This window comes from Oculina patagonica, chromosome 13 (genome assembly GCF_052425735.1).
Source record: "Oculina patagonica isolate OP01 chromosome 13, crgOcupat, whole genome shotgun sequence".
Lineage (NCBI taxonomy): Eukaryota > Metazoa > Cnidaria > Anthozoa > Scleractinia > Oculinidae > Oculina > Oculina patagonica.
This window is the reverse complement of record NC_135770.1, coordinates 15,739,825-15,800,772: the sequence shown is the minus strand read 5'-3', so window position 1 is coordinate 15,800,772 and position 60,948 is coordinate 15,739,825. Positions and strand designations below refer to the sequence as shown.

General features: G+C 40.8%; 5 protein-coding genes and 1 long non-coding RNA gene across 6 annotated transcripts; 5 read left to right on the top strand and 1 right to left on the bottom strand.

Annotated features, from left to right (window-relative positions):
• Window positions 1-490: 490 nt before the first annotated feature.
• On the bottom strand, window positions 491-11,608 carry LOC144636011 (uncharacterized). The gene is made up of 10 exons (XM_078495146.1): window positions 11,507-11,608; window positions 9,920-10,061; window positions 9,237-9,320; window positions 8,521-8,764; window positions 8,131-8,290; window positions 7,021-7,250; window positions 6,025-6,084; window positions 2,966-5,716; window positions 1,790-1,951; window positions 491-1,210 (listed from the first exon to the last, which is right to left on the bottom strand). The coding sequence occupies exons 2-10, from the start codon at window positions 10,004-10,006 to the stop codon at window positions 1,005-1,007; spliced, it is 3,984 nt and encodes a 1,327-aa protein (XP_078351272.1). The 5' UTR covers window positions 10,007-10,061; window positions 11,507-11,608; the 3' UTR covers window positions 491-1,004.
• Window positions 11,609-27,921: 16,313 nt separating this feature from the next.
• LOC144635337 (uncharacterized protein F54H12.2-like) lies at window positions 27,922-29,763 on the top strand. The gene has a single exon (XM_078494450.1). The coding sequence runs from the start codon at window positions 28,348-28,350 to the stop codon at window positions 29,749-29,751; it is 1,404 nt and encodes a 467-aa protein (XP_078350576.1). The 5' UTR covers window positions 27,922-28,347; the 3' UTR covers window positions 29,752-29,763.
• A 561-nt stretch (window positions 29,764-30,324) lies between these two features.
• On the top strand, window positions 30,325-31,113 carry LOC144635338 (uncharacterized). The gene has a single exon (XM_078494452.1). The coding sequence runs from the start codon at window positions 30,325-30,327 to the stop codon at window positions 31,111-31,113; it is 789 nt and encodes a 262-aa protein (XP_078350578.1).
• Window positions 31,114-31,715: 602 nt separating this feature from the next.
• Window positions 31,716-32,213, top strand: LOC144635339 (uncharacterized). The gene has a single exon (XM_078494453.1). The coding sequence runs from the start codon at window positions 31,716-31,718 to the stop codon at window positions 32,211-32,213; it is 498 nt and encodes a 165-aa protein (XP_078350579.1).
• An 8,137-nt stretch (window positions 32,214-40,350) lies between these two features.
• On the top strand, window positions 40,351-42,139 carry LOC144636964 (uncharacterized). Its single transcript, XM_078496156.1, has 2 exons — window positions 40,351-40,680; window positions 41,378-42,139. Exons 1-2 carry the CDS (start codon window positions 40,351-40,353, stop codon window positions 42,137-42,139), a joined length of 1,092 nt encoding a protein of 363 aa, XP_078352282.1.
• Window positions 42,140-49,804: 7,665 nt separating this feature from the next.
• On the top strand, window positions 49,805-54,842 carry LOC144636202 (uncharacterized). The gene is made up of 3 exons (XR_013567489.1): window positions 49,805-50,462; window positions 52,249-52,296; window positions 53,357-54,842. It is a non-coding gene; the product is annotated as an uncharacterized LOC144636202 (long non-coding RNA).
• The last annotated feature ends 6,106 nt before the right edge of the window (window positions 54,843-60,948 follow it).

The following is a 60,948-nucleotide window of genomic DNA, read 5'->3' as shown; positions in this document are numbered from 1 at the left end:
CTCGTTCTCGACAACTAAAATAGTTTTCCTTTTCAAAATTTAAAGGAAAGTGATTTAGTTATTAAAAGCGTTTCTTTCGTTACGTTTGTTGACGTTAAACGCTTCACATAGGGGTATTGGTGTTTTTATTATCATTATTTACAGACAACTGTTTTTATTATCGACAACTAACTTGAAAGCCAAGACATTCTTTGTTTGTTTGATTTTCGTTGGAAACTTGGATAACAATATTGTATTTTTTTCACATATGGGAATGCAGATAAAAGTGCATTTTGTAGCTGTGAAAAATGGCAAGGAAAAAGAAATTAAAAAAATGGCTGATCTTTCTATTGAATTATTTTCCAAAACCTTTTTTGTGCATTTTAAGCTTATCGTTTCGGATATTACGTCCCTTCGACAATGCAGCAACGTTCATTGATGTTGTCGAGGTTAATCAATCAGTCAATCAATCGACATATTCTTAGTTAAATTTATATTTTATTCAGCGCTAGCTAATCAGCTTTTTGTTATCTTATATTTAATATACCACATTCCTATGTTAAGAGAAGCATCTATATATGTTATTACTCAATGCTAATCTACGTACACTTGGCTTGTAAACAGAACTTTCAAAAAATACCATCAGCAATCTAATAAACTTCTGATAATAGATATTTGGAAACGATCACTAAAACAGGGTGTCTTACTTGTCTTCACGTGACTTGTTAGCACTCTAACTTCGTAACAGTTATATGCCGTCAACCGGCATGCTGCGAGTAAAGGCTACGTTTTAAATTCATGGCGGCCCCAGTAATAACCAAAGTTTTTTATTCATCGTCTTATATATAAGTCGACACCTTAGCTTCTATTCACTCCCACCCAATTTGTGGCAGCGGTACTTTTGACAAAAATATAAATGCTTTTTCTTTTTTTCTCGTTACGGTCGTCACCACATCAGTGATTTTTGAATTCTTTTTTTTTCAATGCCATGCCAGTAAGGCAGGTGAAATCCTTGCTAAAATTAATCAGAACGTTTCTCTCCGTTGATGATCTCTTTGTTTTTGCTCCTTTTCATCTGGTACATCACACATCTTTTCTTTAGGGTTGAACAACATCGTTTCAGGACATGCCCTCTCCTCTAACACTCCATTGGAGCAAATGATAAAGCTCTTCCGTTCAAAAGGGTTTGTGTAAATACCACTCGACTTTCCGATACAAAAGGACTGTAATTCTTAAACAGAGAAAACAAAATGTTAGCAAATATATGTCAATAATAAGCAAAAAACGTACATTTCTTCGTTTATTGAATGCTGCCATTTGTAACGTTATGAATTGTTTCCTTTGTTGTAAGACTTGTAACTCCACCGAGAACACACGCAGGGTAATTCTTAAGCACTTCGGTCAAATTTAAGTTGCTGGCACACGAAACTATTTCGCAGGAACGAATCGCAGAAACATGTAAGAGAGACAGTATCACAACATGTACACACACAAGAAAATGTAGCGGGGGCATTTTGCAGCGACACGTCCTCTGTGTTTTAGCACACACAAAGAGACGAGTCGCTCCTAGTCTAAACTGGTTTAATTTTCAACCAATAACCACACTTAGAGATCTGTGTGAACTGTTCTTCATCCACATTGTAATATACCAATTGACCTTCTGGTTGTTTATTGTCAAGTCTTGTCTCTCAGCCATAACTATGTTTTACTGAGATAAACCAACCGTCGAGATTGTGATACGAAAACAAGACCAAGTTTTAATTTTCACGGTAAAGCAATTAGATTAGTGCTGTGTGAGCATATCATTTACTTGGATCGGATTTTGTCTTGAGAATCCCTCCTTTGTATGCATTCACTTCTGATGCACCGTGCTGTCCATCTATTTGGGCGTCAACCAATCCTCCAGATCCGGTGTTTTTTCCCGGTTTACCTGAGGCTGAGCCCTTGTCTCCCATTCCACTTGCACTGTCACCTGTTGAGACCAACCGATGCCATAGACAGTATTTGTATTGATTTTCAGTACGTCATTTAACTCCGTTAATAGAGCCATGCCCTGCAGTCACTTCAAGTGCGTTCTATAACATAATGTTTAATGACCCACTTTAATCTGCATGCTTTGTTGCAGGTTACTTACCGTTTTTTTAAATAATTTTTTATTCGATATTGACATTGACTGAAGTCTAATGCAATCCAATAGTTTCAGTACCTTGAATATTCAAGCCCCGCCAGTACTAGCGACTCGATGACAATTTTCATACATGAAAAAGTACCTCGGCTCGCAAAGTATGCAAAATAAATATGGTCCCACGTTGCAATCTTTGTTACGCATCTTGAACGAGCTTGCATTTTCTATGCAAAACACGCCTAAAATGCCCTACTAAGGTGCCTTTATTAAAACATTGGCAATGCGTTTTGCTGATGTGTAGGTTGCCTGCACAATCAAGGCTTAAAAATGACATTAAAAAATAAATAGGCCTGCAATTGTTTTCTCTCATTTTACTGCTTTTGCTTTCGTTGTAAAATTTGTCAAATTCCGTCGAGAGAAGAAGGACACATTACCAAATTTATGGTAGGGTGTACCACCGGCGGTCCTCATTGACCCTTACCCTACTTACTCATTTTCTTCGTGTAATGTACAGAAGCGCTTCGTAAAACGCAGCAGTACTTTTTGGATTGTTTTGGTTTCATGCCTGGCTTAAAGATAACTTTTTCATAAGAATCAATTAATAGTGACACGTTTTTCCACACTGACAAGGCAAAAACTGAACACTGTAAATGCGGAGGATCACGATTGTTGTGAAATTATTACCAAGAGCGCAGTGTTGTATTACAACTTCCCGAAATATTCAAATTAGTTTTCTGTCAGTCGTGTTGCTTTAAAAACACGCAAACCGCAAATGGCCGCCACTATTAAGTGCACGTAAATAAACAAATTTTACAGTACGTGTTTCAATGTAAAGAAATGAAACAATTCAGTGCTACTTACTGTCCCCATCGCTGTCTTTTATTCGAGTTATAAGATGTTCATCATTAAGCCAATCTTCTTTGAATTCACTTTTACTTGGGCTTTTCTCGTGAGATCCGGTTGAAGCACCTTTTTCGTCCGCGTCTGGATTTGTCCACTGAGGAACCTGCGATTCCTGGTAGCCATGACCCTGATAAGAATCTAAAATGTTCGTCATATTTTCAGTTTCAGGATCTCCATCACTGAAAACCATTCCCTGCATAGCAACGGCATCGAGGTATTCCTTGTTTGCTTCTAAAATGCTCTGAGCGATACTTCCACTATCCTTGATGGCTTTGTCATCATCCTGAGGCATTTTTCCTCGTATTCTTTCTCGAATTGGCTTGTTGACGAGACTTGACAGCATAGATGTAACTTCTTTATTCTTCGAGCCTAACTTGAAAGGCCTGTCTATCAAGCTTTTTAGGATTTGTACAATATGGCCTTTGGCATCTGATCGTCTTTTTAAAGGATTAACGATTTTCCCGGGATTTTTTAAAATAATCTTTAGTTGGGGACGGCTCTGAATTTGTACAAAGTCCTGACCACTTAGTTGACCTTGTTCATGAAACTGATTTTTGATGTTATTGTTTTCTAACTGAATTGCCAAATCATTCCCTTGTAAACTGGTTTGAAGTTTGGTGTTTCCCTTTTGCTCGTCAACTTTTTCTTGCTCTTTTTCAACAGATATGTTTGTTTCGTTACTAGGAACCTGATTTGCGTATTGCAATCTCCTGTCATTATACTTGTTAAAGCTGACTACAGGTTTCTTTAAAAACCCTTCGTAGTTTCTAGACAACGGGAATTTTAGGCCTGTAGAACTGTTGTTTATGTTACTTCCGTCAGCTGCAGATTCCTTGCGATTGGTCACTTTCATTTCGTTTTCTCGTTCACCATGTTGGATCACGTTGTCACCTTTTGTAGTCTCTGCGCTGTCCTGTGTTCTCGTTCTATTTTGTTCTTGGTTCTGTGAAGCCAATTTTGCTTGATGATTGTTTACCATTTTTGTTTCATTAGTACGTTCACCATGTTCGTTCACGTTACCACCTTTTATCGTCTCTACATTGTCCTGTGTTTTGATTTTATTTTCTTCTGCGCTTTCTGATGTTGCCTGTGTTGTCGTGTCATTCCTTTGGTGAGAAAAGACGACTTCTTGTACTTCCTTAGATGAAGAACCTTGCGATGACTGAATCGTAGTTTGGGGGGTGTTTTCTCGCTGTGGTTGATTGGTCTGTACAGTCTGTGTATGAGAAGGTGGCATCGGGTGTTCAGTTAATTGATTCGGAGAAAATCCTTTCATCCCGTGTGGCTGAGACGAGTCGGTCGTAAGTGTTATATGAAAATCACCATCTTCCTTAGTCACTTGGGAACCATGATTATTCTTATGATCAACAAAGTTTTGTTGAACTCCGTAGGATTCAATTATTGATCCATTTGGAAGCGACTGTGAGTCTTTTCCTTGATAATCTTCTACTGCTAAGTCGTTCTCGGAACACTGAGACAAAGTGCAATTGATAACAGGCTGTTTTCCACTTTTGTCCATATTGATCTTAAGTTTAAAGTGGAGCGGCGTCGAAGTGGAATCGTTTGTAGTAAATAAATCTTCTTGAACTGCCTCGCCCCCAAGATCTGCATGTGGCCGATTTTCCTGCTGATAATCGTTCACAGGAGCATTCAAGACATCTCCCTGATTACTTTGAAAGTTCAGTGGCTGGGCAGGAAGCTTTTGACCATTGTGTAAAAAATTATTATTCCTATACTGATTTGCCTCCTCAAACATATGATTTCCAATCGGTGTATTTCCACCAGATGTGTGGATCTGATTCTCAATATTTGGTAATTGTGGATGTGAGCCGTAAATATTTATTGCGAATACTTTGTGAGGAGATGTAGTGAGATGACCTTGTAGAGTGTTGGTGTTTCTAACATCTTGAAAAGCTTGAATTGTTCTATTATCAGAAGTTACAAAACTTTCAGGACGGATTGGATGTTTCGTATTTATCTCTAATGCTGCTGAAGAAGAATTTTGTGATATCAATGCGCTTTCTCCGCGGTGGTTCCCCACTAGTTGATCTGCTGCGTGATTCAAATTTTTATTATCAGCTGATTCTATTTTCTGTGCAATGAACATTGACGGATTTTCTCTTAGCTTTTCATTTTGTACACTAGTACTTGCTAATCCTTCATGGACATTTGGCGTAGTAACTTCTGCAGCTGCTGATTCGAACTTTCTAAGATTTTCCTTCGGTGGACTAGGTCCCATGGTCGTGACGTTTTGAACATTACTATGCACTTTTTCCTGAAATCGTTCGTTGCTGGCAGGACTGTTTTCTGTTCCTTCGTGGAGCTTATTTACCGTCAGGCTGTGAGCACCATTGAAGATATTGATAGAAAACAATTTATGAGGAGGTAGTGCGTTCAATGCTGTCTTACCATCATTCTTCCGAAGAACTTGGTTACCACCAACATAAAGCTCTTTCATTCCGTCATTACCAGCCAAAGACGTCCATCTTGTATTTTCGTTTGCATTAATAATTCCGGGAGAATCGGCTTCATTTCCAACATATTTTACATCTTGTGGGATATCACAGCCAGAGATCACCGGATTAAATTTGAGGCCAGTCGGACAAAATTTCTTGGTTGCTTTCTCTCCTTCGCACACGTAAAATGCAGTCTCGTCTTCTGGATCGGCGTAAATGCCATCTTCTTTGGACACACAGAATCCTTCGTCACCTATATGTTCAATCGGAACACGCACATTGCTTTAATCATTTTAAACATTTTACCGCGTTTTTAACGTAGGATCACTAAAGTACGTCGTGCAGCATTCTTTATGCGTTAGACCGAAGTACATTGCGTGACCACTATAAACACACATTTCATTGCATCTTTAGATTTTTACGTACTTTTATCATTTCCACCGATCAGATAAAAAAAAAGTTGTTTTTGTTTTCGAAAAGATAATTCCATCAAAGTGCTTTTCACTACGGAGATTGGTTGGCCTGATAAAATACTGAAGTTATAAAGAACCGTTTCAGTACCTTCACCAGACGGTGGTCTGTCACCTTGGCCGTAGCATTGAATTCCCTCAGGCGATCCCCCTATGGTTATTGAAAATGATCAAGAATAACGTTAGTGCAGAACATACACGCGAGATAAGAATCATATAATAAGCTTTCTTCGGTACTTTGGAAACAAAACTATTGGGGCGACCTGCACTATTTGCAAAAATTCTTTATAATTGGCTAAACGAAGAAGTAGATTAACATGAACCAATAAAAATATCAATATAAACACAAATCCACGAATAAACCAATAATATAATGAATGGGCTTGAAAAGAAAATCGTCATTTAACCTCAAGATCTTAAAGTTGTCAAAGCTTATTGATAGCAGAGCTCCCGTGCGAGCCCCATAGCTAACAGAAATCACTAAACCCTTCAAACCAAGGAAATGTGGTTGTTACGTCATGCCCAACCGACCTACAGACCGTACGCTCGGTCGTACGCTCGGTCGGTTTTTAGGCCGGGACGAGTTTTCCCGTGGCTAAAGGAAAGTAAGGAAATTACAAGCTGCAAATGAGCCCGTTGGCAACGCTGACCTAATCGCATCAAATGAGAAGATAAAGCAATCGGGGAAAAAAAAAGCTCGTAGACAGCATAAACATATAACACATATTGCTTGGGTAGGGAGTATGAGTAGCGACATTTGAACTGAAGATCGTGGTGTTTTCACTGCCGGAAGACCCCAAACTGAATATGGCGTGAGCTTCCAACAATCAAACATTATTAAAACTCACTTACATGTTCTTTAGTCAAACGTAAGTTACCATTACTTTCTGCATTACTTTCTTTTCTGTCAGAGTTCCTCAATATGGGAGAAAGTGATTCCGCGTTTCCGTCAGAGTCATGTGAATGGATGGTTTCAAACATATACAAGGGGAACACTTCCGTCTGTTAAACTCTTTTCTGATTTAAATAAGCTTTTATTATTAAGACAAAGCACGCTGACATATTGTTTTTTGTTTGTAATTCTTACCTCTGACTGCACTGTCCGAAAACTGAATATCGGAATTAATAACAACGTCGTTTTTCAGTGCATTGATCGTCGCCTCGAGCTGTTCATTCATTAGACTTGTCAGGCGAACTTTTAATGGAAATGAAACAGCACCCATCCCTTCGCTCGTAAAGTAGTTATTTGCTGTCCTTGTGAGGCAAAACCATTTGCCTTTCACGCGTTCGAACGCTTCAATACCAGCTACTGGAACTCTGCAAACGAAGAAAATATAGTCGAGACTGAACAAGTGATAAAAAGATAAAAAAAATGAACAAATTAATAAACCATTATAGTACTACTGTAGGTTCCTTTATGTGCTGGTACAGCCCGAAGGAAAGAAAAAAATATAACTAAGAAGAATCATTGCCTGTGAAACGAAATTTCTAGGGCTTAATTTGCCGATAGGACAGCGATCATCACGCAGGTCGTACTTTACTGGTGTCGTAATCCTCCAACGATTTTTTCTGCAGTTATTTTCTCGATCTTTCTGTTAAAAAGGTTTTAAAATGAAGAAGGCAAGGCCGAGGAATTATATCATTGCAAAAAACCACGTTTTGGTTTATTAATACAATATTTCGGCTCTATTAATACAGAGTCATTGTCATGTAATAATAATTTTACAAGAGAGCAACTTAAATATCTAATTAAATTAGGGATGTTAATATTATGTTATATAATACAGAAATATAAGAAAGGTTTCAACGGTAAGTAAAAGCTTGATATTTGACAGTTGCTTGGCAAAGTTTTCGGTATTTTCATTGGTCCAAACTCGTCAACTGTAAATGCCAAGCACGAGGTTCTCTGCCTAGGATATCATCGTTTTAAACTGGATATCATCGAGGAATAATTACCCAGTAGATTTGTAGCGCGTGACTATCTTAACCAATCCATGCGATAGAAATGAAACTTGGTAAATTATAATGATATATTTTTTTATAATTTACCAAGTTTCATTTCTATCGCATGGATTGATATACGGAATGATATACGGCATTATGCGCCTACTGGCGCGAGGAGAATTGATGATGATGAAATTATAATGATAAGTACTGACCAACTAAGACCAGATACGACGTAGTGAACTTAACTTACTTTGCATTCATGGCTTGCAATTTGAAATACATTTCGTTGCTGCCGGTAAAACGGAATTGTATGTATCCAGTTGGTCCCAGGGCTGTTGGGCAGTCAGTAGCCTTGAACTTAATCTCCCATAAACCACTGCCACTTTGAGGTGGGAGAAGAGCCAAGTCTCCTGAATGATTTTAAAGGTTAAGGAAACTAGGATGTAAGGTAACATATCTATAATACATTTGAATCAAGTGCAGCCATAGTTTAACAAACTAGCATGGTTGCTACAATTTCATTTGCGAAATCCAATGCCCTGTCAATGTCTTTTCTGGTTGGAAATAACTGGTTCCACGACGTAGTTAGTTTTTAACTAAATGTCTCATGTTGACTAACCACGATGAAAACAGTCAATACCTTGACTCAGTGAATCATCTTGATCGACAATTATTCCTTTCAAAGCGCCCTGCACTGGTGGTGAGCCGTCAAGATCTGCAGCAGCTGGTTTTCCACTACCAATTATTTTAATACATGCGCCACAACCGAGAGAGGACTGGAAATCGTCCTTCGATGCAGCAACATGAAGTATCCCCGGTGTGTTGGTAACAGATGGTGGTAGATCCATCGAACAGGCGTTTTTCTCAACGTCAGTATATTTTGCCTAGAAAATCCAATAAAAGAAACGTCTTTCAGCACAGATCTAACCAGGCTTCTGCAAAAGGTTTAGATTTCGACAAGGATATTAAATGTTACCTTCCAAGAAACTCTTAGTTATTTGTTGCTGTCAAATAGACGATGGACTATGGAGGGAAATGGTTCCAAAGCCTGGCAAATTTGAACAAGAGCAAGGAATAATAATCCACCGTGAACAATCTTCAATGTTCAGTTTTGTCGATGCGCACTTCGATAAAATCACTTTATCGTTATCCTAGTGTTTAGTTGCCTGGACACCGACAAAAACTATTGCGTTTTTATTGTAAACGGTTGGACTTCATAACTGTTAACCTCCAATAAAATTATCAGAGTGATCGCTTGTCAAGCAACAGTCAAACCATTTATGTGTTCCACGAGGAAGAAACTTCTTAGTTGTTTCCTTTATTATCTTAGCAGTACTGTGAGTAAGCAACACCTACCTTACCAGTGGACTCGCTAACGAATCTATTGTACATTGCCTTGACATTACCAAAAGTGGTATCTCTTTTGACGAGCGTGACATTCTGTTGATTAAAGAAAATTAGATGTTATATCAATTACTGTCCACCGAGCGTATTTGTCAACCTAGGCCAAGTTGAAATCCACTTCATCTAGAACTTTGAACTTGGCTGAAATCTCGCACTTTCAACAAGCCTTCATACTTTATGTTATTTGATGTGTTAATGAAAAGCCGTGCAACTCCAAATAAACTTAATAGATTTTCGGGAAAATAGTGACAAATGAAATTTTAAAAAATCCGATTCGGTGAAAAAAGCAAATGCTAGACGAATATAGGCGATTTATTATTTTTTCCTGTGGATTCTAGAGTTAATAAGGGAGAATATTTTACTCCCTATTTGTAAGCACTTTTAGGATAACCTCAGTGATGTTAAAAAATGAGCCCTGGTTAAGAACGTTTCCCTTCAAATTATGTTGATCTTTATATATAACATGCAAATTAAAAAAACTTTTATATGAAATGTTTTACATCAAAACAGAGGCAAAACGCACCTCGGGAATAAAAATCTGTGAGAGAAACCCGGAAATTCCACAAGTTTAAAAAATCATGTTAAAATAATCTAGAAGTGTGAGTTGCTAAAATTAAGCGACACTGCTCACTTACCTCCTTACCCAAGGCCAGCACTATCCAAAGGGACGTTGTAAATAACACAAGCCGTCTGTTTACGGTCTTACACATATAGGCCGGCATTTGGTAGCTAGCTGTTTGAACCAAAACCAGAGACGAATACAATGAAACTGATTGTCTGTAAAATGAAGTAATGCGCGGAATTTATTACTTGTCTTTAACATTTTGCCAGGAAATGACCGGCTTACCTAAACTTAATCCATTGTCTTTCTTTGCTGTTTAATAAGAAGACACACTATAAACAGTGATTTCTACCTCAATGTGCAATAAGATTTTGAATCAGAAGGGAACTTGAGACTTAAACAGCGCCACCTTATATAAAATGTGATATGGGAATTACCTTCTCTTCTCAATATGCTTTTATTTTCTTCCAAATTCCTTGTATTTCACAAAGCTGTTACGTTCAATTTGCGACAAATAACCCTTTTAGGTACTTAATTAAATTGGGAAGGCGAGACGACTGTTGCATCTCAATACATCAAATTCATTAAGGGACGGGACCCCTATTACCTAAATCAACGTTAACTCCTCCTCTCCCCGGCAGTATTGAACGTTGCTGTATATGAAACGACCAATTACTCTTTTAAAGTGGGAAGAGGGGGCTACTTTGGATAAATATTTTATTTGAAAGTGAAACCTCAGCACACATCCCTGCACTTTTGACCGTGCTCGACCCAATGGCCTTAAGTCCTTGCTATGCAACATCAAAAGCCCTGGAAAAACTCTACTTAATTAAGATAGCTAGGAATCTGCATTTTTTTCTTTACAACAAATGCGAAAAAATTAAGGATGTAAGTCTGCCAAATTTCCATAGAGCCCCAAATGTTCTAGACAAGCCGATTTTTTGACCGAGATTCTAACATTTCGGCAAAGTGTTATGTTTTAAAACTCACAAAATTGTCTGCCGGTATTTTGTGGCAATACTTGTTTGCCTGGTTTCATTACGTAAACAGTTAATATGCACTGTTACTGAAAGTGTAATTGTATCAATTCCATTTTTAACACTTTCAAAGACTAACCTGTTTATCGCTGATTTTAATTCACTTTTATATCACAGCAAATCATATAAAAGAATAAAGTAATAACGGCAAGTAACAAGAGAAAGCAAGAGGTGCAACTGCTGTCCTAAAACACGAAGCTGGACTGGAGCAAATGCAAAAATATTCGATTTTTTGTAAAAAAAATATATTTGAGTGTACCTACGTTTAGTGCCGTTAAGATCATCACGAAAAATTTCTATAATGGGATTGTGAAATAAAGGGATGCTGCTGGTCTCAGACAATTGTTATTGTTCAAGTGGTCAACTCTCATAGGGGTACCTAATAGTTTTCTAATTAGCCATTTTGATCTAATTAATGGGCCTCCTAGCCATATTTTCACTAAAATATAACTGGGAAATGTTTGGTTTGTAGAAAGTTTAAACTGGAAAGAAATTTAAATAACACAAACCTTTGTGTATTTTGCAGTCAAACATTAGAAAGATGGTTTAAAATTTGCCGTACGTAAACAATATTTTGAATTACTTCACCTTTCTGAGTTAGTATTAAAAGTCCTTTTACTAACCTTTCCAAATCTTTTACATGTCCAAAAACAAGGCCAACAATTGAGTTCCTGCGTTAAAACGATTGAAAGAAACAGAAGAATATTCTCTTAGTCGATTTAAAGTAGTAAATAATTTCTACCCCCTCTTGTTTTATCTAGGTCAGAAGGCCACCACAGTTGTTTCACTGAGACAGGTTCCTGTAAACGGTGGTTACACAAGTACTTGACTTTAACTAACTGAAGTGTTTCGGATGCATGAATTTCACCGTCATGAGCTGTATTTCCTTGCTTTGCTGGCATTAAGATGAATTCCGCAACACCGTATTTTATTCATCGTGAATAGATTTTTAAGACCTTCAAGCCTTTACAACTGTTTCAGGAAACGTGATCGTGTCGACTGTACGCGATGAAACCGCGAAAAAACCGTTTGCGTATTCATTAGAATTTTGTCCTGTGAAAAAAAATTTTTGGCCCTGAAGAGATCTTTGGTTTTGTATTTTTTTTTTTTTTTTTTCAATTTTCAGGGCTTTTATGGTTTTGAAAAATTCTGCTAAAAGTTTGGCTGAAAGAAGTAAAAAGGAAACGTTAGGGACTGTTTACATGATACCGTCGATTATAACAGAACGTGTCATACGTGCGCGAGTTAACCCCTGTCGCTTTGCCGGCCGGGATCGAGAATTTCGTTTAACAGCAGTAAGAACATATATGAAAATATTCAAATGAGCCAAACTAAAAAACGCGAACGGCTGAAGTAATCACTAAATCAGCATTTTCTGGCCTTTTTCAAGTTTGCCGCTCGCCTTTTCAACGCGACGAGACATTTTAGGGTCATGAGCAACCGCTTTAAGTTACTGAAGTTAAAAACTATCAGGAGAGCTGAAATTTTAAAGGATTGCTGAAAAATGGCCTAAATTTTAACCGTGATAAGAAAATATGATAACAAGGTACCCAGAATAATGAACTTTTGAATGGATCTTATCGCAATAGATCTTATGAGCAATAAAGTTCTGGTGGCCTTGCAAGCCTCGGCTAATTGCTCGTGATTATTCAAAGAAGAATGATTCCATCTACTAAGAAGGACCGCAAAAACGAATAACGCGTAGGTTCTGTCTCTGTTCTGTGGCTGACAAAAACTCTGCTTTTCTAGATGATAACCCTGTAAGGTGTTCCGTGTCATTTTCAGCATTTTGTTAACATCGGGCACACATTTTAGCCATTTCTTTGAGCCAAATATATTTCTTCGATAGCTTATATACCACGCCATCTTCCCTGCATAAATAATGAGCATCGCGATCGTGACGTCACTCACCACTGAAGAATTTTTTTCTTGGGGGAGGGGGAGGGGGAATTGATGACCATACACAGATAGATATATAGTCCATAAAATCTGCACTATTTCCCGAATTAGGTAGCGTCCTTAGTCGGGCGCACTGAAATGATGCAGATATGTAGCAGGGCACAACTCGCTCAAAAACTGAGTTAAATCTCCCACCAAAGCCCCTGTTACAGTATTGTCGTGCATTTAGATTTTTTGTTTCATACAAAGAGACTGAAGTTCGTCATTGAACCACATTTAAATAACGACTACAAAATAAATTTAGCTGCCGTTTCAGGCAGTAAAGAGAACTCAAGAGTATTTGGTGCGATGTATGGATACAAGAAAACGCATTTTTACTGACTGTTAACCAAACATGACTACCTTAATCATGTCATTACCTGAGCTAACGTGCCATGTTGTAAATAATTAAGAAGTAATTAATGTTTCCTGAATAAACGAGCAGGATTGTTTTATCGAGTTTAAAACACGAGGCGCAGCCGATTGTTTTAGACTTGATAAAGCACGAACTGCAAGTTTAGTGAACGGCTTTAAAAACCTCTGATATAGATCTTTTCATTTTTGCACTGATATTTAGATTTTCGGTTATTTTGGCCAAGAAAATTAGACGTAAAATTTAGCCGTGTCTTTATCAGATATAGAGGCATTCATTAAACATTATTTTCTTTGTATTTTGTTAATGAATTATTTACGAGCTTCAGTTTGAATCAACCCACGTACAGGTTATTAAAATTAGAATACATTATCATTTCAACCCTGAATAATGTGACTGCCCATTAAAGTAAGTGTCGCTCACATCTGCATTACGAGCTCTACAAGTCTATCACAATCGTCTTTTTTTATTTCTGCTTCAGGTTGAAGTGCTGTTGAAATGGAAGTTGTAATTTCTATATATTTAAAGCAGAATATCATATGCATAAAAAAGAAGGAATTAACACGATTTGGACCACAATTTAATGACTTTAATATTTATTTGCGGTAAAACTGTGGTAAAGCACTTCCAAAAACAATTGGCACTTCAAGTTTCTCACTTAACAATAAAAAAAAAACCCGAGTGGCAGTGAATATTTCCTCTGTATGTCTTTGGGTATTCAGGTTCGTTTTGAAAGGCCCGCCTGTTTTCATCGATAGAACTCAATCTTTGCCATTTTCTAACTTAACTAATGAGCATTAGCTCGCATATATCCTGAGATTAAAGGGCCTGGCAAAGCCTAATGTAACAATTGATAATTAATAATGGTAATAGGACTGAGTGGAGTCCAATTCGGTCTGTAATCATACGAGTGATTAACAAAATCGGACGACCGCGTAGCGGGAGTCCGATTTGTTTAATCACGAGTATGATTACAGACCGAATTGGACGACACGAAGTCCTGTTACCAATTAATCAAAACTATAACACAATTTGAGAAACAAACAAAATTTACCGACGAAATGGCTGCAAAACATAACAGTTTACTAAACAAAATGCACAACAACAGCGCGCGCAAAATGACGCGTACTGTCCAATTACACAGACATGACGCGTAAACTGTCCAATAGGCCTTATTTGTATTCCCCGACGGCCCTGGGGCGAGAGCCTTCTAAACATGAATGCGAGGCTAATGCGGGGTACTTTTCTCGAAATTGCAAAGAAACGTATGGAAAATTGCAACTGGGTTGCCGAAAAACCTTAAAAATTATAAACGCTTTGAGGATCTTGAGCTAGGAGGTGATCTGCAGGCTAGAGAGATACCAGTGTCAATCAGAAAAATTAGAAGAACTGATAGAATTGACCGAGAAGGCTAACAAATTTTCCTTGAAGTAGTCGAATCGGAGGAGTGCAAGTCATTCATCGAGTCGCAAGGTAATAACCCCAATCTGTTAATGTTTGTTTTGATTGTACATCCGACTCACCAAAGGCAATAGACTTAACTTGGAGAGATTTGTATTGCTATTATTTAAAAAAATAAGAATAAATGTCTGAAGGCATGCTGCGTATTGACTACATATTTTGATCGGCATATTGACAAAAACAACTGAACGAAATGGCGCATTAATTATTTACAAATTCGTTTGCTGTTAAATGCTCTCACTGTTTAGTTAAAAAAATAGCTTTTAATTTCACTGAACTGATTTCTTTCACATTTTGACTGCTATTTTTCTTTGCTGCTGCCAAAACGTCTTTAAAAGAACTAGTAAATTTAATTAATGTTCTCGAACACCGATACATGCAAACTGGCTAGAAAGACCTAAAAATCACAAGATCTAAACTTCCAAATTCATTTCGCCCCTAAATCATCGAATGTTCGAATAAAAGATAATTTTCTTAGCTCAGTTAAGTGAGAATGTCGATAGTTTAATGATCATTTAATATTCTTTCACGAAAATGGTCTGAAACAGAATTGGATGTTTCAGATTAAAATCTCGCACGCACATCAAGATCGGCAAACTCACTTAATTTCAAAGCAATAAAATACAAATTCGTTTTGAAGCTAACTACACACAATTTTTGAGTAAAAAGCTAGATTTTCATTTGGCTCAAGTGATGCTGTTAATCGTTTCACGCTCATTTCATGCTCTTGCAGTGAAAAAAGTTATCACAGCGCTACAGTAGCTATTGTTTAAAAAAATAAACAACTGAGATTGTGTGCGTGATCAAATTTAATATAGCAAGTTCCCTCTTCTGAACCCCTTTCTAAAATAGCAATATAAATATCCTCAAGGAAAGTTTAATCCCTCACTTAAGTCGGATATACACTGAAAGTAAAAATTACAGATTAGCTGGAAACATAACCTGGTGTTGAAGTTTACTTCGCAAGTATTGCTGACTCGAAACCGTTCCCGACGATTCAGTGTAAATTTGTTAGCCTTCTCGGTCAGTTCTACCAGATCTTCTAATTTTTCTGATCGACACTGGTATCCCTCTAGCCTGCAGATCACCGACTAGCTCTAGATCCTCAAAGCGTTTATAATTTTTAAGGTTTTCGGCAACCCAGTCGCAATTTTCCATATGTTTCTTTGCAATTTGTGCAAAGTACCCCGCATTAGCCTCGCATTCATGTTCAGAAGGCTCTCGTTCCAGGGCTGTCGGGGAATACGAATAAGGCCTATTACACTGTCCAATTACAAGCATGACGCGTACACTGTCCTATTAGTGCTCAAATCGGGCTGCTGATAACCAATCACGTTCGAGAATTTTGTTATAGTTTTGATTAATGAAGAAATTCTTAACGGGTGGAATTGTTCATCTTTAAATAAAGCATCCTTAACGCAAACAATCGGCTCTAAAAAGCTCTTCGTTACTCTGGCAATCGGAAAAGTCCATCAGCTTATTTACAAAAGCAATTCCTTAAAGGAAGATAAATGTACTACTGTAAATGGGATAAATTAGCGTATACTCTTATTTAGAAGCTAACTGGTACGGAGTAATCTCTTTTCAAGAGTGGCCGCTTAGGAAAGCTTAAACATAAGAGAAACGACCAGATGCTTATTCCCAAAGGTGGTCACGGTCACTCACACAAGAAGTCTCTTTCGAACGGGGTTTCACAAAGGTTTTCGCAACTAGAGCTCTCCAATTGACGCCCCCACAGAAAGCTGCGGATACCTGCTACACGTGCTTATTTCGTATTTATGAACAAAACTGTTTTTCAGTATCTTCTGAAGCTTTCTGAGATTACGATTGTAGAACGTTCGCTCGAAATTATTTAGATGTCACTGCAGCTTTAAGTTTTCTTTATTTTGATAATAACTGCGAGGATTTCATTTTCGTTTGCTCTCTTCACCGCCGTATATGGTTTGTTTCATATATTCATCTTCAGTTCGATTTAAGCCTAACAGTTTTCAGTTTCTGTTGCATTGGTCAACCAAATTTTGGGGAACGAGCAGAAAGTCAAAAATATATATAATCCTCTTTGTTAAAATATTTTCAGTGCTTTTTCATGTTGGAACGTATTTTGGCAACAACGTCGTTGTTAAGATTACCGTTGTGGTTTAACTATAAGCCACCTACTGACAGTTATATTATTGAAGCGTCTGTTCGCCCTTAAAACTTGAACTAGTCTGTGTATAAAGATAACAAAATTTATTATAATAAATATCACTTCATTTCGATGGGGAAAGAAAGAAACTTTAAGTGTATAATAATTTTTTAACTTCCTGTCACGGTCAGAGTGTAGTTCCATTAAACATTGGTACCGTATTTGCTTTTAGTAATAGTAGTAAGGACCGCTCACGACCGAACGTAACCAATCACAGCGCAGCATTTCTGCGCATGCGCAGAAGGGAAAATCACGTGACTTGGGTATGGATGACGTCATAGAAGTGGGTCCCAGGGTGTCCGAGTGTGGGTTCCAGGCCCCGGCGGCCAAAAGCGCTCGCCCCAGTCCCCCAGCGGAAATGTTTTGAGGGAAAATCAGCCAAAGGGAAAAAAGTCACGTGACTCCGACCGTCGCCCCAGACCCCCGCGCGCAAACTCAAAAACAATCACAGGGGTAATATAACAATTTTTTAATAACAGATTTTCGTTTTATGATTAGGTTACATCAAATGCACAGATCCTGTATTTCGATACAGACTCTCTCATATATAAGCGAGGTCCCACAGATATTATGGAAACTTAAGAAGGTATGATACGGCATACCAAAGAAAACCAAGATTACATGGGCACTATAATTTTTTCCAATAAGCAGGCAAAATGAAACCTACATTGATATGGAAATCGAGACAAAACAAAGGGCAACCTTATGATGATGGCAACCTTATGCAAGGTTTTAAGAAAATGGTTACAAATACAAGGAAATGCTGCAAATAGGTAATCACCACAAAGGATGAAGCAACCAAATGCAAAAAAGGTTCTGGCACAAAGATCAGCGGATCTAATCGGAGAACGACTTCACACGGGTGGTAACAGTTTTTTTATATATTGTTTTTTGTTATTATGGAGAACTGTCAATTTGGCTTCCAGAAAGAACTGGTGGCCTATTGCCAATCGGACGTAAAGTAAAGCTGTCCAACTACTTCAAGATGCCCGTCAAGCGCATCCTAGAGAACAAACGAGGCGTGTCCGCGTTTGTCAATGGCACAACCCGGATGCAAGAACCAAAAAAAAGTACTGGTTGTAGATGAATGGAAAACGCTTGCGCAAGTCAGTCCTGAAAAGTCAATGGACAAAAAGAAAAGCTAATGGACTCTTTGTTGGAGACTTTGCAAGCAATGGAGAAAAAAATCCCTTCCATTTATGGGACGGTGTCAACCAATGGTAACGAAAAGAACATGGAGAAAATCCACCACAGGACATCAAGATGGTTCAGAAGCCAGCAACTGGTGAACGCACTTTAACCATGGCGAGGAAAAGGTGGTGGTGATGGCTGTTACAAATGGAAATTCTACCCAAGAGGCGATTGGAAGGTGGTCTTGGTAACGTACGGGTGGTCGTGGACTTTGCGCAACACAGGGTGGACACAAGGGGGAAGTTGATTGGAATCTTTCAACAGCAACACAGGGTGGACGAGGAGCGTGAACTGATTGTGATCTTTCACAATTTTCAAGGTTACGATGGGATGTTCGTCCTCCATCCTACAGGTTTCTTGAGGGACTCCAAAGATGTTTAAGAACCGTCCAGGATAAGAAATATCCGTCATGGAGATTCCAAAGCACCCAAGACGTTGTTTGGAGCAATGTAAGAAGCGCCTTACTGCCAAGTAGCACTGGACGAGGGCATCGGCAAGTCCAACTCAAAAAAAAAGAAGAGCCAAAAGGGTCTTGGCAAAAAGTTTTACCGGATGACAAGTGCGTGGAAAATCTGACAGGAAACCAAGTGCATTTAAATCGGGGAAAGTCCCTGCATTCGGGGATGGACCATTCCTTCCATGAAGCAAGTGCAACAGGTGAGAGTAGTCTTATGGGTTAACATAGATCCTAAAACCTCGCTTTCATGTTGCATATATAATGAGGGATGACGTCATCCGAGTTGGACCGGAAGTGAAAAGACCGGAAGTAACCTAATTTGCATAAAATGCGCGAAAAGGGTATCGGCAGTGGCCAATCAGATTGCAGGAGTATTTGAATGGACCAATCAGAGAGCAGCATGTCTGCGCATGCGTAGAAGGGCAAATCACGTGACTTGGGTGTTGATGACGTCATAGGAGTCGGTCCCAGGGTCGTCCGAGTGTCGGTCCCAGGCCCCGGACGGTGGGAATAAACTCGGCCCCAGTCCCCCTCGGAAAAAAAAATCCGAAAATAGGTGTAAATAGGCGTAAAAGGAAAAACCACGTGACAGAAGGGTGATGACGTCATAGGAGTCGGCCCCAGGGTGTTTGGAGTGTCGGTCCCAGGCCCCGGACGATGGAAATGAACTCGTTCCCAGTCCCTGCGCGGAAAAAAACGACAAGACAAGAAAATAGGCGTAAAAGGGAAAAACCACGTGACTCAGGGGTGTGATGACGTCATAGGAGTCGGTCCTAGAGTCCTTGGAGTGTCGGTCCCAGTCCCTGAACGGTTAGAATGAACTTGGTCCCAGTCCTCGCGCGGAAAAAAACGACAAGACAAGAAAATAAGTGTAAAAACAGGTTTTTTTTAATAACAGGTTTTTTATGTTAAGGTACAAGACACTAAAAAACGGTAACAAGTGGTCCTAAAGCCCCGGTAGTGTAACGGGTATCACTCCTGCCGCTGAGGTAGGCAATCGAGGTTCGAGTCCTCGCTGGGGATATTTTTTTTTTCCTTGTGTCAATGTTCCCTAAGCCCTAGTGGCCGCGCACCCTGGGAATGAACGTGTACAAAGTTAGCAAGACCACCATCCTATAGATATGGTTCACAAAGTGCCATACTGTCCTTGTGGTATCTGGAACTCAATACTTTGCACTAAACGCATGCGCAGATGAGTCTACATTGCTTTTTCTAGGTCGGCGATTCTGAAAAAACACCGGCTTGTAAAGCTATTTTTTAAAAAATCACGTGAGAGAGGGGGGATGAGGGGGTATCCCCCTTTCTCGGGTGTACTGGGAACGAGTAAGAGAGTTTTGTTTGTTTGCTCAAGTCGGTGATCGAATGCACATACGACAACATGTAAACGTTTAACCACGTCTTTATTGTGTTCAACAACATTAAAGTTTCAACATTTTCTTGGCTTGCATGATTCTTTTGACGATGCGTTCCGTCGTGGTTTTACTTCCAGGTAATTTGTTGATGGCTTTAATCATTTTCTCGTCGGCTTTCCACTTGTCCCTTAGATACCGGGTTTATATTTTTGACGATCACCACCTCGGCCTGGATTTTGTATGTGAGACACGTTTAGGTTGAACGTGTCGTCCACTTGAAAAGTCTGATTACTGTTCAGCATGTCACTGATTTGTTTTAACAACTGTCTGGCAGCGATGGTGTTTTCTCTCCACTCTCGCACTGTCAGCCGTCTGGAATGAAAAGCATTTTGAATTCTGTTACTGTTGATGTTGATCAACAAGTGATCGTCATCTCCAACGGCTCCATCATCCAAGATATGTTGCTGCACGGCTCTCTGCAGGGCTCTGGCAATCTGTTGTACGAGTACGGGGCGCGGTCTTAGGGGCGCGGATTCTACTCCGGCGCCACCACCTGTCTGCACAAATCGTCCGGTAAAGTTTCTGATGTGGAGACCAAATCTCCTGACTCGTCGATCTACATGGGCTCTCAGTTGAAATTCAAAAGGAACATCCATCTTGAAACAAAGGAAACAAGGTAATGAATGTCCGTAATTTTCTGTTTTACTGTACAGCTCATTAGAATATTACACAACATATTAGCATATGAAAAACGGGTTACACGAATTCACTCTACTCTAATAACTAGTTACCTCTTCCTCGGAGTCTTCTTGACTTTGAATACCGCGCTGTTCACCACTTGTGCTTGCACCCTGCGATGACCAAAACATGTTATTAATAAAAAAACGCACGTGAATAAAAAGAGCTCGAGTTCTCGTCAACCATCTTCTTCTTCTATCTTATCCTCGAGGGCTAAGACTTCTCTCAGCACCTCTTCGTCACTTTCTAGCCTCTCATCGGCTTCCATCTTCTTCTTTGAGCGCTCAAGAGCAAACTATGTTTGCGAGTGAATAAATGAGCAAAGTAGCTCCTTTTATACAACTTTCCCATCCCAGAAGAACTGGGCTCTATTATTCCCATTGGTCAATCGAGGTGACCTGATACAGAATGAACCAATGAGATCTCATGATCAATGTCACCCAAGGTGACGGGATTTTCCCCACAAGGGTAAAATCCAGAGCTGACGGGATTTTCCCATAAGGGTAAAATCCTGGGATTTCCCCCCAAGGGAAAAATCCCGACGCACGCGCGTGGAGAATCTTTCTCGAAATTCTAGGAACCCGCGTGTGTTCATTCTCGGAAAAGTACAGTAAAACGGACGAAGTTTTCTTGTCGGATTACAGCTCTTTTCAAGAAGGATATAAGCTTTAAGGTGAGCTAATGTCTCCATACTCTACTGTACAAGACGAAGAGCGTTTGATAAATTGTATTTACTGCGAAAAATAAATTTGGTTACGTTGTAAATCTTGACGAGTGGTTTGTTTTTGTTCGTGCGGCCATCATGAACCGAGGATAGTAGAGAAGAAGAAGGTTTTAGACCCGTTCATTTCGTTCAAGGTTTTTTGGTCTAGTTGTGTTTATGGTCAAAAAAGAAGAAACCGAACTTTACGAATGAACAAGTCGTTTTTGGTGGACTGAATTATTCTTTTTAGCGAAATTGCTCTCGCAGTTTTCGTTGCATGTCTTTCGTAAACAACAACTTCAAACGCCTTCATCTTTTCACGGTCTCAAAATCAAGGGAACATCCCACTATGATTCAGAAAAAAAAATAAAACCTAGCCACCTAGAAGTGAAGCTTAAACGTTGTAAATCCTAAACAAGTGTGTCAACGACTTTGTTGTGATTTTTCACCGGTCGCGAAAAAATATAATTGTAGCGTGCAGTTCATTTGACCTTTGTTCAAATGCATTATTCTCGAGGAAAACTTTTGTTTCGGCCCTTAAATCAAAGAGATGTCCAACCATGAATGGTATTAATTTAGTAAAACGCAAAGCAAGTCATTGAGCCGACTCTTTTACATTTTTAGACTCTAAACAAGCGTGTCAACGACTTTGTTGTGATTTTTACCGTTCGCGAAAAAATATATAATTTTAGCGTGAGGTTCGTTTGGCCGTTGTTCAAATGCATTTTTCTCGAAGAAAAAATTTTTTTTGCGGCCCTTATATCAAAGGGACGTCTAACCATGAATGATATTATTTCGATGAGTGTTATTGAGCCGAAAATTTCATATTTTTGGACTCTAAGCACAAGTGTCATCGACTTTGTTGTGATTTTCACCGTTCGCGAAAAAATATAATTTAGCGTACGGTATTTGTTGTTGTTTAAATGCGTTTGTTTGTTTGTTTGTTTGTTTTTGCGGCCCTGAAATGAAAGGGACGTCCAACCATGAATGATATTATTTTAGTGAATCTCAAAGCAAGTCATTGAGCCGGATCTCCACATTTTTACACCCTAAACAAGTGTGTCAACGAGTTTGTTGTGATTTTTCACCGGCCGCTAAAAATATAATTATTGTAGGTGGTTCATTCGGCCGTTGTTCAAATGTTTTTTCTCGAAGAAAAATTATTTTTTTCGGCCCTTAAATCAAAAAGGACGTCCAACCATAAAAGATATTATTTCGATGAATGTTATTGAGCCGAAAATTTCATATTTTTGGACTCTAAGCACAAGTGTCATCGACTTTGTTGTGATTTTCACCGTTCGCGAAAAAATATAAGTTAGCGTGCGGTATTTGTTGTTGTTGTTTAAGCGATTGAATCCCATACTCTCGTAATTCAGTTTCGGCATGGAGCAATTCTTAAATTTATTTCACAACAAAAGTGTGATACCATAACCAGAAAGCATGACATTCGGTCATTGGACAATGTCCTTCGTATAGATGAAAACCGCAACTAGGTAAAGGTTCTACAATTGTCTTTTTCAACACGTCGTATTTCGGACATCCGTACAGTTCTAAATTCACGCTAGGAATGTTCAGTTTGTTCAACAAGTCCCTTTCGACGTGTCCTCCCTTGTAAGCCACCACGGTTCTCTCGGGGGTTTTGGTCTCCTCGTACAAATCTGTCATCACTTCCTCCACCCTGTCATACTCGTAGGCCTTTTCTTCCTTTCTGGGTTGATACGTCAGTCCGTGCACGTTGTATTTGACGTAAGACACGGTTTTCCTGTCTCTGGAAGATAAGTTGCACCACGACATTCTCATGTAGAAAGCATGGCGTCCGAACTTTTCTTGCCAAGTGTAATAACCCAACTCGCGTACTCGAAACGTCTTCTCCACAAAGTAACCTTCCAAGTCCAAGATCATGCACACGTTTTCCGGAGTCATGCCAGAGCCAACTGCACTCTGATGCTTGACGTAGAAAATATATGAAAATGTTTAAACTCTAAATCTCTTAAGCCATGGGGTCAATGATCCAAATTAGGATATTGTTTCTGGGAAATGCATCTCAGATACAGTTGATTTCTCAGCATTTTCTCTTCATCCGAGTCGTACTTCACGCCAGACAATTCCGGGGGAAGAATAATTTTCCCTTCTCCATCCACCCAAAACTTTTGCTCTTGACACTGTTTGACCAATGACTCGTCCAAGGGAAGATCACCAATCCAATCCTTGACCGGGGGTGGGTAGTGTTGTACTTTGAAGGCGGGTCTCCCATCCAGAATTCGTTGCGGTCTATCCACCACGTCTTGTCCTCTTCTGGGGTATCCAAATTCGTCCCTAGAGTCCAGTCCAGACCTTCTCGAGTAGAGGGGATCCTCGTTTCCCACATATTCCTTTCCTTCCAGCCAGGCTTTGATCTTACCAAACGGAACACTGTCTGCCCATTGGAAGAACCGGCATTTACCCTTTCTGCACTTGAGGTAGATCCTGTCCGGGTTGCTCTCTGATTTCGACATGCTCAGAATGAGACTCTCGTTGCAGTAACATTTCATCTTATCCATGTTCCAATAATAGTAAGCCGGTAATTGTCGATTGACCGCCACCACATACTGGTCAATGTGGGCGCTACCGGTGCAAATGAAACAGATGGTGCCTTCGCTCGTGTGGGGGCAAAAGTAGAACTCCCATCCCCCGTCCGTCATTCTCTTGGTCAGCGGTTCTTTGTGGACGGGGCAAACCGGGTCGCGCTCCGTGTCGTCAAAGGTCTGTTGTAGGAACTGGTCGGGGTCGAAAATTTCACCCTCCTCCAACACTTCCTCTTTCAACTCCATTTTCTTCTTTGTAGGATGTCTCTTTTTACGGGGGACTTTGGGTTTCTTGGGGTTTCCAGTCCCTCTCCTCTGTCGCTTTTTTCTGGGTTCCGTTAAGTCCATGGTGCGTCAACTGAGGACTAACAGGAGACAACACGGCGCTTTTATACTCTACTCTCGGATGACGTCAATACGCACGAACCAACCAGAGAGGTAACACGTGACCACTTCCGACCAACCGGCAATGACCCAGGTGACGTCATCCAACGTATAAAAAGAGCTGCGCGTCCATTTGTCGACTCACTTGCAGCGATGGAAAGCACTGAGAGCGATTCCAGCCAAACTCAAACTCAAACCCCACAAGTCAACGGTGTCTTTGTACAAGGAGATCCCAAGGACTGGGAACCATTGCCTTACTATAGGGATCTAAAAAGGGGCGATTATCAGTCAGACGAAGATTACCTATTGGCGCGCGCCCAGCGGGGCATGGAAGCAGGCTACACGTTTATGCAGTGTCAAGAGCATTGGATGTGCGATCTGGAGAGTGCATTACACAAAGGTTCGGCCGAAGCAAGCCAAGAGCAGTGACATGGGTACGAGAGAAAACTGGATGGACCTGGAACAACGACTCTTCTACACCAATTGTACAAAGCTAGAAAAAAAGATCCAGACCGACACGGGAATCACTGTGTTGTCGTTAGACTTTCCCACCACCACCATACCCGAAAACATTCCAAGGAGAGTCTATGTCTTCGAGGACATGGTGAAAGAGCGCGGGTGTGCCAAAAACCGCGTCACCGAAAGTGAATGGCTCAAAGAGAACCCTCACTGGAAGGGAGCCGTCCTAACGACCCTCAAAGACATTGGGCACGGTTATCTCTGGGACAACCATTGGAATGAATTTGTCTACGTGCCATTGCAGCGAACCTTTTTCTTCGCGACGTCTCGCAAAACGCCGCCCATTGGCAACGGCGTCTCGTTCTGGTTGAACGCGAACGTCTGCGACTTTGACGACCGGAGTGGTTTAGAAGATCTCATCGCCCCGTTGAGAGCGAGTGTAGCCCTAAGCCAGACATTGTCTGCTTACTTGAAACAACCCATCACGGTCGACGCAAACACGTACGAAGAACTGTGCAACCAACTGGCAACTCAAGTAAAATTGCAACGCCTAGAAAGCAATCGCTGGCAAGAAATAGCGGATAGACTGTTAGACAGAGATCTCTGCAACCGTTGCGCCATGGATAAAGACGAAGCTTACCTGGGCGACGACTACCAAAAAGCCAAGCTGTGGAGACCTAGAAGTTGCGAAACATGTACAAAATCTTTTGATAACATATTTATTGATGCAGGCTATTTAAATTGACGTTGTATAAATAAAAGTTCATTTGTCATGGATCTGTATGGAAAGTGGGAGTGGTTGAAACGATTGTGCGAGAAAGCGTATGCTGAATTTGGGAGGGGTATCGATATACCGGAAGATACAAGTGACTCCCCCTTGAGAGTGTTCGAAGCCACCCACATAGAACAAAACTATTTCAGATTGATACCGTTTATATTATGGTTGAGACATTTCAAGGATCCAGCCGAGCTGTTTGCTTCTATTTACAAACTTCATCCGACCACGATCGAAGCAGCAGCTCATAAATTACACGTCACTTATATGAGGGTGATCAGAGCGTCGTCGACATGCCAAAGAAGCTGAAAAAGGATGAGAAGATACTTTTGGACTACCACGATCCCAGTCAACCGGGTAGCTTGGGCGGGATAACAAGATTCGCCAAAACGCACAAGATATCCGTCGACACAGCCAAAAAAGTATTGGAGCGCGATTTGGGTTATACCCTTCACAAACCGCGCAGACGTCGTTTCGCCACGTTACCGGTCCTGGTGTTTAACGTCGACCAACAGTGGGTAGCCGATTTAGTGGAAACGCAACCGTTGTCCAAATACAACAAGGGTCACAGATATCTACTCAACGTGATCGACGTCTTGTCTAAATATGCCTGGGTGGAACCCCTAAAAGACAAGACGGGAAAAACGGTGTCGGACGCCTTTGCCAAGATTTTGAAACGAGCCGATGGACGCAAACCTCAGAACCTACAGACCGACGACGGGAAAGAATTTTACAACAAGACGTTTGCCGCGTTGATGAAACGGGAAGGCATCCACCACTTTTCCACGGCCGGAGATACCAAAGCCAGCCTCGTGGAACGCTTCAACCGCACCCTCAAGGAACGCATGTACCGATACTTTACCGCCAAGAATACGCTCAGTTACGTACCTGTACTCCAGGCCTTGGTGAAAGGTTACAACAGATCCCACCATCGTAGCATCGGCACCAGCCCCGAGAAAGTGAATGCGAGCAACGAAGGAAAAGTGTGGGAACGTCTGTACGCGAAGAGATTGTCGTCGGGTAAAAGAGAACGAAAAACCCCGCTAAAAGTAGGAGAACGCGTGAGATTGAACAAGAAATTTCGCACGTTCGAGAAAGGGTATTTACCCGGCTGGACCGAAGAAGTGTTTGTGATACGAGAGGTGCGTCGGGGACCACCCGTCACGACTTACAAGATCCATGAGTTGGACGACACCCCCCTTCGCGGTACGTTTTACAAGGAAGATCTACAAAAAGTCGCAGTGTCCGACGACGATGTCTTCAGGGTGGACAAGATCGTCAAACGAAAAGGAAATAAAGTCTTGGTGCACTGGAAAGGCTGGCCAGACAAGTACGACAGCTGGATCGAGAAGACGGCTCTAAAAAAATCATGAGCCACGAGGAAGGATTTTACGTCACGTTACCCAGTCACAGCAGCGGAACCGAGTTTCCAGAGAATAGAGCAAACTCTTTCAAGGTGCGATTACCTCACCCGCTACGATTGGAAGGAACCGGTTGGAAAGTGGGATTGAGTAGCATTTCCGTGCCAGATGCCAGCATCGACTTAACTCGCTTTAAGTCGTTCAAGTTTCCTCTCTTGAGTGCTCAGTGGATGCTCAAGCGCAAAGACAAGGAGGGTCGCGTGCAAAGCAAGTCGGTGACCACCGATCTGACGTTCCAGGACATTCTATATGACGACAACATCGTGGATGGCCTCAGTTTCATGAAAGCCCTGGTCTTCAAGTTCGATCAAGTCAAAGAATACAAGCGTATCGTGGGAGACTTGACCAAGTCGCCCGATAATGGAAAGCAGTGGGAATATACGTTCAAGTGGGAAGGTGAAGAACTAGTCCTCGACAACTCGAACTTGGACGTCTCGGAAGTGAAAACTGAAGGCGTCCCATACTACATGTCTTTCAACGAGGATTTGGCCTTTGACATGGGATGGGTAAAAAAGGACGAGAAAGAAAACGTGTTTCTCGGGCCGAACCTGAAGCCGGAATGCCACCACGCTACTATACCCGACCCCATAGACGTGGATGATTTTGGAGAGGGCAAGAAAAATTTCTGGGTTGTTGAGAATGGACAGCTTTTCTTGAGTTGCTATTGTAACTGGCGCTTTGTGAAACTCAACAGAGCCTTCCAAAAAGTGATTGGAGACGCATCGCGTACGCTTTTCGTTTACTCAGATGTGGGTGGTAGTTCCGTTGTGGGAAATCAAGTCACGGATCTGTTGCGGGAAATTCACTTTCAACGTGAAGGAAAAGGGATCAAGTACTTTGAACCTCTCCACATACAATATATTCCACTCCGCAACCAGATCGTGGACATTATTGAAACGCAAGTGAGCGAGACTACAGGTAAACTGGTGGATTTTGGCGAAGGCAACACGATCGTGACCTTACATATCAAGCGAACATGAGAGGCGGTGCCCTGACGCGTTTCACACCGGATCCGCCACCTCAAGAGGGGAACGGATTTTTGGCCGACATCGTGAGAGAGTCTCTGGGTGGAGCCGTGAGAGGATTTAAGAGTGGGCGCGGCGTCGCGGACCGCATTCGTAAAGCGGGTCAAGGAGCCAAGAGTGGTCCTAAACGAGTCGTGAAACGCAAACTGAAAAACGTCATAGAACGAAACGTCAAGAGAAAACTGAACGACATCTTTGGCGAAAAATGAATCCCGTTTACTCGCGATCGTCCAGACTGGTCCGATCCAAACGCGCCCCCGTCAGACAGCGGGGAGAAGGATTCTCACTGGCACTTTTGAACCAGGCCTTGTTGGGACAAAAGAGGCGACGACGAAAAGTACAAAAGGGCGGGTGGATAGGTCCCGAGGTCAGAAAGCCTCCTGGCTACGACTGGATACAGACCTTACGGAAGCGCCGTGCAAGAAGGAAGAGAAGACGATGACCGAAACCATCTCGAGCGCCTACCCGCAGTCGAGACGCGAGGCCAATCCTCGATTGGATCTATTCGCCGTACCACCGACAGACGTCAGCGTCTCGTCGTATCGGATGGTCCCCGTTCAGACCTACACCACAGGCATCAATCCAGTGGAGTTTCAGATCGACCCCCAAGAAGATTACATCGATCTCAGCCGTAGCTTCTTCGAGGTAGAATTGCAACTGAAGAAAGACAACGATGAGAACGTGGCAGCTGCCGACAAGCTGTGGCCCGTCAACAATCTAGCCCATTCTCTGTTCAAGCAAATCAGCGTGCGTCTCAACGGTACTCTCATCAGTCCCCAGACAGACACGTACCATTACAGAGCCTTCTTGGAAACGTTGCTGAATTACGACAGACGTGATGGAGAAACCATCTTGAAACCTCAAGGATGGTACAATCATATCGATTTCCCAGCCACGTGGACGGACAATAACACGAACACTGCAGCCAACGCTGGAGCTGGACACGCAGACTATGTAGCCCTGACCGCCAATCACAAGGAGGCTCTCAAGAACTCTAAAGCAGAACAAGCCAATTACACGGAAGGCAAGCGACACGTGTTGCGTTTCAAGCCCCTCATCGAAGTGTTTCATCTGAGCAAGTTGTTGGTACCCAGAGTGCAAATAGGAATACAGATGTACTTCAATTCTCCCGACGTGTTCTTGAACGGAGTGGGTCTGGCAGGAAAGTTGACGGCCGAGGAAGTCAAAGTTCGAATGTACCTGTGTCAAGTGCGTCTCAATCCCACGACGTACAGGAGACTGATGGATGAGATGACCACCAAGAGTCAAGTGGTGAGTTACCCGACCGTGAGAAGCGAGATTCGGACCTTCAACATGCAGGGAGATCAACGACGGTACGAATGCACCAACTTGTTCCAAGGAAGAATTCCCAACCGCGTGATCGTGGGTATGGTACTGTCCACAGCCTTCACCGGGAACGTGGTCAACGATCCCTTCTGTTTTCAGAAGTTTGGAATGAGCAGCATAAAACAACTCGTGGGAGGAGAAGAGTATCCTTACGAGACGCTAGAGTTGGTCCACAACGATGGCACCAAAGATCTCAGAGGGTACCACCGTTTCTTGCAAGCCACCGGTTGCCTGTGCAAGCAGCAAGGAAACATGGTGAGAGGTGACGATTGGGGACAAGGAAAGAATTGCACGTTGTTCGTGTTCGACAACGTGGCCAACGGATGCGTGGACAGTTACAGGATGAACCCCAAGCAAGCCGGAAATCTACTAATAGAGCTGAACTTTGGAGCCAACCCAGCTGTGAACTTGACCATCATCGTGTACGGAGAGTTTGAGAATCTCTTGGAGATTGACAAGAACAAAGCCGTGTTGTACGACGTGTACCAGCGTTAGTGATGGAGAAAGTGACTTTGAATAACGTGCAATTGGATCAGTTGGCCAGACATCACCCGTCGTTGAAGCCTTACTTTTACGGGACGGTGGCCTGCGATCGATTACCTCGCAAACCATTCAAGACGGAAGCCCGCGGGTACATCGTCAACACCGATCCCCACTACATGCGCGGTCGGCATTGGATCGCGCTGTGGACGAATGGAAACGTGTGCGAAGTATTGGACAGTTACGCCTTACCCCTAGAAGTGTACCAGACGGCGCAACCGTTGCAAGATTGGTTGGACGCTCATTGGAAGTACGTGGAGCGCAACGGACAGAGTCTACAATCGTTGTACAGTCAGAGCTGCGGCGATTACGCGTTGATGTATCTCATCGATAGGGCCGAAGGACGTAGCATGAGTCAATTCGAAGCGAGATTCAAGAAACACGATTACGTGTACAATGATCATAAAGTTGGGCAAATGTTGAAGCAATTGATCTCGAAGGAAAGGTCGTGGCACAAAATTTGTAAGATGGAATACCATCAGGATTGTGAACCGTCTCTCTGCGGTGTAAGACACTTGTTGTTGTGAGATGACAAATAAAAACGTTGAAATAAATAAGGTGTGTGTCGTCTGTCGCTCGAGGTTCGTTGCAGACTTTTTTTCTGCAACATGCTTATATCATTGCTCGTTTTTTGACGAATGTCATTTCGCCATGGAGCGCGGTGAAGCCTTTAGCTTTCGGATGCCCTCTAGCATTTTGATCGTGGGCCCCTCTAGCTGCGGAAAGACTTGTTTTACCGAGTCGGTACTTTTGGATCACTCAAAAGAGTTGTTTAGTACACCCCCTGAGACCATTCATTATTGTTTTGGGGCTTGGCAAGACGGTTTCGCGCACATGAAAAAGCGAGGCGTGAAATTTCACGAAGGGATTCCCGAAGAAGTAGATTTGACCAAATGGTTTCCCCGTGGAGGGGTGATGGTATTGGACGATCTGATGGAAGAAGGAGGAAACGACAAGAGAGTATTGGATCTGTTCACCAAACTTTCCCACCACAGGAACATCACCGTCCTGTACTTGTGTCAAGACATGTTTCCGCCGGGAAAATACGCCAAGAGCATTTCTCGAAATGCGCATTACATCGTGGCTTTCAAGAACCCTCGCGATCAATTGGGCATGAGGAATTTACTGTTACAAGCGTTTCCCTCCCGATGGCAAGATGTGATGGACGTCTACACCAAGACGACGGAAAGACCCTTTGGTTACATGGTATTGGATCTACACCCTGCCAGTGGCGACGACAGACGGATTTTTAGCCACCTCTTAAAAGGCGAGGGATGCATGAGATGTTACAGATTCGTTCCAGATGTTCGTACGTAACGATCACGTGTGGCTCGCGTTCTTGGACCTGTGCAGTCGTCATTTCGAGCGTATGAGAGAAGAGGACATGGACTACGACGCCATGCAAACCGTGCTACATTTGGCCGAAAAGCGACAGATGTGGAAATTCGTGAGAGAATATAACGAGACTTACTTCAGCGAATTGATCCAGACACTAGAAGAGAGAGCTAGAAAAACATGTCAAGACATTCGCCAGCAGGAGTAGGAACCAGTCCTAGTGCCATTCCGATCGTCAACGTCAACCGAGGTGGATTGGAACAGACATTGGATCGAATCGACCCCATAGTCCTAAGACGGTACTTGGATCAATTACCGTCTCCTGCAGTAGGTACGGGGACTTTGAGACCTTCTTCCTCGAGGTCCAACGTACCTGCAGGTCAAGGAACGCTAACGGGTGGTCCACACCGATTGAATCAAGACGACATGCAACGTCAATTGCAAATGCTGTTCAACGATCAACGTCAAGTGGCGGCTGGACGTCGCATCGCAGGCATCACCACGACAAACACCATCACTACGACCTATAAAGACGGGGGACGACCAACCGTTCGTCGTACCTCGACGAGAGTGAGCCATTAAAGATGACGTCCCTACTAAACGGGTCGAAGACGACCTTGGATCCAGACCTGTTACACAGATTGGACGGATTGTATTCCTTTTACCACAAAAAGTGGTGGTGTCATCGTCAAATGTTTTACCATTTTAAGTGGTGTCATGCTTCATTGAATGCTTTGGCTTTGTTCATCGTGGCAGCGGGTGTCATTGCGGGTTCCCTTACAGAAAATAGTGTTATTGTGGCATGCCTAACTTCAGCTGGGACTGTCGTCAAGGGCTGGAACGATTTCAAGAAATATTCGTTCAAAGTGGACGTATGTCGTTTTGCCTACACCAGCTACGACAAGACGTTGATCGAATTGAGAACGTACGCGCGCGGTCTTCCGATGGATGAACTAGAAGGATTCTTGATCAAGATGCAAACTCTAGATGACACGATCACCGATTTCACGCCGCCCGTGGCCGACAAGTACGTGCAAGCGTACGAACGACAACACGATAAATCCGAAGGTACCCCCGTCTGAAGTGACAGTTATGGTAGGATGGGAAGAACGAAACGTAAGGCCAGAAGAAAGAGGCAGCGAGGTGGGGCTCTCGCGAGACGTAAACATCGTTTGGTGGACAAGATAGCCGAGGGGGCCAGCATGTTTCTCTCGGGTCCTTCACCCACATTCTTCACGTTGGGTGGTAAATTGGCCAGTCAAGGATTTAAAGGGATAAGGGATAATGTAAATCATTATAGACGTAGACCGCGACGACGATAGGACCATGAGGAGAAAGAAACGTGTGACGCAAAGGCGGAGACGTGCTGGCAGGAGAAGAATAGGACAGAAGGGTGGTATTTTACCCTTAGCAGCCTTGATACCAGCTTTGATCGCGGGAGGAAAAGCAATCGCTTTGGGTGCTGCATCGGGTGCTGCAGGTTGGGGTGCAAAGAAAGCCTTGGATGCAGCCACTCGGAAGAGAAAGAGATAAAAACACTATAAGAGGATGGGGGCATTGGGCGTCACCGGTAGTTACAACAGACTGCATTCTGTGACAAGATGGTGCGAGGAAGAAAGATAGTAAGGAGAAGACGAAAACAACCTAAAAGAGGACCCGTGTGGAGAGGAGAGGGTTTATTGGACATACTCAAGTTTGCCGGCAAGTTGGGTTATAAATTGGGAAAGGACAAACGCTATAAGAGGATGGGGGCAAAGGGCGTCACCGGTAGTTACAACCGACGTCCAGCCCCGTGGGAAGTATGAATCGATTACGTCGACAGCGTCCGTTCTTGGAGAGCATTCTGAGAGAAGCCAATCGGTTCAAGCGAGAAGAGATGTTACAGCACGCCAACGCCGATCAGATCAACGCCGTGAGTGAGATGGTATTGAATTTGCTCAAGAACCGCATTCCGCTCAGTCCACCGATCACCGCCAAGCTGCGACGATATAAGAAGGTCTTGCGCGAACTGGGTAAGCGCAGAAACTCGTTGAAGAGAAGGCGAGAGGGTCTCCTGTCACAGAAGGGTAACGGGTTTTGGAAAGGACTGCAACAGATCTACCAAGCATGTCTCTGCAAAACACCCTCCAGACAATGATGAAAATGTTACGCGAATCGGCGTACAGAGAAGCAGAGTGGGAAAAAAGAGCAGACCATTGGCACAAAGCCTACGCCCGCGTCAATCATGACTATTTGGCTTTAAAATACGACGCAGAGTGTGAAGATTGCATTCGAGAGAGGCAAGAGACTCCGGAAGGAAAGACCCTAGTACTGTGCCAGGAGTGTAGCGACAAGTGTACATCGAGAAGCGACTTGAAAAGGCGCATAGACAAGTTAGAAGAGGAAGTTCGTTACTGGCAAGGGTGTTACGAAAGCTTGTTGGAAGAATACTTCAAAGATGACCGAGGAAGTCGTGATGGTTCCCGCTAAAGACTTGAATCGTTTGGTGCAATATTACAAAGGCGAAATCACGGACAATGCATTGTTGAACAAAGCGGCTCGCATAGCAGCCGAAAGCCACTTGCTGTTAAAAGATAAATCCGTTCCCGACGGTATCGCCGTGGCACGAGTGAAACCTCTCGCTCGCGAACGGGCTCGTTTGACCAAACGGATACGTCAATTTCCCATGGGAGGAGTAACAGCCAGACGGCCGGGCGAAGAAGCGGAGGAGGAGGAGGAGGAGGAGTTGGAGAATGTAGGTTTGGTGACGGGACCCGTGGAGACCATGTTGAAACAACTCATAAAAGGGAGTGCCAAGAAATCACCTCCCACAGTCACCCCGAAGGCGACAAAGAAAGCAAAAACGGCACCTGCGGGCAAACCGACATTGGCAGAGAGATTCAAGAGTTTAGAAGAGAAACTAAAGACGAGGAAAAAGCCAGCTGTGCGAAAAACGGAAGCCGAGAAACTGAAACCATTACCCGGTTGGGAAGATTGGGCCAAAGGCAAAAAGTTGAGACGAAAATTGGAGTATGACGAAGACCAAGAAGAAGAGGACTGAAAAAAAGACGACACGGCGACGACAACGCGGACGTGGGATCGACATTCAGAAGTGGCTCGGCAAGACTGGAATCGAATTTCACTGGCCCGGTTATCAGTACATGGGTCCCGGAACCAAATTGGCAAAGCGATTGAAACGCGGGGACCCGGGCATCAATCGATTAGACAAGATCGCCAAACAGCACGACATCGATTACAGTCACGCCAAGAATCTAAGGGACAAGTGGAAAGCCGACGAGAAAATGATTAAAGCCATCAACAAATTACCTGGAAGTAAAACCATGACGGAACGCATTGTCAAACGAATCATGCAAGCCAAGAAAAAGTTGAAACTTTAATGTTGTTGAACACAATAAAGACGTGGTTAAACGTTTACATGTTGTCGTATGTGCATTCGATCACCGACTTGAGCAAACAAACAAAACTCTCTTACTCGTTCCCAGTACACCCGAGAAAGGGGGATACCCCCTCATCCCCCCTCTCTCACGTGATTTTTTAAAAAATAGCTTTACAAGCCGGTGTTTTTTCAGAATCGCCGACCTAGAAAAAGCAATGTAGACTCATCTGCGCATGCGTTTAGTGCAAAGTATTGAGTTCCAGATACCACAAGGACAGTATGGCACTTTGTGAACCATATCTATAGGATGGTGGTCTTGCTAACTTTGTACACGTTCATTCCCAGGGTGCGCGGCCACTAGGGCTTAGGGAACATTGACACAAGGAAAAAAAAAATATCCCCAGCGAGGACTCGAACCTCGATTGCCTACCTCAGCGGCAGGAGTGATACCCGTTACACTACCGGGGCTTTAGGACCACTTGTTACCGTTTTTTAGTGTCTTGTACCTTAACATAAAAAACCTGTTATTAAAAAAAACCTGTTTTTACACTTATTTTCTTGTCTTGTCGTTTTTTTCCGCGCGAGGACTGGGACCAAGTTCATTCTAACCGTTCAGGGACTAGGACCGACACTCCAAGGACTCTAGGACCGACTCCTATGACGTCATCACACCCCTGAGTCACGTGGTTTTTCCCTTTTACGCCTATTTTCTTGTCTTGTCGTTTTTTTCCGCGCAGGGACTGGGAACGAGTTCATTTCCATCGTCCGGGGCCTGGGACCGACACTCCAAACACCCTGGGGCCGACTCCTATGACGTCATCACCCTTCTGTCACGTGGTTTTTCCTTTTACGCCTATTTACACCTATTTTCGGATTTTTTTTCCGAGGGGGACTGGGGCCGAGTTTATTCCCACCGTCCGGGGCCTGGGACCGACACTCGGACGACCCTGGGACCGACTCCTATGACGTCATCAACACCCAAGTCACGTGATTTGCCCTTCTACGCATGCGCAGACATGCTGCTCTCTGATTGGTCCATTCAAATACTCCTGCAATCTGATTGGCCACTGCCGATACCCTTTTCGCGCATTTTATGCAAATTAGGTTACTTCCGGTCTTTTCACTTCCGGTCCAACTCGGATGACGTCATCCCTCATTATATATGCAACATGAAAGCGAGGTTTTAGGATCTATGTTAACCCATAAGACTACTCTCACCTGTTGCACTTGCTTCATGGAAGGAATGGTCCATCCCCGAATGCAGGGACTTTCCCCGATTTAAATGCACTTGGTTTCCTGTCAGATTTTCCACGCACTTGTCATCCGGTAAAACTTTTTGCCAAGACCCTTTTGGCTCTTCTTTTTTTTTGAGTTGGACTTGCCGATGCCCTCGTCCAGTGCTACTTGGCAGTAAGGCGCTTCTTACATTGCTCCAAACAACGTCTTGGGTGCTTTGGAATCTCCATGACGGATATTTCTTATCCTGGACGGTTCTTAAACATCTTTGGAGTCCCTCAAGAAACCTGTAGGATGGAGGACGAACATCCCATCGTAACCTTGAAAATTGTGAAAGATCACAATCAGTTCACGCTCCTCGTCCACCCTGTGTTGCTGTTGAAAGATTCCAATCAACTTCCCCCTTGTGTCCACCCTGTGTTGCGCAAAGTCCACGACCACCCGTACGTTACCAAGACCACCTTCCAATCGCCTCTTGGGTAGAATTTCCATTTGTAACAGCCATCACCACCACCTTTTCCTCGCCATGGTTAAAGTGCGTTCACCAGTTGCTGGCTTCTGAACCATCTTGATGTCCTGTGGTGGATTTTCTCCATGTTCTTTTTGTTACCATTGGTTGACACCGTCCCATAAATGGAAGGGATTTTTTTCTCCATTGCTTGCAAAGTCTCCAACAAAGAGTCCATTAGCTTTTCTTTTTGTCCATTGACTTTTCAGGACTGACTTGCGCAAGCGTTTTCCATTCATCTACAACCAGTACTTTTTTTTGGTTCTTGCATCCGGGTTGTGCCATTGACAAACGCGGACACGCCTCGTTTGTTCTCTAGGATGCGCTTGACGGGCATCTTGAAGTAGTTGGACAGCTTTACTTTACGTCCGATTGGCAATAGGCCACCAGTTCTTTCTGGAAGCCAAATTGACAGTTCTCCATAATAACAAAAAACAATATATAAAAAAACTGTTACCACCCGTGTGAAGTCGTTCTCCGATTAGATCCGCTGATCTTTGTGCCAGAACCTTTTTTGCATTTGGTTGCTTCATCCTTTGTGGTGATTACCTATTTGCAGCATTTCCTTGTATTTGTAACCATTTTCTTAAAACCTTGCATAAGGTTGCCATCATCATAAGGTTGCCCTTTGTTTTGTCTCGATTTCCATATCAATGTAGGTTTCATTTTGCCTGCTTATTGGAAAAAATTATAGTGCCCATGTAATCTTGGTTTTCTTTGGTATGCCGTATCATACCTTCTTAAGTTTCCATAATATCTGTGGGACCTCGCTTATATATGAGAGAGTCTGTATCGAAATACAGGATCTGTGCATTTGATGTAACCTAATCATAAAACGAAAATCTGTTATTAAAAAATTGTTATATTACCCCTGTGATTGTTTTTGAGTTTGCGCGCGGGGGTCTGGGGCGACGGTCGGAGTCACGTGACTTTTTTCCCTTTGGCTGATTTTCCCTCAAAACATTTCCGCTGGGGGACTGGGGCGAGCGCTTTTGGCCGCCGGGGCCTGGAACCCACACTCGGACACCCTGGGACCCACTTCTATGACGTCATCCATACCCAAGTCACGTGATTTTCCCTTCTGCGCATGCGCAGAAATGCTGCGCTGTGATTGGTTACGTTCGGTCGTGAGCGGTCCTTACTACTATTAATGTTTAAACAATCGATAATCATCCTCCCGCAAGAGCTTGAATTGCACCATTTCTGGTTTATGTTGATCACCCGCGCAGTAACTAATACGAATATCTATCTTGTGCATACAGGAGTGAAAATGTTGCATTCATTTTTTTTGGCTTTAATTTTTCGTGAGATGTGATTATGTATTTCAGAAGCAAACAATGTAAAATCTTCACAGGTGTTTCTTTGGGCAAAGGCAACTTTTCTTTAGATAAAGGTCAGCTTCGAGCCAAAGTGGCGCATACTGCCGGAGCTTATCCCGGTTTCCTTAGCATTAAGCAGCTAGGAGTATTTCTACTCCCCCCTGGATGGGATGCTAGTCCATCGCAGGGAACCCCCCAGCATTATTTCGCCGGTACCCATTTATACACCTGGGTGGAGAGAGGCACTATGAGAGTAAAGTGTCTTGCCCAGGAACACAACACAGTGACCCCGGCCAGGGCTCGAACCCGGAACGCTCGCTCCGGAGTCCGGCGCGCTAACCATTAGGCCACCGCGCCTCCTAAGGTGTGAAATAATCAGCCAAAAGTGCGAATTCGATAGAAGCTTGCCAAACATTCATTAACGCAGCGAGATAGCAAATTGCAAACAATGTTTCGGTTTGAACAGCAAGCAACAGACAAAAGATTTTTTAACTGATGCTTCCGTTATCGACTAGTCTTACAAAATCATAATGTATTCGAAGCCTTCAAGAAACTGTACGCACGGTTGACTGACTAAGAATTCTAAATTATTTACAATAATTTATGCGTGGCACGTAGCCTTAGGTAATAGAATGGACACGGTGTTCAGTATCATAACCCTATAGCTATTGAGGTGTTGTTTGAAAACCAACCGAGGAAAACGGTAGGAAAATTTATCTTTGCAGCGTAGTCTCTGAATCATTCAGGAGTTTCAGCATTTTGAATAAAAAATCTAAATTCACGACAATAGTCCAAGTGATTGTGAATGATGATCTGCCGGCGAGGTTCATTCTGGCATCTTGTACAACACAAAATTAATGTGTTAATTTTGCAAAGAAACTGAATCTGAGACTTAGAGAATAGTGATTCGTATTAAGCAGTACCGCAAGACAGCGCAACTCCCTAGCCAATTTCCCTCTAAGTTGAAGTTGAAAAAACGTTCTGAGATAAATAATTCAATTTGAGTGAGTTCCAGCCTTTTGAATAAAAAATCTTAATCCACGATAAAAGTACATGTCATGATCATAAATGATTTATGAGATTCATTCTGGTGAACACCACCACTCTGCATTAATTTTGTATAGAAACCTGAGGCTTGGCGAAGAGTCATTCATATTTTGTGCTATTGCAATACATTGCAACTCCGCCACCAAACTGCTTCTTTGTTGAAGTTGGAAAACGTTCATAAATCGGTAATTAACTTAATTCGTTAGTGCATCTTAAAAAATCATTCAAATTGAGCGAGTTTTAGCCTTTTAGACTAAAACTTTAAACTTAAACCCCTTGAAGCAAAAGTAATCGTGTACAATTGCAGTTTTCTTGTCATCTCAAAATTAAACTTCTTTTAACATGTATTTTTCAAATTAAGTTGTCATTTTCACTTCAAGATTTTTTTTTTATAACTACCAAATAAAACCAACAGATAGGCGTAATCTCGCCACAATAATACAGTAAGACAGGTAGTTGCATATTAAAATAATTTTCCTATGAAATTAATATTGTAAACTGCATAGTTTTGATACTGCAAGTAGAAAGGTCATCAAATAACGTAAGCTAACCCTTCAATTTACAGTCAACTCTCAGTCAACTCTTAAAAATGTAACACAGCTCAATACAACATCAAATCACTTCAACACTTCGGAATGGAAGACCTTCTGCCTCGAATCTGTTACTCAGAACGCACTTGAGCCTGCTCTGGTGCAGCTTATACAAGTAACTAATTATATCTGGTAATAGTGTTTATTTTATCCTTTTCCCCTCTTTTTAAAGCAAGTGTTCATATCATTTCGCTGTGAACATATCCATTTATTGTACCGCAATCAGCAATTAGAAAACCATTTACCGAAACGCAGTTCATTTATGTGAAGTTTTTAACATATATTTATCATTCGAGAATTCGTACTAGTGACCTTTTCTTTGACCGGGCGGTTATTTCAACTTCGAACTAAAAAATGTATCTAAAAAATTGAAGAAGGAAATAAATAATGAACGGTACAAGACCGCTTCTCGCCCTCGATTTTTTATGCCTAATATATGGACAAGCGCTATGCACTAGTCAGCGGACTAACAAAATGTCTAACAAGAGCTGAAGAAAGGGTAGAAGGAGAGAAATATGCCCTGCTTAGCAGTACTTGGCAATGATTTCCGGTTGAAGCGAGGGTTGAAAACTGTTAGACTGTGTTCTAAAAGGAAAAACCGTTTTCAGTAAATTTCGTTGAAAGATTGTTTACTATTAATCAACCGTTGGAAAATGGTTCGATTTAGGTTGATTCCAATAGAACACGGCCTAAAAAAAATAAAAAAAGATAAAAGAGCATCTGATTTAAATAATACGCCTACGACTACTCACTAGAAGCATATGGCATTTTCGTTTTTGAGAAATCAGCAAACATATGCACTTACCTCGGAGGATATTGCACTGTTTTAATTTATTCCTTTTTTCTTTGAGCACATAGAGAAGGCCCAGGTGAGTGGTTTGTGTTCTCAAATAACCGGAATGTTTTATGACAATATTATACATGGCTTCGGATTATTGTGCGCAGAAAGAAGATTGATATAAACTTTGTTATCGGAGAAAGTGACTGTTAAGTCATGCTTCTTATGCTGCATAATTTAACTTTATGTGTTGTGTGCCTCGTTCTTGATCTTCTGCAATAGTATAAAAATATTATTAATATTTTAATACTATACTTCTCTCACAATACAGAAAAACTATGAGTTTCGCCGTCATTTTAGTTGAAATGGTCCTGCTCTTTCTTTTACGCGCAACTTTTACCACTTCTCACAAATGTCAAGGGAATAGTCAGAACTTCAGGTTCGTGGAAGACCAGAATGTGGTTTTTGATCACGCCCTAGAAGGTCACGTGTTTAAGATGTACACTGTCAACAGTGCAACAGAATGTCACATGCTGTGCAGAGATGACTGCCTGTGTATCTCAACTAATTATTCACCAAATATCAAGGAAAACAACTGCGAGCTTAATGATGCCAGCAAGGAGATGAAAACAGCCGCATTGAAACACAAACCTGGAACCAAGTACTATGATTTAGTTAGAAGCTATACTGTGGAGGTACGTAAGGAAAACAAGAATTATAAAACAATTTATTTACGATCATGTTTATTTGTTTCATTGTCGTCCTCTTGTTTTGATGTAGTTCGTTTACACGGTGTTCCATCGCATCTCGTTGCATGTTTGAGAGTTTTGGCACTTTTGTCAATACAAGCCTTCTTCAGTTGACAGATCGAGTTTCTCATCATAGTAAGAATGTCTTTATTTTAAAATAGACAATCTTTTCTTGCTACATAACAATGATTTAAATTAAACTGGACTTGTTTCCAAAGGGGATAAAGTGGTAGAACACGTAATGCAGCAGAATATCAACATTTTGAATGAGTCGAACAAAAGTAATCTATATGCAGCTAGCCAACGTCTAACGCGCACGCTGGAAGACCCGCTACCGAGTGTAAACAAGTGGTCAATAAGATTTTAATTCTCTATAAATGTTTTTTTTTTCTTAAAGTAAGTAAGGAAGACCCCAGTTTTAACCAGATTCCAACCTGCGTCTTCCACATGGAAAAATTTGATTTCGTCATATGCACCGTCATCGTTTTGATTTGTCAGCAGACGGATAAAACTTTTTACGTAACGCATTGCGAAGTTCACACTTTCTTAACGCTTGAGAATCAAGACTTTTCACTGGCTTCCCTTTAGCTTTAATTATTTTTAATGTTACTGGCTTTTATAAAAGTACTTTACATTTCAACAGGGCGGGCGACTTTACGAACAGGGTAAACATCGTTGTGTGAACAAGTGCTGCCAGCCAAATCCTTGTTTCCAGGGAGGAGAGTGTCAGGAAATTTGTGTTCCTCACGAAGTCAGGTTTAAATGCACCTGTCCTGCAAATTATACTGGCAGACGCTGTGAACACAAATGTTATGGAAGCTGTAAGGGAGTTCTGGATTCAGGTGTCACACAATCTGGAAGGTTCATCATTTGTGATGGACAGAGCGAGCCATTTTATGTCTACTGTGACATCGAGTCAGAGTCTAACTATGTCTGGACCTTGATACAGTCATTTTCCTTCGCTCAAAGATTCTTCTTTAGCCACAAACCTTTCGGAGACAATTATCCAATTGGGTACGATCGTCAAGAGATAAACTGGTCATATTACCGTCTATCCCTGCCTCACATGAAGTACATTGCTTCACAATCAACTCATTTGAGGGCGACTTGCAATTTCGCCACTGAAAGTCTTCAATACATAGACTATGCACGCGCAAAGTTGGAAAACCACTACATTTTCACAAGGTTTGAAAGAAAATGCAGGCCGTACGAACGTCTTAATATCCGAGGAATTCAGTGTTATAGTTGCACTGCCCTGACTAATCAAAGAAATGGAAAAGCTTGGTATATAGATAGCTACACAAGCAATGCAAATGGATGCCAGTTTGATGGGAGACCAGGCATGGGTACCAGTGAGTATAACTTTGGATGGTATCCAAACGGACAAGTGAACACGGATCACTGATGCTCGTCATCTCCCTCCTCAACAACTGAACACTGGTTCGGGAACGAGAAAGTGTGAGCTCAGCAATGAAATACTTTGGATTTCAATCCTAGAGACTGGTATTCCATTTAAAGTTCATATATCAAAAGAAACGGAAGCTAGAGGAAGTTAATGGAAAATAAGCAAAGTCGTAGATAATAGAACAACCTACATCCATATTAAGCAAGCCTTGAAGCTTATACTTCCCAGAGAGTATATTGCACGTTGCCGTCAGAAACGACATTGGGCTGCAAAATACCTTCCTGGTAAAGCACCTGTAGACCCAAAGCACGATATTATCAAGTTTTCCAGTGTGGCATTAAAGTCTGTCCAACAAGGACAGAAAGTTTTCGATATAGCTCGAGTTGAGGGCATTCAATCGTCGAAAGATGGATCCGAGTGCACAAGTTTCAAATTGAAAGGTGATACAACGATGAGATGCCGCTTTTCTTTTTACCAAAGATCATCAACCGATGATACCTACCATCTTCATCCTTCTCTGAGTCTCACCAAATGGAAACCTTCCTCGTCAATACTAGGAGCTGTTGAACTTATTCCGGTAGAGGAAAGCAAGATTGGCTGCTATAAACTGCATGAGGACTCAAAAAGCGATTGGATGAAATGGGTTACATCTACCGAGGAGACTTCCTAGACAATGGACCTGGAACTGCGTCCCAGAGTGTGGAAGCCGAACCAGAGAATTCACTCCCAGAAGATTTCTACGAGATAGATAAGGTTATTGGGAGCCGCCTGTCCAAGGACACCCTTACTTACCAATTCCGCGTCCGCTTCAAAGGTTACAGTTCAGATGATGACATGTGGCTTCCGGCATCTTACTTTAACAGAGTGGTTAACTACCAATCGGTTTCTAAATTTGGGCGTAAGAGAAAGCACAAAATCGACCCAGATACTGCCCAGGAGATTCCAGAAAAGAGAAAAAGAGCGGCTTCCTCGGGGGAAAAGACACAAATTGAAAGGAAAGGCAATGACAGCAAGAAGTCGTCTCCTTCTCAAAAACAGAAATCTGATGCACCACCAAAGAAGAAGGCAGCTGACAGCAAGAAGTCGTCTCCTTCTCAAAAACAGAAATCTGATGCACCACCAAAGAAGAAGGCAGCTGACAGCAAGAAGTCGTCTCCTTCTCAAAAACAGAAATCTGATGCACCACCAAAGAAGAAGGCAGCGAGAAGGGGCAACAAAGGAAAAACGTTTCGTTCTTCGTTACCTTGTGGCACTAATGAGAGCATTTATAAGAAACAACCCACAGAGGGAGTAAGAGAAAAGGATTTCAAAATTGAAAGAGAGCCACCTGCTGCAGACGTCAACAGTCATACCTTTGTTAACCTGGGAGAAATTTCTGAAGAGGAGGAGCCGGCAGATATTGGTGTTTTGGCAGATGTGCTGCGTCGAGACGACAATTTTAGGTACCCTAGGCGAATGCTTGGCGAAAGTACCTTCCCTGACGTGGATAGGAAATTGGCAAGATTTTCGTTAGATGGAAGTATGACTGACTTGACAAATCCCATCACAGTTACTAAACTGCCGCCGCAATCAGTACTGGAAAAAATTGCAAAGGAATTGTCACCATCCCAGAATGCAAATTCCACTGCAGTTGTTGCACAAATTCCACTGTATGGCAACTTTAACAAGGAGGGAATTCGAGTGTTGCAACGGTTCCATCGTGTGAAGCGTCTTCGTTCAGAAGTGTCCTTTGAGATGAAATGGTTAGAAATGGCATTCAAGGACAACTCGTTTACACAAGAAGTAACAGAGGCTCTCTTGGATCGATGGAATCTAGAAGGGAAGTATTTGGCATCCTATGACAACTATAGGATTTCGTCTCAAGAACTGTCACTTTTAGTTGGAGAACGGTACGTGTCAGATGAAGTAATAAATTTTCTTGGCCAGAAATACTGTGACAAGGCAAATGAAGAAAGTCAATTGTGTCAAAACATCTTCCTTCCTTCATATCTTTCAACGGGCAAAGTTCTTAACAATGTTGTTGAACATATATGTCATCATAACCACATGGAAGGTGCTGTGACCATGTTCTTACCAGTCCACATGAACTCGTGTCACTGGGGACTCGCCATATTTTCGATGAAGGATCAACAGTCTACTTTGATGATGGCTATCACTGTCCGGTACCACAGGAACTTAAAACGAATGCGAGAGACATAAGTAATATCATCTTCCGAGCAACCGGTAATGACGCATTTAATCCGTCGAGCTGGTGCGACGTTGAAAGGTTTACTGTTCCACTACCAGATCAACCATCTGCAGTAACTGGATCACCAGATGGCTGTGGCAGCTGTGGCGTGGCTGTAATCTGTGCTATACGCGATGTCTGCAACGGGAATACAGAATCATTTACTTGGACATACCAGGAAGCACCTCAACTACGTGCAGGGTTGATGTTAGAGGTCTTGGATCTTCACAAAAGGCCGTAGTGAAAACGAAGAACTGATTTAAAAGCCATATTTGGGCAAAAAAGCAAAAAAAAAAGTTTAAAAAGCAAAAAAAGAAAAAAAGAAAAAAGGGTATTCGGGGGGACCAGGAAACCACGTCAAAACCAACAGATGGAAAACCTGGCAACAACGAGTGGGGATGGTGACCTCATGAAACCCCTACATCTCTTGGCTACCTCAGTGGTGAGACATCCAATCAATTAAAATTTTCAATATTCTATCACATGAACAATGGAGAATTTCTAAAGTCTTCTCGGCTTGGCACTTTGACAATTCCAGCCATTCGGATCTTGTCAATGCTCTACCCACGGAACTATGAAGCACATCCGACCCGTGTCACATTGACATCAAGCCACCAAGCAAAGTATAGATCAAGTCGATCTGGTATCTTGAAACTCTGGTCCTGTCAATGCTCTACCAACTGAGCTATGAAGAATATCTGAACCGCCCAAGCATCTTGACGACCAAGTGAGCTATGAAGCAATTCTGAACATCGTTTCCTTGGCATCATGACATCGTATCCCTGCAAATGCTCTTCTAACTGAACTATCAAGCAAAGCATAGATCATGTCAGTCTGGTATCTGGACAATCTGGCTCTGTAAGTGTTCTACCAACTAAGCTATGAAGCATATCTAAACCGGCCAAGCATCTTGACACTATTGTCCTATCAATGCTCTCCGACCGAACTATTAAGCAAATCTGAACCGTGTCACCGTAGTATATTAGCGTTACGTCATTGTCAATGCTCTACCAACTGAGCTATGAAGCATATCTAAACCGGTCAAGCATCTTGACACTGTTGTCCGATCAATGCTCTCCGACTGAACTATGAAGCAAATTAAAACCTTGTAACCGTGGCATCGTGGCATTCTGTAACTGACAATGCTCTACCGAGTGAGCTATGAAGCAATTCTGAACATCGTTTCCTTGGCATCATGACATCGTCTTCCTGCAAATGCTCTTCCTGCAAGTGTTCTACCAACTAAGCTATGAAGCATATCTAAACCGGCCAAGCATTTTGACACTGTTGTCCAACTAAGCTATGAAGCATATCTAAACCGGCCAAGCATCTTGACACTGTTGTCCGATCAATGCTCTCCGACTGAACTATGAAGCAAATTAAAACCTTGTCACCGTGGCATCGTGGCATTCTGTAACTGACAATGCTCTACCAAGTGAGCTATGAAGCAATTCTGAACATCGTTTCCGTGTCATCATGAAGTCGTATTCCTGCAAATGCTCTTCTAACTGAACTATCAAGCAAAGCATAGATCATGGCGGTTTGGTATCTAGACATTCTGGGTCTGTAAGAGTTCTACCAACTGAACTATGAAGCATATCTGAACGGGCCAAGCATCTTTACTCATTTGTTCTATCAATGCTCTACCGACCGACCTATGAAGCAGATTTGAACCTTGTCATCGTGGCATCTTGGCATTCTGTTACTGTCCAAGCTCTACCAACTGAGCTATGAAGCATTTCTGAACATCGTTTCCTTGGCATCATGACATCGTATTCCTGCAAATGCTCTTCTAACTGAACTATCAAGCAAAGCATAGATCACGAAAGCCTGGTATCTAGACACTCTGGTCCTGTCAGTGCTCTACCAATTGAGCTATGAAGCACATTTGAACATTCACCACACTCTATTTGAGATGTGCCATATGCCTTAGAAATTGAAAGATTCACCTTCCTTTCATGATTAGAGCTGTGCCATGCAATAGACATTAGAATTTTACTGAACAACGGTACCTGCGCGGGATTTGACTGCTGGAAATATGGAGTCGATTATGAGTTTGAACCTCGATAACTGACTGTCCATGCCTTCGTTACATTCTTTTTAAACTGAAAGATGCCTTCCTGCCACCCAAGTGATTAGAAGGAAAGGTTGTACCTTCTAAGCCATTGCGATACTGTCAATGCTGTGCGAGCTGGACAAACAAATAAACTTAAAGACCATTCTCAGCTGCATCCTATGTGGTATCCAGACATTGAAGTTCTTCTTCACTTTTGTTGACTATGCGGTCTGGTCAATTTAACGGTTGCACTATACAGAAACCATCCTGGTCGTCCTGGCATTCTGCTTCAGTGATTTGTACTTTGTTGGCATTTTATTTGCATATCTTCACCGAACTGACATCCATATATAAACGAAATGCTAGCCTCCTGGCAAACATTTTGTTAAGTTAAGCTCAGTAAAGAGTTACGAGTGTTGAAAGTTAGAATAATTAGTTGGTCGGGTAAATTAGTAATTAATTAATTAATTAATTAAGTAAGTAATTAGCAATTAATTAGTAATTAGTTGGTCGGGTAAATCAGTACACAATCGAAGCAACTCGAACTCCAGAAACTCCTCCGGTAGTATAATCTTAATGCGAGAATGGCAGTCCTTCCATTTAAATAAGTCACTATTTTGTATAATTAAAGGAGCAATGTCACGGTATATTAAATCATTTTTCTGGTCAAAATAATAGTTTTCTAACACAGAAAAACAACAAAGGATTAATAAAAAGGCGAAAATAACCAAGGATGGATTAAGTCGAATTTTGAAGACAATGTTTCAAAATGTGTTGTCCGTTACGTAGCTCCTTTAAAAGCAAAAGCGCCAAACTTCACAATAGTACTTGATCATTTGTGGAATTTCTAGCGTAACAACTATGTAAAAAAAAAAACTGCCTCTACAATAGAAGGTGATGGTAGCCCATTTTTTATGTGGTCTATTTATGCTCGTGATAGGATGTTGTAGGGTTCAACGCAGACAGTGCTCCTTAAGAGCACCTGCGTCGAAAGCTTATGATGTTTAGGATTATAGTTTCTGAGGCAATGGTACAATTTCTCTCAGTGCCTATCAATACATAAAATGATCTCAGGGCTAACATTCAGTTGCCGTTCTGTTTAATTGGATGCAGATGCTAAGAACATTTTGAGATGTAGAGTATACATAGGGCCATTTCCAGCCTTGTATTTTATTATCATTAAAAGCTGAATCAATGACAGGGTTCTTGCATGTTATCGGCATGGACTCGGTATAATAAAGATACATTCAGCGACATTTTATTGAAAGTAAAGCTTAAAGTGTCTTAACCCTATGGTGCTGCCCTTCACTGATGGTTGTAGTGTCTACTTCACGAGGTTAGTAAAGTTTTAATTTTATTTAAAAATATCATTTTTTAATTAATTATTAATTAATTAACTTATCCATCGACAAGTTGATTAATTAATTGTAAGCAATTTTAATTTAATAAATGAATTAAATTAAAATTCGTGTTTAATGTTATTAACTTAAGTGTTTGTCTGTCTTGCTGGCTAGCAAAAAGATTATGGGAAAAAAATTCCTGGGAAAACCATCCTTTCATAAATGATGCTGGCTGGGAAAAAGCTACCTCGAAACGGATCCTGGCTGGCAACTTCACTTATCTATCTACTGCTAGCTGGCTGTGAAGAGCGGATATTTTTTTCCCACGGATGTTAATAATTAACTGTGAACCTGTTATTAGATGTCTATTAATCGTTTCGAGCATTGACAAGTCGATTTTGAAAATTTTCCCGTTGGGTACTTCTGATATATGCTACGCTCACATCAATGCTTTCAAAAAAAACCTCTATGGATAAGGGTTTTGACAACGGTGCATAAAAAAAAACAACAACAAAATGTAATCATTGCTCATTAAAATATTTCATGGCCTTTAAAAAAAGGTGTTCGGTGGTCTACAAGGAGTAAAAATGTCCCAAATTCTCGAAACCTTTTTTAAGTAAATGTACCGAGGAGTACAAATTAAAATTTCAAATCTAAAAAAAATAACATGTAAAGAAACAAAAGACTACCGTATACCTTCAAACAGTGATTTTGTTTAAAAAAAAAAAAAAAAAAAAAAAAAAAAAACAGAAAATCAGCCAAATGAATGATTTCTATTTAATATGCAATTTTCGAAAAAAAAATGAAAAAATTTGAAACGCACGAGAGTTAAATTTTCACCCAAAGCAATATTTGACGTAAACGTTCGATTGACAAGGCGACGCGACTTTATGCACCCGTCACATCGAATTCAGTCGCTTGCTAAAAGCGAATTTCGCAAACGAATACTTCGTCCCCGCACTTCTAGCAGAAATTTGGCCCGGTCATCTGAAAACTTATTTGTGGGCAGTTTGTGGGCGAAATTTGTTTGTGAAGCGAGATTTTCTTCCAAACGCTGTTTCCTCGAATTGAATTTTTCGCTTGATAGGAACACTTTGAAGTTCTACGTCACGTGAAAACGCTCTATACTGGTTTAATGTTAAAACCTGAGTGTTTTGTGGCGTGGTATGAGCTATTTATCGTATGTTATTTCGTTAGTACAAAGGATATGTTTACCACACTTGACAAGATTGCATTAAGTTAATCGAGAAGTTTCTTGTATTAAACGAATATAATACCCAAATTAGGCTCATTTTCTTGACATCACTACTTACCATTGCAGAAGTAGAATCTAAAAACGCCCTTGATTTTAGCTTTATGGGTTAATAACTTAAAAACGAGCACAATAAGCCCCATTTTTGTTACTGGGTAATATGTTAAACGAGATTAATAATAATCAGCATGGTACAATACAACATTTTGGTAATTAGCATGGTACAATACAACATTTTGCAAGGTGTATTTTTTTTATTGTATTTTTTTTGTTAAAACAACTTTGCAAAAATTTGTATCTTAACATGATATTCACTATATAATAAAAAGTTGGACCACTGAGCTCGTTTTTGAGTTATAAGCACAATAAGCTACAAAAACGGTACTTTTAATGGCAATAATGTTGCTATAGTAACTAATTACTCACAAAACGACTGCAACATGTTCACTGGGCGATTGTGCATTCGTTTTATACCATTATTGTTGTATCAAATGACAAAGAGAGGTAGTATTGATCATCAAGGTATAAGAGTTGGTTAGTGATGAAAACTGTTGTAGTCATTGGTTGTAATAAGACTTTAACTAGAATAAACTTGTAAAAAGTACCAGCCAAGCTGAACATTTAGTGAATTCGTCTGTGTAATTAGATCTTATTCGCAACAAAAATTTAAACATTTATTAAAATGTAAATTATGAAGTTATGTAGAAATTTGTCTGCAAATGTAATGATACGCATAACTTGTATTGTATTTTTTAAACTATAAAAAATCGATGAGAAGTATTTTTTTTAGCGGAGCTCCACGCGCCGAAGGCGCGTAGCGTAGCTCCATTGGTAACATGCGGGTACAAGGGAACAGACAGGGCAAATGGTATCCTATCGAACCGAGAAATTTTGGTTGTCGCGTACGTACGTCCGTCCGTACGCACGGATTAGGCCTGGGAACGAGCTAGGCTCCGGTGGCAACCCGCGTCTTTTGGCGGGAAAAATCATTACTATCAAGGCCTTAGCAAAAAAGTTTTTTAAAAACGATTTCTACTCAGCTAAGCTTATATAGTAGGAAGTTTTAAACGCGAGGAAAAAAAATCATTCTTAGCTCTTGTTGACAATGTTAGAATTATCTCCTGAATTACATGAAGGGGAGACCAACTTGAGGAAGGCCGCTGTGTGAAAAGTCAGGAAACAATCTCACAGCATGCCGATTTACCAAGCGTACGCATGAGTTCACTACTAAGCAATAAGCATAAAGACTCCTCAATTGAAAAGCACACGAAGGACTCAGTTTTAAAGACAGTTTATTACAGATACATTTTTTTGGATATATTCCTCGTTTCACCCGTGATGACAACCATAGTTAGTAGAGGATTAAACTATTATGGCCGATCGAAATGGAAATCTTCCAAGCTTCCAAGCAAGGACGGTCAAAGACAACATTCCTTTACGAAAACAAGGTGAGCTATTGATGTTCATTTTTTTTAACAGATTAGAAAAGTCTTTGGTATTTAGATTAACCAGCATTCAACCTAATACATCATTTTTAAACGAAGCTGGGTTCTAGCTCTCAGTGTTGTACCGGTATGTCAAACAAGGATCGGACATAGACTTAGTGAACTGATATTCGTTTTAATTGTCTTAAACACGAGTTGTATTCAAAGCATACCTTACTTCTGGTTTTTCCTATCCGCGTTAATTTGTTTATTCTGAAGTTAAATCACCGAAGTAGGAAGAACACACCACTTTAAATCAACTTTGTTTGTTTGTAAAACGTTGGAAAGAGTACAGAACAAGAAGAGAACAAAATTTACATGCAAATTTGTAAGAATGTGGCCGAGTCAGATGCAATATAGGGGACATTGCTAGCTAGGGTAATTGCTAGCTGAGAGTCTTAGCGAAATATAGTTTCTCCATGACCTCTGTTATTTTTCACTGAGAACTTTGCGTAGTTTTCCTTATTTTAATTTTTATCATATGAATGTTTTGAGTGAAAACGTTTTGTGAAAGTTTTGTATTTCTTATCTCATAACAGCCTTTCTCAGAATAAATTGATTAGTTTATTCATATTTTTTATAACTTACCGTATTTAATCGATTAAACGCCTCCCTCGAATAAGCGCTACATGTTAGAACAGAAATATTAATAAACGTCGCCCTCGAATAAACGCCGCATCATGATGATGCGGCATTCATTCGAATAACAGACTCGGAAAGCAAATGCAGTAATAATCAAGCTTGAGCAGGCCAAAAAATATATTTTTCTTGATTGTAACAAGGTGTTAAGGTATTGAATTGACTTTTCAGGCATGCAGTAAAACATATTTCTCTTGTTTTTTTTTTAATTAAAATGTTCAGTTACCATACTATTGTTTACAAGAAATAAATTGAATTTTAAATGAACGCCGCCTTGTATAAACGCTTTCCTCTAATAAACGCCGCACTCGAATCACGAAAAATTAAATAAACGCCGTGGCGTTTAATCAAATAAATATGGTACATAAAAGAATATAGCACAGATTCTAAAATGTTATGTGAAAGATCATGAAATTTTCTTAAGTTATAACAACCAAACTGATCCTGAAGTTATAATGTAGGATAAGGGCTTGGAAAAAATAAATTCCAGATTGCCCTGTGGTTAACAAGCAGCTCTCAAATTTTGCTTGCCTAGGACTGTGCATGATTGTGTTTCTTAGTAAACTTGTGACTGTATAATTTACATGTAGACGACTTGCCTGGGCCTTTTAACCTATTACGCAAACAGGCATGAAAAATTAATTGCTTGACAGAAAAATCTACTTGCCCCAGACAATCAGAGGGTACTTTTTTTAGCCCTGTGGCTATGAGCATTGCTTTCTTGAAGGTTGCACATGACTCGTACAATTCTTTTAGCCTTTCAAAGTTTTCCAACTTAAAGCAGTGACTAAATCAAATATTTTTGCCAATTTTTTTTCTACAAGAGAAGTAGGATTAGTTTTTGATCGTGAAAAAAATATGTTCAAAATGGGCCTGTCTGCGATGACTCGAGGATATAATTAAAAGTAAGTAATACATGTACAACAAGTTTTTTGAGGTCAATTCAGTGAGAAGTATTTATGGAGGGTGAAAGATGCAGTTTGAAGTTATCATTTATTTCGGTAAATCTGTTGTCTTTCTAAAACTTGCTATGTTAGGATTTCCATACTTTTTGCCAGGATGCAAGTTAAGAATTTTACAGGTTTTTGATATGTATAAATTTTGTTTTCAGTGCAGGGAAAACAGTCAAGGGGTGCAGTTAGTGAAATTGGTGATGCAGGTAATCATTACATAAGTGTCAGCTTATACCTTTCTTTATCTAGATATTAAAGAAGCTCCATGACACATTAGTGCATGAAACTTGTTTTTCAAGTGTAAAACTTTTGGGTGTGAAAAATGGTATGCGTTTTAACCCCTTGATAAGTTTACATTGTATATTTCCCTAAAATCCTCGTTCAATTGAGGAATTTAATATACACAATTTATATGTAAAAGCACATGTACATAAAATGTTTTTATTGTTCAAGAAAAATGTTTTCGTTGTTCATACAATGCACCCCTCCCCCACCGTGGAGGAGGGGTATGAGGGCAAAGACCCAACAAGATCTGCTACCTGACCTGACAAAATACCGGAATACTTGTAATGATTTTGTGGGAGAAGTGCAGATTGACCTGTTGTGTTTGAATTCCTTTTGTTAATACCTTAAACCTTAATAGCTAATAATTAGCTCAAGCCCTAACTTAACATAAATTGTCTTGTTGTGGTACCAGGCAAATGTAGAAATAGAACTTAAACTCAGCCGAAATTTTACATGAACACAAAGACTTAGTAAAATTTTAGAGCTGCTTAGGCCAGAAAAGCCAGCTGGGCTTGTTAATAAGCCGGCTTAGTGTTTTCTTAGCTACATCCCTGATAAAAGTTTTAGGGAGAATATGTAAGCTTTCCTGGACTTAATCACAGTACTTTCAACAGCACCTGTCAGAGATAAATATAAGAGTCTCAAAAGACACATCATTTTGTAGGGAACTCTTGAATTAAGCCGGTGTTTCACACCCCAAAACATTCATCAAAGCCTCGCCATGTGCCGGGTCTTATTGATAGCACTATTAGTGTCTTCAGTAGGTAAAAAAAGGTTTTGCTGACACACTCACTCTGAAAGGACTTTTTGGTTCTAAACATATCCCCCAACACATTCCCTGGCCCATACAAAAATTGGAAAAAATAACTCTCTTTTTTATGTATCTGTATAATGTTCTGAATAAATTAAATTAAAATTATAAATATTCATTTGATGTCAATGATCATCAACAAAATGGTATCTGTTATTTTCCCTTTTCAGGGTTAACACGAGTAGCAGAATTTCCCCAGAGAGTTGCAGACACAGAGAGAGATAAATGAACAATCAGAATATATTATTTCTTCATTGCATGTACAACTAATACTTTTGTACTCTGTGTGAAATACAATTTATGTGGTCAGGTGTAATTTTAAAGTTAATGAAATAGAGCCAGATAAGGTTCAACCATGTACGTGTTTCTTAAGGGATCTCTGACAACACAATATAAAAATCATCCGGCTACCCAAACATTTGTGGGAGGTGTGGTGACCTAATGGTTATTGTGCTGGACTCCGGATCGAGCAGTCCGGGTTCAAGACTTGGCCCGGGCACTACGTTGCGTTCTTAGGCAAGACACTTTACTCTCATAGTTCTTCTCTTCATCCAGGTGTATAAATGGGTACCGGCTTATTTACTGCTGGGGGGGGGGGGGGGGGTTAACCCTGCGATGGACTAGCATCCCATCCAGGGGGAGTAGAAATACTCCTAGCTGCTTAATAATGCTGCAGAAACCTGGCTACGCTCCAGCCTGATGAGCCACTTGGCTCAACAGCAGGCTTTACCTACCCAAACATTTAATTCCCAGTGCCCACACTGTGAAGAACAGTAATCATGATAATGAGATACACAGTTCATCAATCTCTAAATTAATATCACATGTTGCAATACAATAATAACTAATGAAATATATGTTGTTCATAGGCAAATTTTTTTACTTCACTAAAACCAAACTCAGTCATTAAATAATAAAACATTAAACACAGCTGTTTTGTTTTGTGGGTGTGTCTCACAGATCAGTTATTTGTTGTTAAGCCTTCTGTTTCAGTAGAACTAATTTTATAGCCATATTTTTTGCTCATGCTTGCATGGTTTAATATACAAGCAAATGCATGGTAAAATTTTTGCCAAACAATCTATACAGACTATACCTGAGTTTAGGACTAACAAACAGTATGTCTGCCTCTCCAGAATTTTTCTTAGTTTACATGCAATAAAGTGAAGCCCCTCAAGGACAAAAGGGACTCATATGAAGAGAAAATGGTGTTTTCATTTTGGGGGAACCTATTTGGCAGAATGATAAATGCCACTATTTTGCTTGCGGCTGGCTTTTACTCCGGTTTGCTAGCAGACAGCTGTTATTTATAGTATCGGGAAATAATACTGTCATTGTTCCAATAGGGCCCTCGTTTGAGGGGGGGGGGGGGGTTGGGACAAGCTACATGCAAAACTTTCCAGTTGTATGCTATGTACAGCTATAACATACCAGTTATGGTGGGTGTATGGATATTTTCTAGAGCAACGCTTTCTTTGTTCTAGTTTCTCTTTGAGAGGTTATGCACAAACTGCTAGATGATCATCCTCTTTTGATTGATCAACTATTTTTACTTTTATTTGGTGCTGTTGTTTATGGTGAAAAACAATACATAATATATTTAAAGAAAATAACACGAAAAAAAAATCATTCTAAAAAAGATGTAAAGGGCATATAACCGGGGGAGCTCCGCTTTTAGGCTTGCCTAAATCTATATATTAAGTCTACCGGATCATTTGCCAAGCCGAGTAGTTTATGGCTTTTAACTATATCTATAACGAAAATAGATCGGTAGCATGGCCAATCAGAGAACATCATTTATGATAGTCTACTAGCAGATTTCTGCTGAAAGCTGATAGTCTAGTGTTAACCTGGTATGAAACTCAATTACCGGTGGTTTGTATTTTTACATATTGCTTTATATTAACTTTGGTCTCATTTTACAGATTTTATCGCTTGTTATAAAATATATATTTTATTAAAAAATTAAATCAGTCACGTATCATTTCTTTTTGGGATTTAGAAAGGTCTAAAAAAACTCAAGTACTGCTCAACCTTAATTACGAGAATGAACCTTTCGATGCAAAATTACGAACCCTGTAATAGTCAGGTACACAGGAGCCCAAAATGTGATACCCACGGGCATTTTTGTCTTATTTTTGGCAACATAGCTATTTTTGCTAAATCGAGTACACTGATTTTAATTATGACGTCATTGTCCAAATAAGGAGTTTTCTTTCCTTTAGCAATTTTAAGCATAATACATCCAGAAATTCTTTCAAAGCATTAGTTGTGTACTGTAAATTTTTATATGATTCTAACAATTTCTGTCAGTTTCTACGCTGTTTTCTTGAATATCAAGCCATTCAGTGACAATTGACCACGCCCTCTTATATAAAATTCACCTAATTACAGGTATAGTGTTCACATTTTGTTGAAAAACGAATGTGATCTTCTAAATTATATAAACGTTATAATTAAATTGCTGTGCAAACATCAGCGATGATTGACATCACCACGACGACCTCTTTGATCCAAAAAGAGAGTGCCAAGGAGAAAAAGAAGCAAGACAATGAAATTGTGTTTGCTCTACATTCTATACAACACAAATTTGGCGTGTTTTTGTCACAGACAATGAGACATTGCAGAATATTGCCACGAAAGATCTCAACTACCGACTCTATAACTTGAACAAGAACTTTCTTTTTAGTAGAATCAGCTTGAACGGAAGCTACTATCTTCAGACAGAGAAGAAGAACGGAAACGTGAAGAAAGGACGGGAAAAAACCTTCCGTGACCCAATTCGCGAGAAGAATCCGGCTACGTTTGCCAGTCTTAATAAAGTTAAAAGTGCTTCAACTATCTCCGAGAAAAAAAGATTTTCCATGCAAACCAGGGTATGTTGTGTTATCTCGTGACGGTTTATGAACACAAGCCCAAAGCAGAATGAGGTAATGCCGGTGCCACTGAAAAATGATGAACGACTCAATTCGAGTGGGAAACGACTCCATTTTAGCCAACGTTCTGACAGAAAAGGTCAAGTGCCTAGAGTCAGTTAGACTTCAAGGAAAAGATGCTGCTTTCCTCGATGGCTTTTCCCTGGTGGCAGCTATTGGAAAACCGGAAAAGCAGACTTTCGGTGGCTTTACGGACTGTTACATGAACACGATGTTTACTTACGGAAAGGTCCCTGATACCAGTTTTCGGAGGCACTCCATCAAAGCAACGACAAGAAGTCGACGCTCCAGGAACACTGCGCGTCCTGTGCGCAGAGTTATTGAAGTAAGAGAGGTTCAATTGCCGATGAAATGGGCAAGCATTTTTAGTACTAGGAGACAACTAAGCGTACCTAGCACGGATTCTCTCAGATGAACTTTTCTCACATGCACTTGCTGATACTACAATCGTAGTATCTGGGGATTGTTCAAACGAAGTGGACGTTCTCCGCTCAGATCCTAGCCTTGATGTAGCCGTTTTGAGATCCAACCACGAAGAAGTCGAGGTTTGGTCTTCATGTAGTCAGTCTTAGCGGGCATATCGACAACATAGTAGTTTCAACTCGAGGCACACACGTCCTGTTACTTTTCCTAGCGCATCGCCATAGGCTCTCATCAAAGGTGTGGATATGGGCAGGAACTTAAAAGAAGCCAAAGTACATATCTTTGGAAGAGGTCGCAGAAAATCTTCCTCATAACTTGTAAAGTCCATTATTTACATGTCACACCATCACAGCATCTCTTTTATCTGTGGACATTCAAAGAGAGTTTTCACGGAACACTTTGATCTTCTCTCTACGGTGGACGAAGATGTCCTCGAAGCTGACACTACCGCATCCTCAGAGAAGTTTGTTTGTTGAATGTATAAGAGGTCGGAGGACACATTGGACTTGGCTTGTGTTGTGCTATTTGGCAAAGTCAGTAGCCCAGAATCAATCAATCAACAACTTTATTAATGTGTCAGAGCAATTCTAGCCGAGAGTGTAACACTCTCTACTAATAGGGGACACATAAAATAAATAAAAATAATAATAATAAAAAGACTTAAAATTGGTATTTACAATAAAAACAGACTAAAATTTAACTACGCTATTTACAAATAATTTCAATAACAATTTTTGAAATAAGTTAAGGTGACTCGATCGAAATAAATGACGTGCTGTATGCCTGTCAAAAATTTCCAATAACTTCGCCATTTCTGACTCAATTTCCCTGAAACTTTCGCATGTTGCTCGAAATTTATCGAAGAATAATACGCACGTCAATATGTCGATGTAATGATCGCGAGTTTTGCGCGATGTTAACTGTATTGAACACACCTATTTGGATAAAACTGCTATTTACAGAAAACTGAGCGCTAAGATTTCGTTTAAACTACTGCAATTAGCTCATTATAACATCTTATTATGACTCTCTAAGTTTCCGAGAAATCGTCGGAACAGAAATCTCGATACAATTTGATCATCAAAATATTAACCTCGGTCAAACTTCGAGGCTTGTAACGCTCCAGCGCTTTCACATTTCGCCAAAAAGTACAATAACCGAAGGCAAAGAAAGTTCATTGAATCAGTTTTGACAGCTCCAAATCACATTCGGCTACTTGCAACGATGAAAAAGTTTGAGCAAATATTATAAACTCACCATTTGCGTCAAAATGTAGGAAGGCCGCCAAATTTACGTTTTTCTAAATTACATAAAAACTAACCGTACGAATTGATTAAAACAACCGGAACATTAAATTGAACATCTTACACAAACTTTGTGCTACTCTATGATTCTGGAGCTGCCTTGATTTTTGACTCTCTTGTGAACACGGCCATGTTGTTGTTTGGATTCTACAGCTAACGCTATGCAAATTTCCTTGGAATTGACGAGAATTTGAAAAATTTGCACATGGATAAGGGGGGTGCATTGACAGTGTTCAGTTTCTTCATGTTCTGATGTCAGAGGTGTCCTTAATTTATGCTACATGAAAGTTGAAAAGGGTTGGTACTAAAGTTGAAATTAACACATTGCTGTCTGCTTATTTTCATTCAAATAACCGCTGTCTTACGGGGTAAAATGCACCCCCCCCCCCCTATCCATGTCTAAATTCTTCAAATTTTTCACCAAACCCAAGGCAATTTGCATAGCGTCAGCTGTGGAATTCAAACAACAACATGGCCGTGTTCAAAAGAGAGTTGGAGTAGTGCTTCACTTTAAAACATTATTTCATCCAAATCAAGGCAGCTCCAGAATCATAGAGTAGCACAAAGATTGTGTAAGATGTTCAATTTAATGTTCCAGTTGTTTTAATATTTTTGTACGGTTCGTTTTCATGTAATTTAGAAAAACGTAAATTTGGCGACCTTCCTACATTTTGACGCAAATGGTGAGTATATAATATTCGCTCAAACTTTTTCATCGTTGCAAGTAGCCGAATGTGATTTGGAGCTGATAAAACTGATGCATTGAACTTTCTTTGTCTTCGGTTACGGTACTTTTGGGCAAAATGTGGAAGCGCTGGAGCGTTCCAAGCCTCGAAGTTTGACCGAGGTTAATATTTTGATGATCAAATTGTATCGAGGTTTCTGTTCCGACGATTTCTCGGAAACTTAGAGAGTCATAATAAGATGTCATAATGAGCTAATTGCAGTAGTTTAAACGAAATCTTAGCGCTCAGTTTTCTGTAAATAGCAGTTTTATCCAAATAGGTGTGTTCAATACAGTTAACATCGCGCAAAACTCACGATCATTACATCGACATTTTCGAGTAAAATGCGAAAGTTTCAGGGAAATTGAGTCAGAAATGGCGAAGTTATTGGAAATTTTTGACAGGCATACAGCACGTCATTTATTTCGATCGAGTCACCTTAATTCGTATTTTAAATAAATCATGTACTACATAAAACGCAGCTACCAAATACAAGCGACGCGTTCAAACCGCGGTGTGGCAACAGACACACATTCAGAAACCAGCGCTTCGGAACCCAAAGTAGACAGGCTGGAGGGTAACAAAAGATCTACTAGACCCTGTCTTTATGACATTAGATCAGTCAATCCGAAGGCTTGTTTAGAGATGGTTTTATACGGATCTGACCACTGGCTGCGCGACTCTGCTGTTAATGCAGAAAATCGCATGTCATCAGTGTGCACTGGTCTGTGTGGATGCACCAATACCATCGCTGTCATTCTGAATTTGTTAATGAATTTTACATGCATTCAGCCAAAGTCTCCATCATGAACCCATGAGAGACAAAGTGCATTGTGAAATGAATTAGAGTCGGCAATATACAAGACAAACAAAAACGTTTTATCTCCAATGCAACTGTAACAACGATGATGATATCTCCATTTTTCTTTAATAAAGCTAAATCAAAATGCTAAAACAAGGGAAAACGCGATATATGGAAATTGTCATGGCGTCGTTCTTGATTCTCCCTAGCTCGTAGCTTCAGCGTGGCAAGACGAGAACATTTTTCTTTCTTATTTCAATTGTACCTTTTTATTACGATAAGAATCACATTCGTTTCTTCAAAAAAATGTCAAAACTACAGCTGTGATAAGGTACCCGCGATAGGGTGAATTTTATATAAGAGGGCGTGATCAATTGTCAAAGAACGGCTTGATATTAATAGAAACAGCGTAAAAACTCTCATTAATTCTTAGAATTATTTTTACAGTACCCTAATAGTGCTTTGAACAAATTTGTAAATGTATTAAACTTAAAATTGCTAAAGAAAAGAAAACTCCAATTTTTGGACAATGACGTCATAATTAAATGCACCAAAACTTTATCTTAACACAAGAATTGAGCTTGGCAACAATGATTTTCGAAATCAGCGTACTCGAGTTATTAAAAATAGCTATGTTGCCAAAAATCAGACAAAAATGCCCGTGGGTATCACATCTTGGGTTCCTCTGTACCTGACTATATTTCACGTGATAAATGGGTTATAATTTGTCTTTGTCCCTAGAGATTTACACCGCCCGTATAGCTTTTTTCTCGATTTTTTCTGTGAATCATTTGAATTAAATTAAAATGACCTATTTAATTAATTTTATTCGTAATATGTCTTTATTCACCATTGAGCTAAATTTTCAATTATAGAAAATAGAAGTTGACAAGTAGCATATAATTATCCGAAAACGAGGTTATATCTTGTTACGATGTGTGTACGGTGTACACTGTATGTTTAAAACGATAAAGAGCAATGGTAATATTATTTTCCGCACGGCGACCATTTTCAACAACCCAGAAGTCTAATTTACAAGGGATGAATAACTTCTTTAATTTCCCGCGTCGTGAGGGGCTCGCGAAAATTCAACAAGTGAAACATTCTTAGAAGGTATACGTAACCGGTATAAATACTGCTCACGACTGTTTATGTGCATGTCTCGCATGTCGTCGAAATTTGTCCCGCGAAATATTAACCTAATCTTACAAGCTTTTCTCATATCACAATTCTCTTTTAGGTAAAATATATTGATGTATTCGCGAGGACAATACAATACAATACAATACAATACAATACAATACAATACAATACAATACATACTAGTTATGCAACGCTTTCGAGTGGTATACTATGGAATATCCCACGAGTCACTTGTATTTTCTCGGTATACACACGAGCCTTTAGGCGAGTGTGTATACGAAGAAAATACAAGTGACAAGTGGGATATTCCATAGTATACCACGAGAAAGTGTTGTGTAACTATTTTATACCATGCCATAGGAAATACGCTCACTAAATTTCATCGAGTATAAGATCGCAGCGCACGATGGGAAGGTTGGGTTGAATACC

Coding starts and splice junctions, on each gene's coding strand:
- LOC144636011 (XM_078495146.1), bottom strand. CDS start 10,006: ATGCCGGCCTATATGTGTAAGACCGTAAACAGACGGCTTGTGTTATTT. Junction 8,291..8,520: donor AGATGATTCACTGAGTCAAG/GTATTGACTGTT, acceptor AAAATCATTCAG/GAGACTTGGCTCTTCTCCCA. Junction 1,952..2,965: donor AAAAGACAGCGATGGGGACA/GTAAGTAGCACT, acceptor TGGTCTCAACAG/GTGACAGTGCAAGTGGAATG.
- LOC144635337 (XM_078494450.1), top strand. CDS start 28,348: ATGACCGAAACCATCTCGAGCGCCTACCCGCAGTCGAGACGCGAGGCC.
- LOC144635338 (XM_078494452.1), top strand. CDS start 30,325: ATGACAAATAAAAACGTTGAAATAAATAAGGTGTGTGTCGTCTGTCGC.
- LOC144635339 (XM_078494453.1), top strand. CDS start 31,716: ATGACGTCCCTACTAAACGGGTCGAAGACGACCTTGGATCCAGACCTG.
- LOC144636964 (XM_078496156.1), top strand. CDS start 40,351: ATGGTCCTGCTCTTTCTTTTACGCGCAACTTTTACCACTTCTCACAAA. Junction 40,681..41,377: donor TTAGAAGCTATACTGTGGAG/GTACGTAAGGAA, acceptor ACATTTCAACAG/GGCGGGCGACTTTACGAACA.